Source organism: Chiloscyllium punctatum, chromosome 4 (assembly GCF_047496795.1).
Source record: "Chiloscyllium punctatum isolate Juve2018m chromosome 4, sChiPun1.3, whole genome shotgun sequence".
NCBI classification, from domain to species: Eukaryota; Metazoa; Chordata; class Chondrichthyes; order Orectolobiformes; family Hemiscylliidae; genus Chiloscyllium; species Chiloscyllium punctatum.
Genome location: NC_092742.1, coordinates 94,507,102 through 94,579,190, shown reverse-complemented (window position 1 = coordinate 94,579,190; position 72,089 = coordinate 94,507,102). Strand labels below are relative to the sequence as shown.

Sequence of the window (72,089 nt, the reverse complement as noted above, 5' to 3'; positions counted from 1 at the left end):
TCAACTGCTTTACCCTCAACCACCTGTTTGGTTACCATCTCAAAGAACCCAATAAGGTTTGTGAGGTACAACCTACCCTTCACAAAACCATGTTGTTTATCCCTAATCAACTTATTCCTCTCTCGATGATTATAAGTCCTATCTCTTATAAACTTTTCCAACATTTTATTCACAACCGAAGTAAGGTTCGCTGGTCTATAATTTCCAGGGTTGTCTGTACTCCTCTTCTTGAACAAGGGAACAACATTTGCTACCCTCCAGTCTTTTGGCACTATTCCTGTAGACAATGATGACATAAAGATCAGAGCCAAAGGCTCAGCAATCTCCTCCCAGGCTTCCCAGAGAATCCTAGGATAAATCTGTTGGGGAAGAGTTAGTATTTGCCTGGAAGCCATTTTCCTAATCCGAATGAGAAACCATTTTGTGTCCCTGGCCAGAACTTTGATGGCTGTGCATTCCTTACTATGAGGTAATGTGAACGGTAGGCTTTATCTTCCTAAGGTGCCAAGATAGAGTTTCCTCCCTTTGCTGAATGATCAGCGCAGGCTGTAGTAAGCTGACATAGACTTGCCAATTAGTCCCACTTCCTTCATGAGATATTGCCACTTCATGGTCATTCAGTTAATTAGGGATATCTCTGCTTAGTGTTCGCAATCTGTGTAACTAGCACAGGTGGTGATACCATTTGTTCGGTCCACTTGTGGAATGCATAATAGTGCTTTAATTTTGAACTTAATGACTAACCTCTAATTTAGTACCAACTTGTAAGCATGCCAAACTGTAATTAACGAGCAGCTCCTATCTGTTTTCTCTATATAATCCTGTACTATCCTGATGTACTTCGGAATAACACCGAGTCACGGTTAAGACAGTGAATTCCCCATGATATATCGTGTAATAAACTAATCAGTTCGCAAGGTCCAAGTCTCGAGAGTTTTTTTCAACAAAATCCTACCCAGCCATTACAGGGGAACAAAGTCGGCACAGTTCCAACTGGAATGTTTCCCGATCCAGCTTATTGAGAACCTTTATTGTAGTGCTAAGGAAAAGTACAGAAATCAGGAGGAGCAAGACCCAGGGATGGATGTGACAAAAGATGGTCATTTTCAAGTTGAGGTGTTGCTGGACTGTGAACTAACCTAAGGCTAACGAGTGAATAGGACAATGTTGAGAGCGTGGTGCCAGAAAAGCACAGCAAGTCAGGCAGCATCCGAAGAGCAGAAGAATTGACTTTTCGGGCATCAGCCCTTCATCGGCAATGAGGCAGCCACATAATTAGCATCATTCCTAATGAAGGGTTTATGCCCATATCATCGATTCTCCTGCTCCTTGGATGCTGCATGACCTGTTGTGCTTTTCCAGCACCACACTCTCGAATCTGATCTCCAGCATCTGCAGTTCTCACTTCCTCCTAACTGAATAGGACAATACCTGGGCAGCAGAGATTTGGAGCAGCTTGGGTTTGTACAAGATGAAAATGCGAGGTCACCCAATAGAGTATTGAAATAGTCAAATCTAGAGATAAGTAAGGTCTCTTCAAAGTTTAAGGATTTCTGCAGCAGATGAGTTGAAACGAGGTTAGTCATACAAACATACAATTTAAGAACATCAGTAGTCTCTCAAGTTTGCTCAATCATGTAATAATAAGATCATGACTTATCTGATTGTAATCTGAACTCCACATTTCCACTTACCTCCACTAAACTTTAAAACCTTTCCTTAGCCAATTTATTCACTGGTGCCTTAATTCCATTCAAAAACTCCACCTCCACTATGTTTTGAGGAATGGATTGCCAAAGATTTGAGTTACTAAGGAAAAAGAAATTCTCACTTCTGCCTTAAATAGATAGCCCCTTATTTTTACATGGTGAACCCCAGTTCTAGATTCTCCAGCAAGAGGCAAGATCCTTTCTAGATCAACTCTATCAAAACATCTCAGGATATTGTACTTCTATCAAGATGCCTCTTCTTCTTGAAAACTCCAGTAGAGCCAAGTTATCCATACACAATCATTTCTTAGAAGGCAACCCCATTTTTCCAGGTATTGGTGTATAAACCTTCTCCGAGCTGCTTCAAACACATTCATATCTTCTCTTAAACAATGAGACCTGTGCTTAGATGTGATCTCACCAGGGCCCTGGAAAACTGATACATAAATTCCCAATTTTTGCATCCAATTCACCTCGTAATAAATAATAACATTCTGCTAGCTTTCTTAATTACTTGCTGGACCTGCAGGATAAATGTTTGTGATTCTTACACCAGGACACACCAATTCCTTGGCAACTCTGAAATCTCTCACCATTTGGATAATATCCTTGCTTTTTATTCTTCCTGCCAAAATTGACCCTTTCACATTTCCATGCCTTAAACTCCACGAGCCAGGTCTCTGCCTACTCACTTAATCAATCCTATATCCTTTTCATAGCCTCCAATGTTCTCCTTACAACTAATTTTTCTACCTATTTTAGTAATCACGTCTTCAGTACCTCCTTCCAACTCTGATATATATTTTAGAAGGCTGAAGCCCTCAGAACACAGAGTGGGTTTAAAGTGGCCTGCAGATTATCTATCTTGAAAAAACAATAAGCCAGATTTTCGGGGGAATTAGGCTCAGGTCTCAGTGGATTCAAGAAGATTAGCCAGGGCTCCCGGAGTATTAGAGAGGATTAGCATGGTGTCTCAGAGAATTCGAGAGGATTAGTCCTGGGTCCCTAGTGGATTTGAGAAGATTAGGCTGATATCCAGAGGATTGAGAAGAATTGTGGTCCCAGATCACTTGTGAGGTTTTGCATGGCAGGTTTGGGGGTTTGGGTCTGGAAGTCGGGGGTTTGTACTGGCATGGGTCAGGTCAAACCCAAACTAGGAGTGTGGAGAAGTGTACAGGGCCAGTGGCGGGGTGGGTGGGGATGGGGTATCATGTCTGGTTGGATCGGACGGTAGGATAAGGATTGGGTCCAGTCACGGTTGCAGTGGGTGAGGGTGAGGGTGGATTTGAGTTTGGGTTGAGTTGGGTCTGGTGGGGGGCTTGAATCTGATGGTGGGAGGGGGGGTGGGATTAGAATGGGGAACAAGTCTAATGGTGGCGGTGGTGTAAGTGGGAGTGTGTGATTTAATTACAGTTGTCGTTTAATAGTTGCTGAGGTATTAATCAACGTATTTAATAGTCTGACTTTTGTTGAGTAACTATTCTACTTGATTTCATCAGAACCATCTGATGTCTTTGATTTTTATGGAGACTTGCAGAGGGTTCTGTGGTAGGAAAACTGTCTGGAGAAAAGTTCAATTTCCTGGCAATTCCTGGCACAAGTGTTGGCCTTAGCATGGCACTACAGCGTCCTCTAGTGTGGATGTCAAGTATGGCTTACATGGTGGAGTGGGTAAAAGTCACCTCAACACCATTTGTTAAAAGTAAGCTGATGTTGAAGCTATCCAAGCAGATTCATAGTTTAAAAAAATCATTACAATCACATAAGAAGGCATGCATTGTAACATTTTAAAAGGCACATGAAGCATATTAAAATAATGCATGTTTAAATATCTAATAAGTCTAATTAATTGTGTCTGTCATTTATACTTCAACATTGTAAACGTTGGAAGAAACATTAAAAAGTGTGAAGATACATTTAAGATGTTGAACAATTTAAAAAAAAAGATTTTAAAAGTCTGATAAATTAAGTTTGAGAAAGGCTGTCAGGTTTGAGAGTCATTTTGGAATTGGAACACCTCTCCTACCAGTGTGACTCTGAATGTTTGCAAAATTTCCTCATGCCAGAGTTCATTGGAAAAGGTGGCAAGTGGAGCACAGGGATTGCAGGGTATTCCGATGGAAATGGACACCCTCAGCAGTCTGACTGAACCTGGGGAATACCACTTGAGTTAAAGGCAATGGCATAGCCTCACTTAGGGCAACAGAGGGACTCCAGGCCAATGCACAGATAAACCCAAAAGCAAAACCAAGCCTTGGCCAAACAATTAACATTTGCTTCAGGATCTGAGCTAGCAAGTCATTGTAGTTGCTGCTGTAATGTGGACTTGAGGCAGCAAAACAGCTCCACTGGAGCTAAATGGAGTGAGAAAACTCATAGGCCAGTATCCAGGAAAGTACACATCCTGGAAAGTCTGACTATGTCTGGTTTGGAGCAATTAAATTGTTTAGCAACATCCAACTTAGGACTCATCAAAATAAATCCACATTGGGACTCCAACCCTTAAGATTGTGCAAGACCATAGCACACATTTTGTGGAATCACACATTGCCCACGAGCATGCTCAGACTGTCTGGGATCACTTGGTTCTGGGGCACAGTGTCATCACCCAAAATGATACTTTGATGTAAAGTTGATAATTGCTTTGAAGTTTCGATTTCATTTGAGTGCCTTGTAGGGACTGTCTACAGTAAGTTCAATTAGTTCCTTCTGAAAGAGTATCCTCACCTAAGCTTTGTCACTTTTAGCAGAGTCTAGACAGCATCGTTAAAGACTGGTAACCCCCTCTTTCTGAACCATGACTCAGTCGGGAGTCTTCTCACTTCTGGGTATGCGCATTGTGGCTTCAAGGTTCTTTTCCAGGGATGGGAACTCAAAGCCAAGCTTGGCCTTCCAATGTAGCACAGAGGCATTGCCACACACTCAAGGACTCCATCCATCAGATGAGATTTGGAAGATCTGCTATCCCAGATGGATATAAGTGATCCCATGTCACTATACTGAAGGTGTGCTGACCAATAGTTGCCCCGCAATTGACACTGCCATGTGATTCTGTCATGACTGTGTTGCTGTTTATGGATCCTGGCTCTACGTGAACTGCAATTCATATCCAACGTCGATTGCCAAACTTCAGAAACACTTTTACAGACTGTAAATCATTTTAGAATGGCCCGAGGCTGTGAAAGTTGAGCTGTGAATCCAATTCTTTCTCTCTTTTGGAACCTATCCTGAAGACGCCTCGCAAAAAAATGTTAATAAACAAAATTTGACACCAAACAGTGTAAAAAGATACTGACTTCCAAACAAGAGTCATGTCGGACTTGAAGCATTAACACTGTTTGTCTTGCCCCACAGATGCTTCCAGATTTATTAAGTTTGTCCAGCACTTTTTGTTTTCATTTTTATATGAGAAAACTATGAGGACTAGTGAGGAAAGGCTTGATCACCGAGGTAGGTTTTAAGGACAGATGCAAAGGAGAGGAGAGAGGGGGAGGGGAGAGAGGGGGAGTGGGGAGAGAGAGAGGGGGAGAGAGAGAGAGAGAGAGAGAGAGACGCTTGGGTTCATGTCACATGACAGGTGATCCCACTGCACGATAAACACACACACACAACGCACATCACACACTCAAAATTTAGAAAAATGCTTTCAAGGTGAGGGTGCCTTGAAACTTTTGAAAGTGAAGGATCAGGCCAGTCCTCCGATATGCTCTCACCTCTGTTCCTTTTTATTAGCGACAAGACTGCAGGATACGATAACAGGAGCAGTATCAGGCATACCTGAAGATGAGGTGCCAACCTGGTGAAGCCACCAAACAGGACTACTTGCATGCCAAACAATATGAGCAGCAAGTGATAGACAGGGCTAAGATGATCCCACAGCCAATCAATCAGATTTAATCTCTGCAGTCCTGTCCTATCTAGTCTTGAATGGTGCTGGATAATTAAACAACTCACTGGAGGAGGAGGAATCTCCACAAATATTCCCATCCTCAATGATGGAAGAGCCCCACATCAGTGCAAAGGATAAGGCTGAAGCATTCGCAGTGATCTTCAGCTAGAAGTGCTGAGTAGATTATCCATCTTGGCGTCCTTCAGTGGTCTCCAGCATCACAGATACCAGTCTTCAGTCAATTCGATTCACTCCATGTGATATCGAGAAAGGGTTGGAGACCCTGAATATTGCAAAGGCTATAGACCCTGAAAACATTCCAGTGATAGAACTGAAGATTAGTGCTCCAGAACTAGCTTCTGCCTTAGCCAACCTGTTCCAGTATAGCTACAACACTGGCATTTATCCGACAATATGGAAGATTTCCCAGGTATGTCCTATTTATAAAAAGCTGGACAAATCCAACCCAACCAATTACCATTCCCATCAGTCTACTCTTGATCATCAGTAAAGTGATGCAATGGTGCTATCGATAGTGTCATCAACAGTGCTATTAAGCAGCACCTGCTCAGCAATAACCTGCTCAGTGATGCCCAGTCTGGGTTCTATGAGGGCCACTTCATGACAGCCTTGGTTCAAACATTGACAAAAGAGCTATATTTGACTGAGTGTGGCATCGAGGTGCCCTTGCAAAAGTGGAATCAACGTGCACCAGGAGACAAACTCTCTGGTCACTGGAGTCATACCTGATGCATAGGAAGATTGTTGTGGTTGTTGGAGGTCAGTCATCTCAGTTCCAGGCTATCCCTGCAGTAGTTCCTCGAGGCCCAACCATCTTCAGTTGCTTCATCAATGACCGCTCCTCCATCATAAGGTCAGAAGTGGGATGTTTGCACCATGTTTAGCACCATTCACGACTCCTCAGACACTGAAGCAGTCCAGGTTCAAATGCAACAGGATCTATTCAATAACCAGCCTTCAGCTGATAAGTGGCAAGTAACATTCAGCTCACACAAATGCCGGTCTATGACCATTACCAATAGCAGAAAACCTAATCACCATTCCTTGACATTCAATGATGTTATTACTGCATCACTGAATCCCCCAGTAACATCATCATGGGGATTATCATTGACCAGGAGCTCAGCTGGACTCACCACATAAACACAGTGGCTACAAGAGCAGATCAGAGGCTCTAATATTGCATTAACTCACCTCCTGACTCCCCAAAGCCTGTACACCATCTGCAAGGCACAAGTCAGGCGTCTAATGGAATACTTCCCACTAGCCTGGATGAGTGCAGCTCCAATAACACTCAAAAAGCTTGACACCATCTAGGAAAAAGGAGCCCACTTGATTGGCACCACTTCCACAAACAACCACTCTGCCTACCACCAATGCTCAGTCACAGCAGTGTGTACTATCTCCAAAAGGCACTGCAGAAATTCACCAAAGATCCTCAGACAGCATCTTCCAAACCCATGACCACTTGCATCTAGAAGGACAAGGGCAGCAGTTACATGGGAACATCACCACCTTTAAGTTCCTGTCCAAGCCACTCACCGCCTTGACTTGGGAATATATTGGCGTTCCTTCACTGTCACTGGGTCAACATCCTGGAAATCCCTCCCCTAAAAGCATTGTGGGTCAACCCACAGCAGGTGGACTGCAGCAGTTCAAGAAGACAGCTCACTACCACTTTCTCAAGGGCAAGTAGGGACAGGCAATAAATGCTGGCCCAGCCAGCACACCCACATCCCAGAAATTAGCAAGAAGAGAAAGAGGCTAGGGCTGGGAAGCCCATTTATAACTCCTATAGAGAGAAAGGTGAAAGAGTTCACTGCAATGAATACAGAACAAATGTTGAGCAGAATGTCAAAGGAGAATGTTTCCTGGCTCCTCACAGTTTGCTGTCAAGATTCATCATGCAAAGTATACATCTTTTATGCTCTCAGTTTGCGAAGTATATTTGAGCTGAGCTTGGAACCCAGTTCCTTGTACTGGTTAACTTCCCAATACTTGATATATCATCATTCCATGTTTGCCAAGATAGATAGTATGAGCAGGATGTCCAAGCACAGCTTGCCCCATGGTCTCATGTCCTCCTACTCCTCTTTGACTTCCACAGCCGGGGCCACAGGATAGTAACAAACAGCAGGATTCTCATCTAAATTTAGTGCAGGAAAATTGAGGTCAGTTTAGCCTGCTCACCAGGCTGACAGCCTTATAAACTTTCCATGTCGTTGGTCTATAACAGGAAAAGTAAGAAGAGATTTAGTGCATACTATTTATAAACAAATATTGCCGTGTTGTGAAATGATGTCTTTGTGCAAAACACTAATGACTTGGGAGTAAACATGATATTCACATTGATTTTGAGTGCTCTGTGTAGGGACACTCACCACAAAAACAGCCAGCTACCATTTGGCAGTATCTGTTGTTGTGGCAATGTAGGGGAGCTCTAAAACACTTTGCAAGACTCTCTGGGACACTTTGAATCAAAATGTGGGATCTAGATTCTAAATTAAAACAGGAAAAGAGGATAACATTGTAAGTTAAACTGATACTGTTACTGTTAATATCTATGCAGGTGGTACTAACCTGAGGGTTAACAAATATAAATCCTTGTTCTCAGGTAGCTTTGAGATCAGGAGCAGGGTTTGCCTCTCTGATACAATTGAACACATTCATCATCAGTATGTTGCTTACTGAATGCTAGAATCTGTTATACCCTCTGCCCTTAGCCTATTATGTCCCTGTTTCCTCTCATCTCTGAACTCGGGCATTTAAACAGAGCAGTTAATTGAGGCTCCCATTCCCCAGCTATCTCTACAAATATGAGAATTCACATTGAATGCAATTCTGGTGGCTCAGTGGTTAACGCTGCTGCCTGATAGTGTGAGGGTCCTGGGCCTGATTCCAGCCTCGGATGACTGTCGTTTGCCCAAAGCTTTTCCATCATCCAAAAAGCACTAGTCACAAGTATATCGAAATACTCTGCACTCTGTTTGAGTGAAGATGCAACACTCAAAAGCTCAACCCTCTCCAGAAGAAAGATACCCATTTGTTCAGTCCCTTATAGCTCCTCAGCACTCAATACCCTCCCAAACACTGTACAGTTGTAGGGATGTTTACCATCTACAAGATGCACTGTAGCATCTCAACACGACTCTGCATCTTCCAAATTCCTCTACCATGGAGATGAACATGATCTTCAGATGCATTCGAACACCATCACATGCAAGTTCCCCTCAACACCACACTTTCCCGTTCACTGTTCCTTCAGTACTGCTAGTTCCGAGTCAGAAACCTCACTCCTCAACTGCACCCTGGGTTATTTATGCCACATCAACTACAGCACGAAGAAGGCAGCTCTCCACCAGTCCTGGCACTTCCCCTGCCACCGCAGATACTGCAAAACCTGCGCCCACACCTGTCCTCTCACCTCTGTCCGAGGTCCCAAAGGAACCTTCCACATTTCACCTGCACATCCACTAATGTCATTTATTGTATCTGTTGCTGCTGATGCGGTCTCCTCTACATTGGGGAGACTGGATGCCTTCTTGCAGAGTGCTTCAGGGAACATCTCTGGGACACCTGCACCAATCAACCACACTGTCCCCTGGCCGAACATTTCAACTCCCCCTCCTACTCTGCCGAGGACATGCAGGTCCTGGGCCTCCTCTATCGCCACTCCCTTACCATCCAACGCCTGGAGGAAGAAAGCCTCATCTTCAGTCTTGGAAGCCTTCAACCCCAGGGCATCAATGTGGACTTCACCGGTTTCCTCATTTCCCCTCCCCCCCCACCTTACCCCAGTTCCAACCTTCCAGCTCAGCACCGCCCTCATGACCTGTCCTACCTGCCAATCTTCCTTCCCACCTATCCGCTCCACCCTCCTCTCTGACCTATCACCTTCATCCCCACCTCCATCCACCTATTGCACTCTCAGCTACCTTCTTCCCAGCCCACCACCCTCCCATTTATCTCTCTACCCGCAAAGGTCCCAGCCTCATTCCTGATGAAGAGCTCCTTAAACGTCGATCCTCCTGCTCCTTGGATGCTGTATGACCTACTGTGCTTTTCCAGCACCACACACTCTTGACTCAGCTCTCCACCTGTTCCCACCCCCTCCCAATTCTCCATCAGTGACACTTGAGGATGAGCAATAACTAATAAACAAGACAATCCTTGTCAGCAATGTATTCATCCCAGGAATTAATGAAAAGGAAATTAAATATGTGATTATGTGAAGAAAACCACTCAGAACAGGGTTTGTCCTTTATTCTTCAAGCAGATTTAGAAAGAGTACAGACAATATTGTGCTTGGTAATTATCTGAAGTTATTATTGTTGAAGCTTTAATTTTAAACACCCATTTATAGTCACTCAAATTAGCCCTGCCTTTGGAATGCTTGTGAATATATACAATGAGAGTTTCTGAAAATCTGTATAAGAGCCTCACACATTTGTAACCTGATCATGTCATAATCAACTACATCGAGTTGACCCTTGCTTGAACTAATAGGCAGGGTTTACAAATTCTGTGGTCTGTGTTAATCAGCACACTCTCCCTCCTTAAATGTCATTTCATGGTACAATAACAGTATTTGTCATTTTCTTGCTAAGTATTGCAGGAGAACTGCTGTGGGACCTTACCTGATGTCAAAGCAGTGATTCATTGGTGACCCCAATACTGGGGAAAGGGTATGTTATACTATTAGGACTAATCTTCACTTTAACTGTGCTGAGGTCTGAGTCCTGCTGATGCATATAACTAAGCCAGTAGAGTGTGTTTGAATTAAAAAGTGGAGAGACTTTTGGAGATGGCATTTCTGTAGAACAAATGTCACTTGCCACTGAGCAACCAAACCTGGATGTTGACCAGGTCTTGCGACATATGGACATGGGCTGCTTTAGTACAAGGATCCGGGAATGATTCTGAACATCGTACATGCATCAGTGAACTTACCCACTTCTCACCTTCTAATGAAGGGAAGATCATCAACAAGGCAGCTGGAGATGAATGGGCTTAGGATACTGCTCTGAGGAACTCTTGCAGAGATGGCCTGGAGCTGAGATCATTGATCTCCAAAAACACAACCATCTTCTAAAGGTGCTTCACTGCTCACAAATAGCGCAGACAGGTCCATTATGTATTGCCCTGAATTGAGTTTCTTGCTCAGTCCAGTTCAGAGGGCAATTAAGAAGCAATGTGTTTCAGTGGATCTGTAGACTCTTCTAAGACAGACTCGATAAGGATGGCAGATTTCCATCACCGAAGAATATTAGTGATTCAGATGCTAATTTATGACAATTGATTTCAGAATTTAAAAAAAAATGAATTTGAATTTATCCATTTAAATTCATATTGCCCAGATCATTAGATTGGGATTTTGGATTATCCAACAACGTTCCAACTGCACTACCCTTTCCCAAAACACCCAATAAATAGAGATTCAACAGATTGTTTTCTCAAGTTATCAATGATTTCAAGATTTTGTGTGCCTTACTCATTCAGCAAGTAAGAAGGCATGGGATACAGGGAAATCTGGCTGTCTGGCTTCCAAGTCATTCACTTTAGAAGGTCAAATTTGAATGCAGAATACAGGTTTAAAGGCAGGATTCTTGGCAGTGTGGAGGAAAAGAGGGAGCTTGGGGTCCGTGTCCATCAATCCCTCAAAGTTACCACCCAACTTGATAGGGTTGTTAGGAAGGCAAGTGGTGTGTTGGCTTTCATTAGCAGTGGGATTGAGTTTAAAAGCTGTGAGGTTATGGTGCAGCTGTATAGAGCCCTGGTTAGACGGCACTTGGAATATTGTGTTCAGTTCTGGTTGCTTCATTACAGAGAAGCTGTGGAAACTTTAGAGAGGAGAGGAGATTTCCTGGAGGGCATGTCTTATGAAGAAAAGTTGAGGAAATTAGGGCTTTTCTCATTGCAGCGAAGAAGGATGAGAGGTGACTTGATAGAGGTATAAAAGATGTTGAGAGGCGTAGATAGAGTGGATAGCCAGAGACTTATTCCCATGGCAGAAATGTCTACCACAAGGAGGCATGATTTTAAGGTAATTGGAGGAAGGTTCAGGAAAATGTCAGATGTAGGTTCTTTACACAGAGAGTGGTGAGTGCGTGGAATGCACTGTTGGCAGCCATAGTAGAGTCAGAGACATTAGGGACATTTAAGCGATTCTTGGAAAGGCACATGGAATCTAGTACAAGAAGGGTATGTAGGTTAGTCTGATCTTAGAGTAGGATAAAAGACTGGCACAACATCAAGGGCTGCAGGGCCTGTATGTGCTGTATGGTTCTAGGTTCTGTGTTCTTACTCTGACTATAGACACCTCTTACTGTTCTGCCCTAAGGAAGATCTGGATCAGGGAAAGAATAGTTGGAACCCAGAATCACCAGTTCAGTCATCAATATTTAAGCAGCTGGGAAGCTCTTATCCAACTATGTCCCTCAGCCCTTCAACTGGTTGTTCTCTAATTCCTCAGACATGTCCCACTGCTTTTGAAATTTGAGTCACACTGATCTTGTGGTGGCATACAATTTTGTTATTTTCCTTCTCCCTGTACTCATGATCTCCCTGGACTATTTCAATAAAATGCAGGAGTGACTCCAATCCCTTATTGCTTATCCCCAATTATGATTTTACTTTGGTTTGTTATCTCATCAGTTGTACTTTAGACTTTATATACTTCAGCTGCAACTTGATGTCGCTATAACGGGATACCTGCAGCCCTCAATGTGCTGAAAAACAAATATGAAACTATTGACACAACTCAGCTCACACCTTGTTTTCCTTCCATTGCCTCCCATTGGCTAAGCAAAACCACAATTGTAAAATTCATCCTTGATTCCAATCTTCTCCAAAACCTTGCCTTTTTTTATATACCTGTGACAGATTCCAACTGAGATCTCTATACTCCACTAACTCTAGCTTCTTGCACATCCCTCTATCATTAGCATCTGTGCTTTCAGATACTGAAGTCCTATGTTCTAACGTTTCCTCCAGTGGTTTATAGCTCTTCATTTTGGGAGGCTCTGCAAACTTTACCTGTATGACCAAACCTTTTGACCACCTCATATAGTCTCAAACAATTCAATTTTAAATTTGTTTTTAACAATCCTGTGAGGTGTCTTATACCTGACAGGTGATATATGAATTTAAATTGGCGACACTGTTATTGCCTTGCCCCTTGTAAGTGGCCAACAGGATAGCCACCCAAGAAACATAATGCACCCATCTCCTCTCCTTCTTGAAGACTGTCCTGGAAATCTAGCTGTCTTCCCAAGCTCTGGCCCTTGATCTTTATTCCCCCAACCTTTTCTTCTGAAACAGTTTCTGTGAAGTTCCTTGGGGCAGTTTTCTGTGATAAAGACTGTATACTAACACAGGATGTTGATATCATATTTTTGTCATTGTATTCAGTACCTAAATCAGGTCAAACAATATTCAGGTTTGGGTTACAGAGTTAAGAAACTGATCTCCCAGTGTCCTAGATATTGTTATTTCAGGAGATTACAATATCATTTCACATCAATCCATCTGTCAGCTTTTTATTGTTAGATGGTGACGGTGTTGGAGAATATAAGAGTCCCCCAAATACGCCATGTAGATGCATTTGCTATCAAGCTGTTGAGACAGGTAAGGAGTTTTGAAAACCAGGCCTTCAGAAAGCAGGTCCCAGAATCAGATTGAACTCTGTGGGTCAATATCCATATTCACGTGCGAGCAATATGTCATAAATAATGATACTTTGGAAAGGTGCTACTTAATGTAATACTGGTGGAAGATTTGCTATTAACAATATGTTTCCAGCTTAAGGTCCTCACTGTATTCAAGCAAGGTTTGATATGGAATTAAATGCAGAAATCAAAAGATTACTGTTGAAGATGTGTTTCTTCACTATCAATCTCCTGAAAGTGACTCTTGCTCCTTTCTTTTCATTGAATGATCTGAATTTCTTGGAATAGGATGTGAGTATAAAATAAATTTGACTCAGGCAGTGAGGTCATTTTCAGTCAAAGTGACTTTTTGACAAGGAGATGCTTTAGTTACAGCAGTGAACATCTCTGACACAAGTCTGGACTCTTGTTGGTCCTGGTTATAAATTTTGTCTAGACAGCATTGAAAACAGAAATTGCAGACTTTTCTTTGTTTTTTTTCTCTCTTATCCTAATGTTTATTTCCCTCTGTATTTCTTCTTTACCTGATTTGACAGTGTTTTGTTTTATATGTTTGTTTTTGGGACATTTCTTGTCCATCCCTAACTGCTCTTGAGAAGGTGATAGTGAACAGTGTGATTGAACTCCTACAGCCACAGTGTCATTAGGAAAGGACATCAAGGGTTTTTACTCATCAACAATAAAGGAACAATATTAGAACTTCAGGTCAGGATGGTGAATGGCTCACTGGGGCTTTTCCAGTGGTGGTCCTCCCATACCTCCTTCAAGATAGGCCATGTGTATCTGGCAGGTATTGTTGAAGGAGCTGTTGTTTTGCTGCATACTGCTACCTCTATGCATTGCCAGTGCAGGGAGAGACTATTTAAAGTGGAAAATGAGGTGTCAATCAAGCAGGTTGCTTTCTCTTAGGTAGTGTCAAGTTTTTTTTTTAGATTAGATGATTAGATTACTTACAGTGTGGAAACAGGCCCTTCGGCCCACAAGTCCACACCGCCCTGTCGAAGCGCAACCCACCCATACCCCTACATCTACCCCTTACCTAACACTATGGGCAATTTAGCATGGCCAATTCACCTGCACATCTTTGGACTGTGGGAGGAAACTGGAGCACCCAGCGGAAACCCACGCAGACACGGGGAGAATGTGCAAACTCCACACAGTCAGTCGCCTGAGGTGGGAATTGAACCCGGGTCTCTGGCGCTGTGAGGCAGCAGTGCTAACCACTGTGCCTCCGTGCTGCCCACTTTAAACAGACCCTTCGGCCCAACAAGTCCACACTGACCCACCGAAGCGTAACCTACCCATACCCCTACATCTACCCCTTACCTAACACTACAGGCAATTTAGCATGGCCAATCCACCTTACCTGCACATCTTTGTGACTGTGGGAGGAAACCGGAGCACCCAGAGGAAACCCACGCAGACACGGGGAGAACGTGCAAACTCCACACAGTCAGTCGCCTGAGGCGGGAATTGAACCCGGGTCTCTGGCGCTGTGAGGCAGCAGTGCTAACCACTGTGCCACCGTGCCACCCACAAAGTTTCTTAAGTGTTCAAGCTGCATTCATTCAGACAAGCCAGATGTGTTCCATCACAATCTCGACTTGTGCCTTAGATTATGGACAGGTATAGGGGTGATGGGAGGTGAGTTATTTGCTGTAGTATTCCTAGTTTGACTTTGATGTTCAGAATTATCCATCAGCAATTTTCTACAATAAGGCAGGAACTGACTTAATTCATCCCAAAATGTAGAGTTAATGCATTAATGCAACATTCAAAATGCCAGCAGAGTGATGTACTTTGTCCTTCTCTCTTATCTTGTTGACTATGACCCCAGAATTACAGCCCCTCACAGAAAAGCTGTTGTGAAGAAATGAAGGTCATCCTTCTTCTACTCCTTTTCATTGCCAGCACTGAGCAATCCCCTACACATCATGAAGGTAAGTAATGAATTTGTTATGTTTTGGTCTTTCAGTTTGTGAATTTCAACTGGGATATGTAATAGGCGGGATTGTATAGATCAACTTGGATTATGGTCTGTACCATTTCATCCTTTCTCAGGGGGTTCCCTCATTCCCCAGGATTCATGTCCTTTCCCCAGAAATTTCTGGAGCTACATCTCTTTATCGTTTGATGAAGAGGGTACTGACTGTCCACAGACTTTTTCCACTGGAGCATATGAGGTTGAGAGGTCACCTGATAAGAGTTTATAAAATAACGAGAGGTATAGATAGAATTGATGGTAAGGTGTCTTTTTCCTAAGATGGGGAATTACAAGGCTAGGGGGCACATTTGTAAAGTGAGGGGAGAGAGATTTAGAAGAGACATAAGAGGCAAATCTTTTGCACAGAGGATGTTTCAGTGTGGAATGAACTTCTTGGGGAAGTGGAGGATGGAGATACAATTACAACATTTAAAAGGTATTTGGATGAATACATGAATAGAAAAGGTTTAGAGGGGTATAAGTCAGGAACAAGCTAGTGGGACTGATTTAGATTGGGATTATGTTGGGCATGGACTGGTGGGACTGAAGGATTTGTTTCTGTGCAGTATGACACTATAATACAGATGTAGTATACAGGATTGTGATCAATTCAGCAATGTGCCTGAGGACAAGCAGTGTCTCTGAACTGCAATACAAGTTAAATTTCTTCCTTTATTCCCTTTTCCTTTTGTCATTCATCATTTCTGTTGCTTCTCCCTTCTTATGTTCTCGCCCTCATGTTCTAAATCAGTCTCTGGCTCTGTTGTCTTCTCCAGCGTAGATACATCAATTTTCACTCTGTCCCACTGCATATGACATTTGTCACAGTGTCTCTCTCTTTCCTTCCCACTTCCTGCATCTTTACCATCTCTTTGTCTCCTTCTTTTCCTCTTGTTTTCCTTTTCATCTCTGGGTCCTACCCTCTGTTCATCTCTCCATAACTATCCAATGCCTCTTATTAAAGGCTCTTTTACTCTCTGCATCATTCTTGTTTGCTGCTGTGTCTTCCTCCTAATTTCTGTCTCTTTCTGTATCCCTCTCACTTCTTACTCTGTCCCTTTCTCTGTGGCTCCATCTCTCTGTAGCTATGTCTTTTTTGTGTCTTTCATCAGCAGTAATGCAAACTATATCTTTTCTTTGGTTAAGATGAAATCGGCATTGGAAACCATGACATTGCAATTGTCAATGTCATGGGTGACTTTGAAGTCAACGACAATGGCTGTCCAGATAAACACGATCACCACTATAATTTAACCAGGAGCTGCCTGGAACTCAAAGAGAAATACCACTTCACCAAAGGTAAACAATTTCAGCAAAAAGTACAATTGCCTCATTAAGCTAAGATATAGTCAGCGTGGCTACGTTTCTACTTAGTGCCTTAGTGACAAGCAAAAAATAATCAGTCTTCCAGTGCCTTGTTACTCACCAGTAAAAGCACCAAGTAATGTGTAGGCTTTGTAACTCATACTGACTACTGGAAAAAGCGAACAAATGTATATTTATGCAGCACACTTCACACTTTCAAGACGCCCCAATAGGTTTTATAGCCGGTGGAGAGTTCTTGAAGAGCACTCACTGTTATTACATGGATAAGTACTACAGCAAAGGTGCGTTCAAAGTCCCATCAAACAGAACATGAGACGAATGACCAGTTAATCAGTTTTCATTTTGGTTTGGTGGGCGAATGTTGGGTGGGACACTGTGGACTCTGCCCTCGTTCAAATAACATTATGGGGACTTGTTTTTGCGTCAATGAAAGCGAAACAGAGTGAGGAAGTAAATGCTTGTTACATGACAGAAAATGCAAAGTGGGTGTTAATACATCAGACCACTCCTGTTCTCAACTGGACTTTGGAAACGGGAACACAATTCCTTAATAGACAGATGGGAAACATTGAGTGTATAACGGAATCAGCAATAGAGAGGAGGAGTGCAATAAAATCACAGGAAACCATTAACAAAACTGCTGAATAGCAAGGATGAAATTCATTGAGGTGGGATAGAGAAATTTTTTTGAAAACCTGAAGATGGAACAGTTATGGCAAATGACCATTAACACAGAGAAATGTGAAGATATGAGTTTTGGTATGAAGTATACAAGCAGTAACTGCACTTTAGAGAAAGGTGGGAGGTTGCAGGGATCACAACTAGGCAAATTAATGATGTTTAAAGTTCGCTTGTGGCATGTGGGCATTACTAGCTGACCAGCATGTATTCCCCATCTCTAGTTGCCCCTTGAGAAGGGAGTGGTAATCTGCCTTCTTGAACAGCTGCAGACCCACAGTGCAATTGGGACAGAGTTCCAGGATTTTGACCCAGCAACACTGAAGGATGGAGGGGAACTTGCAGGTGGAGGTGTTTCCTTGACCTTCTAGACAGAAATGTTCGTGGGCTTGGAAGGCACTGCTGAAGGAACTTTGGTGAATTTCTGCAATGCATATTTTGGATGGTATACACACTGCTGGTACTGAGTGTCAGTAATGAAGGGAGTGAAAATTTGTGGAGGTGGTGCCAATTGAGTGGACTGCTTTGAATTGGATGGTGCCAATCTTCTTGAGCAGCAACCATCCAGACAAGTATGGAATATTCCATCACATTCCTGACTTGTGGGCAGGCTTTGGAGCATCAGGAAATGAGTTACACATGACAGTGTTCCATGCCTCTAACCTGTTGCTATGGCTGTGCATTTCTCTAATGAGTACACAGTTGAGTTTCTGGCCAGTGGAAACACTCCCCCCACAAGAATGTTGATAGTGAAGGATTCAGTGATAGTAACTGTATTGAATATGAAGGGCTGATGGTTGAATTGTCTCTTATTGGACATGTTCATTGTCAGGCATGAAGGTTGCTTACCATTTGTCAGTCCAAGCCTGTCCAGACCTTGTTGCAATAAAGCAGACAAGTGAAACTCTTCTGTAGTGATGCCATGATGGAGAACAGATAACGTTTGGACTTCCCCTTGATGTTGTGAAACTTAAATGCTAAAGGTGTGTCAGAGAAATTAAGTCGGGCACTGTGTGCGATTTGTTCAAACCTTTCCTCAGATAAATGGCAAACACCACCATGTTTCTTGCCAATGCAACAAGGTCAGAAAAATACCTCAGACTGACTCAATTGTGTGTGAATATTGGAACCCTCAATGAAGAAGCACAGAATGGATGTTCTTGACTCCTCAGGCAAGTTGCAGAATCCAGCGTTGGGAGACAGAAATTTTGTGAGAACAGAAAAATATTAAGTAAATGAAGTCATTTTCTAGTTATTGGACTGAGACTTATTAATTCAGCTGGGTAGAAGGTTTCGAGAAAAGAAAATCAGGCAAGGACAATTACATGCCTACATCTAATTGTTACTTAGACTTATATCAATTGTGAAGTGATTCGAGACATTCTAGTCTATAGCACAAATGCAATCCTTTATTATGAGAGGGACTCTTTTTTTTAAGCCAATATTTTAACAGCAATTGACATTGTCATCTACATTCAGCTCTAGTTTTCCTTTCAGTGATTCAATACTTTGTTTATTTCACAGGGAAATTGCATCCAAAGTGTCCTTCCTGTTATGATGTTAGTTCTAACCATATAATGCTCTCAAAAGATTGAATTGCATAATATTGTCCTCTTCATACAGATGGCGTCCATCTCTTCATAACTAGTAATGGTGAACTCTACCAGGCCTTCTGTGACATGACCACTGATGGAGGTGGTTGGACCCTAATTGCAAGTGTCCATGAGAACAACATACTTGGGAAATGCACCACTGGGGACCGCTGGTCCAGTCAGCAAGGGGGTAATGCCAGTTCTCCAGCAGGAGACAGGTCATGGTCCAATTTTGCGACATTTGGTTGTACAGAAGGAGCGACAAGTGATGACCTGAAGGTGATGAGCTTTTGTGCAATCTCTTTATTTAAAACAATGTTTGTCATTGGCAGTGGCCTTCAATTCATTTCTGCAGCGGGAATGGTGAGAGTGGAAACCAGGGAGCTGTCGGGAAGGTAAATTCTCCATTTAAAAACTTACCAGAGTGCAGAAACTTCTGGGACTTCTTTTCCGCCTACAGGTATATAGGTTGGATGCTTGGCAAGGAATAGGGAGAGAGAGTAGTTGAACACATGGCTACAGGGATGATGCAGGAGGGAGGGATTCAGATACTTGGATAATTGGGCCCATTCTGGGGTAGGTGGAACCTCTACAAATGGGATGGTCTACACCTGAACCAGAGGGGTACCAATACCCTGGTGGGGGGGGCTGTGGATTTGCTAATGATCTTTGGGAGCATTTAAATGAATTCAGCAGGGGCATGGGAACATGAATTGCAGCTCCAGTGTACAGGAGGTTGAGGGTAGTGAGGTCAGGAATAAGGTTTCAAGTTTTCAGGAGTGCACTGGCAGGCAGGAGGGTAGTTTGAAGTATGTCAACTTCAACACCAGGAGCATCCGGAATAAGGTGGATGAACTTGCAACATGGGTTGGTACCTGGGACTTCGATGTTGTGGCTATTTCGGAGATATGGATAGAGGAGGGACAGGAATGGTTGTTGCAAGTTCCAGGGTTTTGATATTTCAGTTAGATCAGGGAAGGTGGTAAAAGAGGGGGAGGGGGGACATTGTTAGTCAAGGACAGTATTACAGTTGCAGAAAGGATTTTGATGAGGACTTGTCTACTGAGGTAGAATGAGTTGAGGTTAGAAACAGGAAAGGAGAGGTCACCCTGTTGGGAGTATCCACAGGCCTCCAAATAGTTTCAGAGATGTAGAGGAAAGGATTGCAAAGGTGATTTTGGATCGGAGCAAGAGCAACAGTGCAGTTCTTATGGGGTCTTTAGCTTTCCAAATATTCACTGGAAATTTGATAGTTTGAGTACTTTAGATGGGTCAGTTTTTGTCCAATGTGTGCAGGATGGTTTCTTGACACAGTATGTAGACAGGCCAACAAGAGGTGAGGCCACATTGGATTTGGTAATGGGTAATGAACCAGGCCAGGTGTTAGATTTGAAGGTAGGTGAGCACTTTGGTGAAAGTGACCACAATTCGGTTATGTTTACTTTAGCAATGGAAAGGGATAGGTATATACCGCAAAGCAAGAATTATAGCTGGGTCAAGGGAAATTATGATGCAATTTGGTGGGATTTAGGATGCATAGGATAGGGAAAGGAAATGTAGGGGATGGTAAGAGTTGAAATGTGGAGCTAGATCAAGGAGCAGCTGCTGCATGTCCTTGATAAGTATGTACATGTCAGGCAGGGAGGAAGTGATTGAGTGAGGGAACTGTGGTTTACTAAAGAAGTTGAAGCTCTTGTCAAGAGGAAGAAGGGGGCTTATATAAAGATGAGATGTGAAGGACACTTGAGAGTTACAAATTAGCCAGGAAGGATCTAAAGAGAGAGCTAAGAAGAGCCAGGAGGGGACATGTGAAGTATTTGGCAGATAGGATCAAGGAAAACCTGAAAGCTTTCTATAGGTATGTCAGGAATAAAAGAAGTCAGGAATAAGATTATGGCCAGTCAAGGACAGTAGTGGGAAGTAGTGCATGGAGTGCGAAGAGATAGGAAGGACGCTAAATGAACAGTATTCACACAGGATAAAAAAATGTTGTCAAGGAGAATACTGAGATACAGACTATCAGACTAGACAGGATTGAGGTTCATAAGGAAGAGGTGTTAACAGTTCTGGAAAGTGTGAAAACAGGTAAGTCCCCTGGGCTGGATGGGATTTATCCTGGGATTCTTGGGAAGCTAGGTGAGAGATTGCGGCCCTTTGGCTTTCATCTTGATGTCATCATTGTCTACAGGAATAGTGCCAGAAGACTGGAAGATAGCAAATGTTGTCCCCTTGTTCAAGAAGGGGAGTAGAGATGACCCTGGTAATTATAGACTAGAGAGCCTTACTCCTGTTGTGGGCAAAGTTTTGGAAAGAAATATAAGAGAAAGGATTTATAATGATCTAGAAAGGAATAATTAGATTAGGAATAATAAACACGGTTTTGTGAAGGGTAGGTTGTGCCTCACAAACCTTATTGAGTTCTTTGAGAAGATGACAAAACTGATGGATGAGGATATAGCCATGATTGTGGTGTATATGGATTTCAGGAAAGTGTGAGATAAGGTTCCCCACGTTAGGCTATTGCAGAAAATACATAGGCATGGGATTGTGGTCGGCTTAGCCGTTTGGATTAGAAATTGTCTAGCTGTAAGAAGACAGAGGGTGGTGGTTGATGGGAAATGTTAATCTTGGAGTTCAGTTACTAGTGGGGTACTGCAAGGATCTGTTTTGGGGTCACTGCTGTTTTTCATTTTTATAAATGACCTGGATAAGGGTGTAGGAAGATGGGTTTGTAAATTTGTAGATGACATTAAAGTTGGTGGAGTTGAGGACTGTGTGGAAGGATGTTGTAGGTTACAGAGAGACATAGATAAGCTGTAAAGTGCGGCTGAGAGGTAAAAAATGGAGTTTCATGTGGAAAAGGTGATTTACTTTGGAAAGAGTAGCATGAATGCAGAGTACAGGGTGAATGGTAAGATTCTTGGTAGTGTGGATGAGCAGAGAGATCTTGATATCCATGTATATAGATCCCTGAAAGTTGCCACCCAGATTAATAGGGTTGTTAAGAAGGTGGAGGGTACATTAGCTTTTATTGCTCAAGGGATTGAATTTTGGAGCCATGAGGTCATGATGCAGCTGTACAAAACTCAGTTGCGGCCTCAATTGGTGTATTGCGTACAGGTCTGGTTGTTGAATTATAGGAAGGGTGTGGAAGCTTTGGAAAGGGTTCAGAGGAGATTTTCCTGGATGTTGCCTGGTATGGATGGAATGTCTCATGAGGAGAGGCTGAGGGACCTGAAGCTGTTTTTGTTAGAGAGAAGGTTAAGAGCTGGCTTAATCGAGGCATACAAAATGATCAGAGGATTAGATAGGGTGGACAGTGAAAGCCTTTTTTCCTTGGATGGTGATGGCTAGCAAGAGGGGACAAAGCTTTAAGTTGAGGGGTGATAGATATAGGACAGATGTCAGAAGTCAGTGGCTTGCACTTAAGACCACAAGGTATCGTTTGAAATGCCAATCAATTTTACAGCCCTATGAATGAAGAGGTTGTGGTATTTTCATTTGAATGTTGATTTGGTTAGTTGGCTGCCCCCAAGGAAGAGAAAATGTGATTCTATGTCTCTAAGAGATGACATTGGTGGGGAGTAACACTAGGCCACAGGCCACTTTGCATATTATATGATATTACTGCAATTGAATTTCCTTATTCTGTAGCACTGGGCTCGAACTTATCTGAAGAAGAATGAGTCTCCCACATTAATTAATGAGGTTGTCCTCTGTGGTTTTGTGATGCTGGTGAACTCTACTCGCCGCAGCACTGACAATCTGTGTCTATTTCTGATCAGAACCCAGGTTACTATGACATAAAGGCCTCAGATATATCAATTTGGCACGTACCCAATGACACACCGCTAAGCAGCTGGAAAGATGCAGCAATCCTCCGCTATCACACCAAAACCAACTTCCTACAGCAGTACGGAGGAAACTTGTATCAGCTGTTCCATGTGAGTATCTCAGCAGTGACTGCATTTCACAGAATCCCCACAGTGTGAAAGCAGGCCATTTGGCCGATCGAGTCCACGCTGATCCTTCGAAGAACATCCCTCCCAGATCCACATCCCCTACTCTAACCCTGCATATCCCAGGGCTAATCCACTTAACCTACACACCCCTGAACATTACAGATGGTTTAGCATGGCCAATTCACCTAACCTGCAACTCTACGAACTGTGGGAGGAAACTGGAGCACCAGAAGGAACCCCACGCAGACACACAGAGAATGTGCAAATTCCACACAAACAGTCACCTGAGGGTGGAGTTGGCGTGGTAATTAAACATAATTGTTTATTTCACTCTTCCACAAGTATTTGATGTGTTTAAGGATTGTAACCTGGGACATCATTATGAAAACAGCTGAACATGGGTTTAACTGGACACTCTAAACAATTTAATAAGCAAGTCTTCTTCTCTCTTTCTCCTTCAGCTCCTGCTCATGGTAATCTGATGTAAAATCACTGAAAATCATCTCTTTAAATAAACCAAACCAATTCATTTAATTTACCTCCATTGACAGTCAGTTTTATAATAAACTGAAAATTCTGCTCTTAAAATTCTCATGCCTATGGACATTAATATATCAAAAATATTTAATTTACTAAAATACTGACTCGCAATGGCTGTGAGCCTAAAAAAGCGAGGATAGTTTTGAACAGAGTCCAATAATGTACATAATTGACAGAATCTCACAATGTTGACTTCAGGGCAGTGGTGGTGATGACAAGGTAATGGGCACGTCTGCAAACATAAGTCAGGCAATTTTTAATAGAGACTATCTCCACCTCGCAAATGTACTGAGAAGTGGGTGACCATTATGTTCCTCTGACCCTCTCAGGAGCACACTCCAGGAGTTATGTCCGGACACTGTGCTCCCATCTGCTATCTCACTAATCAACCTGACTATCAGGTTAACTAGGAATAGTGATACATTTAAGTTTTAAAAAGGATTTGCATGTCTATGATACTTTTCATAACATCGGAACGTCCCAAAATGTTTTACTACCAATTATATTTTTGACGTTTACTCAGTGAGATCATGGGGAAAATGGTGAACAATGTTAACTGACCTTTTCCCTTGGTTAGCTGCAGTATAGGAGAGAGTGAGGCCTGCAGATGCTGGAGAGACAGAACAACTCCCCCTCCCACTACCCCATGGTCCTGGCCCTACTCCACTGCAAAACCAAACCCACCCACCAACTGGAGGAAGAATGCCTCATCCTCCACCTAGGGATCCTCCAACCACATGGCATCAACATTCATTTCACCAGTTTCCTCATCTCCCCTCCCCCACCTCACTCCAGATTCAACTCTCTCACTTATCTCCACCTTCTTGAACTGTCTTACCTGCTCATCTTCCTTCACACCTATCCGCTCCACTTTCCCCAGCTCAATTACCTCCCACCTGCATCTACCAGCTTCCTCACACCCAGCCCCACACCAACTCCCCTTATTTATCTCTCAGCCCCCTTCCTCCCCTCCCCCACCACATTCCTGACAAAGGGCTCATTCCCAAAACGTCAACTCTCCTGCTCCTCAGACGCTGCCTGACCTGCTGCGCTTTTCCAGTACCACACTTTTCAACTTTAACTGTCGAATGCAGGGACTTAAATAAATACTGTATTCTAATGTTAATGGACATTGTCTTCAAAAGTGATTAGCTGACACCCAACACAATGTTTAAAAAAGAACACATAGAAGGGGAATGAGCAAATTGCCCCCCAAAAGCACTCAAAACTGCATGGGTTAGATTTCAGTTCACGGTTCTAACAAAAGCATTTGTGTAACCAAAAACTTAAAATGTTGAAAAATTAAAGAATCCTGAAAGTTGTGTTATTACCCTATCCCCACAAACCCCACTTGTCCTTAATTTTCCCACAGACAAAATTGGTTTTATACTAAATTGTTTTGTGGTTAGGAACCACAGCCACGGTGAGAAACCAGAAGGGGATACAGGATGAACTACTTTGTTTGATAACTTTAGGAATAAATGTTGATGAGGACACTGTTGTGTCTACCCTGCTTTTGTTTCAATTGAATCATGGTGGGTGGGGGGGGAGGGGAAGGGGCTGAGAAGTAGATAGGGGAGTGGGGTTAGGTAACTGGGAAGGCAACTGGGAAGGCGATAGGTAGATGCAAGTGTGAGGTCTGTATTCCCCTGAATTGCTGAGAATGTTTTGTTTTCAAAACAAAATCTAGCAAAGGATGTCCTTCAAACAATTTGACATCCTCTCTCAATGTGACCAAACCCATGCACTACATTGAAATGGCATTCATAAGAGGCCAAGCCCCGACAACGGAACTTGGTCCAACCACATTCTGACTCAGAGACACCAAATTGCCATTGGACCAAGTTGATAATCAGGAGAGAATGGGGAATTCATTAGAAAAAGCAGTAATATCTTCATGGAGGATGTGAGATTGCAAAGGATTGTGTAGGAAGATGATGCTTGGGGTGGATAGAACTGCAAGGTGAGGAAGAATTGTGGGAGAAATGGGCAAAACAAGAGGAAGGGTCACATAAAAGCAAGATATCAAGTAGAACAATGCATTCAATTTCAGCAATACCCTGTCGAATACAACAAAGGGAAATGTCCAGATGATAACGGGCCCTTAAGTCACATCACTTATGACTTCGGCAGTGATGAGAAGATACAGCAATTGTATGGGCCTTTGAGTCACAGTAAGTGCAAAATTCTTTATTTACTCTATTCAAGCAATGAAACCTTCGTTGGTTACCAAAAACTTGGTGCAACATTTGAAAAAAAAACAGAGCTTGGACTTTGGAGCCTGCTTTGCCCAAAACAAGAAGCAGCTGCAAACTCCAAGTGCAAGTCATAGATGTTCAGGTTGTGTGGGAGTCCTGATCTCCTGGATGTAGGTTTGCTCGCTGATTTGGAAGGTTCGTTTTCAGATGTTTCATCATAACACTAGGTAACATCTTCAGTGAGCCTCCGCATGAAGCATTGATGATGTAACCGGCTTTCTATTTATATGTTTGGGTTTCCTTGGGTTGGTAATGTCACTCTCTGTGGTGACATCATTTCCTGTGGTGATGATTCTTTTTCTCAGGAGATGGTAAATGGGATCCAAGTCAATGTGTTTGTTGATAGAGTTCCGGTTGGAATGCCATGCTTCTAGGAATTCTCTTACCTGTCTCTGTTTGGCTTGTCCTAGGATGGATGTGTTGTCCCAGTCGAAGTGGTATCCTTCCTCATCCATTTGTAAGGATAATAGTGAGAGTGGATCATGTTGTTTTGTGGCTAGTCGATGTTCATATATCCTGGTGGCTAGTTTTCTGCCCGTTTGTTCAATGTATTGTTTGTTAAAGTTCTTGCAAGTTATTTTTTAATTATGATCTCATTGAATGGCTCAACAGACTAAAGGATCATTCTTGTTCCTGTGCTCATTTTTTCAAATCATGATGTCATGATACAAGAACCGACAATGCTTAGCTAGCTTTCTGTGAGGGCCACTCAGCTCTAGACTCAGTTCAGAAGAGGTGAGGTGAGATTACAACAGGGGAGGTGAGAATGCAACCACCCAGACTGCATGTGAGCAAAATAGAAACAACAAATTCTGAAGCGACCCACCATAGCTCCCCCAACTCAAAATTCTGAAAGTCCTCAGCAGCTCTGGCAACAGCAGCAACCATCAGTTAATATCTTTCTCCTCTCTAACTGTGACTCTTTAAAGTTTGACATTCAAACACTCTAACACTTTTCTTTCCAAACGGTGCTTAAATAGCTGTGTGATTTGTTGTGTGTTTGCAGATGAATTTGAACCAGGATATGTGCAATTCAGGGTATTCAACAATGAAAAAGCAGCACTGGCGATGTGTTCTGGAGTGAAGTACAATGGATGCAATTCAGAACATGTAAGTATAGAACTGCAGAAAATAGGGATGATAGAAAAGTGAGAGGACAGTCTGAGTGAGCAAACAGAATCACAGAATGATTACGATCCAGAGGAGAATCTCACTTAAATAATGTTCAGCCACATATTTCCCCATGTTATAGCTGCTGTTGTTTGTGGGGAGATTGTAACTGCAGCTTTCTGAATCAGTGCAGTCCAGCCTGTGTCTCAATAGTTCATCTCCTGGTGTTTTTGCCCATCAGAATGCTGATGAATGGAATAATTGTTGAAATATTTCATATTGTTTATGTCTAGGTCTGTATTGGAGGTGGAGGATACTTCCCTGAGGCATCGCCAAGGCAGTGTGGAGATTTCACAGCCTTTGACTGGAATGGTGTTGGCACACACCAGTCATGGAGTGCATCGAAGGAGGTGACAGAGGCTGCAGTGTTGATCTTTTACCGTTAATGCAGGCCATGTCTTCACAGGAGTCACTGACAATTGACTGCAATGTGACAAAATGCCTTCATTTAAAAAAAAAATTGCTTTCATACAATTCTGTACTTCATTTTACATTCAGAAATTAGCAGTAGTCTAAGAAGTTGCACTTGTGCAACTTTTAATACTTGGTATGTGGGACACATTATAAATCACTGATCATGCTAGGGGTTTCTGACAATCCTTTTTCTTCCTTGTACTATAATGGCTTCCATTGGATTGCTGACAGGATTTCAATAAATTGAATTGGAGATGCTATCTGTGTGTGTTTGTTTCCATAACTGACTGTATCATCCAACTTATTATATTTTGCAGCTTAATTTTAGAATGATTCTTAGGAATGTTTTTAGGAGATTGAGTTCTGTTCAGTGATGAATTCTGTTCAGTGGTGGTAAATAAAATAAAAGGAGGCATCCTGCCCAGTTATTCATTTCCCTTATCAATGTTGAAAATCCCATATGTGTTCATTTTCTCTCATGTCTTAAAATATTCCTTCAATGATTTAAAGTGCAACTAATCCTAACACATGTCTCAATCTCATCGGCCTAAAACAATTCATCTGAATTTAATTCTATTCCAGTTAAAGAAGAATTTAACATGATGCAATCCTATACATTTCAAACTGTTGACTCATACAAGGCCAAATTTGTTCTCCCCATGTTTACTGTGTTTTGAAACTACATTACAGCCTATTTATGTGACTAAATGAGTTAGGCTGCTTATATATTTGTTACTTCAAGAAATATGTATTCAAAAAAATATCCAAGGCTTGACATATTACCTTTTGAGTCAAATTACGTTGCTGATATCCAGACTTAGTCTTTGTTGTATTTCCCTTGTAGATCTTGAAATAGTTGCTTGCTTGTACACTATCTCTCACACACAGAGACTCTGATGTACACTGTCTTTCTCTCTTTCTCTGTCTCTCTCTTTCACACACACATACACATACACACACACTAGTGTACACTCTCACTCGCGCGCGCACACACACACACTAGTGTACACTGTCTCTTATTTTGGGGAGGATCCATTGAAATGGGCTTAACCCCTCTCCCCTACCTGCATTTGACTTCCTAGGCCAGACGTGGGGAACCTTTTCATGTTGGAAGGCTGCATGATGTTAGTTGTAATCTAATAAGGCCGCATCCAAGAAACTTCAATTATATATTCTTCAAAATTCACATTAATTTGTAAAAATCTGACTACTATGTACTAACTAAAAAAAAAGAAAAAATGTTAATTCTAAAGTTAACTAACCTTTTAATGACTTTGTTGTGACTGCTTTTTGTATGAAAGCATTTGAATATTTGGTTACAGCACGGAGGTCTGCAGTTTTAGCTGATCCTCTAGATGGGTATCCGTCATTTGTGACCTTAAGGGCGTCTTGATTTTGGTTAAGTAGGACAATGTAGATTCGCAGCAATAAGTGGTTGAAAAGCAAGAAAGCATTTTTCGTGCATGTTGCCGAAGGCATGGGTATTCTATTGCATCTTTCCATATTTCAATCGGATCTTTCTTAGCGTCAAATAAGGACTTTAAAATGTCATCTTCTGAGAGCTCAATCAATTCCATCTGTAGTTCTTTAGGAGCCTTGGCGACATCAACTAGGTGAGGTTCAAATGCTAATTTGAGTGTGATTCTCAAAGTCAGAGAACCATTCATTGTATTCGCCAATCAATAATTCTATAACAGCTATGTATTCTTCTAATGACTTGCAAGAATCCTCCTGTTCATTAATGACCTTTACTAACTGGGGAAAATGTTCATCCGAAATTTCCTTTTGAAGAAGAAGAGTTTTGAAAAAAGATAGCTTTTTTCGAAATGCATGGATTTTTTTTTTGCCACATACCGTATATATAGACCTAGTTTTACCTTGCAAAGAAATATTCAAGCCATTTTGCTTTGACATGATATCACACAGAAATGCAGCATTTCTATAGAAATCTTCTTTCACTAATTCGTATTGCTGACTCTGCTCTTCATAAAATTTAATTACCTGTTCTCGCAAAGATAAAATTTGTGCTAACACCTGTCCCTGCGATAGCCAATGCACTTTAGACTGATATGGCAAATCCACACTGAATACCTCATCATCCAACTTTAGCATGATACAAAACTGACGATGACGGTTAGACTGTTTAACTATTCTCAAATTTCACTTCAAATGGAAAGCCACGTGCACTGTTGTCATAAATTGATAAACACTGGCGTACTGGATACCCACAGGCTCTCACCAACCAGCCTCAGGCGGTAGTGGCGCCAGTCAGGCGGGGAAGATAACGTACATTCTTGAGTCGCTTTATAACTAAATTATGAGCATAGCAGGTATCGAAATAGCCCTTATGACTTACCAATTTTTTAATTGTGGTGGTCAGTCTGTGAGGATTATTTTGTTGAATTTTCTTTTACTCTCTGGTATTTTAAATACATTCATTTTAAGATTAAAATAAAAATAATAAAGGATGAAAGAAACAAATTAATAAAAAAATAAAAGATTTGTTCTGCAAAGTTTGGATTCATTCAAAAGGTCACAGACAATGGCCTGAAAGCCCCAGGTTCCCCACCTCAGGTCTAGGTAAAAACAAGGACTGCAGATGCTGGAAACCAGAGTCTAGATTAGGGTGGTGCTGGAAAAGCACAGCATTTGGCTGTCTGTCTGCCCTTCTTGTGTTTAAAGTGCTACAATGCTGATAGCGATGTTGATGTGAGTCTCTACGTGTATGTGTGTACAGGTGTGCCTGTGTGTGTATGTGCATGTGTGTGTGAGCATGTGTGCGTGTTTATGTATTTGTGTATGAGCATGTATGTGTATGTGTGCATGTGAGCATGTGTGTGTGCGTGTGTGCGAGCATGTGTATGAGCGTGTGTGTGAATGAACATGAGTGTGTGTGAGCGTGTGTGTGTGTGAGCGTGTGTGACTGTGTGTGTTTGAGTGTGTGTGTGTGTGCGCGTGTGTGTGAGCATGTATGTGTGAGCGTGTGTGTGTGTGAGTGTGTGTATGAGCGTGTGTGTGTATATGAGCGTGTGTGTGCGCACGTGTGTGTGAGCGTGTGTATGAGCATGTGTGTGTGAGCGTGTGTGTGAGCGCGTGTGTGTGAGCGTGATGTGTGAGCGTGTGTGTGTGAGTGTGATGTGTGAGCATGTGTGTGAGCGTGTGTGTGAGCGTGTGTATGTGCGTGTGTGTGAGAACGTGGTGTGTGAGCGTGTGTGTGAGCGTATGTGTGTGTGTGTGTGAGCATGTGTGAGCGCGTGTGTGTGTATGACCGTGTGAATGAGCGTGTGTGAGAGCGTGTGTGTGTGAGCGTGTGTGTGTGTGTGTGCACGTGTGTGTGATCGTGTGTGTGTGTGAGCGTGTGTATGAGCGTGTGTGTGTGTATGAGCATGTATGTGAGCGTGTGTGAGAGCGCGTGTGTGTGTGTGTGTGTGTGTGTGTGTGTGAGTGTGTGTATCTCTGCTTGCAAAGGGACAAACTTTGGCCTGGAGAGAAGTTTGAATGAATGAACAAATAAATAATTAATGAAAAGCTGATGATCAAAGTCTCAGAGCCACCCTCTGTCCCTCTTGTGTATAAAGTGGTACAATGCCACCATCTTGTGGCCTCCCAGTGCCACCCAAGCAGCAGATTTTCTTTGGGAAAACATCAATTCCTGACAATCTCTCAGGCTAAGCAAAAACAAGGACTGCAGATGCTGGAAACGAGAGTCTAGATTAGAGTGTTGCTGGAAAAGCACAGTAGGTCAGGCAGCATCCGAGGAGCAGGAAAATCGACATTTTGGGCAAAAGCCCTTCATCAGGAATAGAGGCAGGGACCCTCCGGAGTGGAGAGATAAATGAGAGGGGGGTGGGGGTGGGGAAAAAGTAACATAGAATACAATAGGTGAATGGGGTGGGGATGGAGGTGATAGGTCAGAGAGGAGGGTGGAGTGGATAGGTGGAAAGGAAGATTGGCAGGTAGGACAGGTCATGGGGACGGTGCTGAGCTGGAAGGTTGGAACTGAGGTAAAGTGGGGGAAGGGGTAATGGGGAAGTGAAGTCCACATTGATGCCATGGGGTTGAAGTGTTCCAAGGCAAAATATGAGGCGTTCTTCCTTCAGGCATCGGGTGGTGAGGGACCGGCAGTGGAGGAGGCCCACGACCTCCATGTCCTCAGCAGAGTGGAAGGGGGAGGTGAAATGCTGGGCCACATGGCGGTGGGGTTGATTGGTGCGGGTGTCCCGGAGATATTCCTAAAGCGCTCTGCGAGAAGGTGTCCAGTCTCCCCAATGTAGAGGAGACTGCATCGGGAGCAACGGATACAATAAATGATATTGGTGGATGTGCAGGTAAAACTTTGATGGATGTGGAAGGCTCCTTTGGGGCCTTGGATGGAGGTGAGGGAGGAGGTGTGGGCACAGGTTTTACAGTTCCTGCGGTGGCAGGGGAGGGTGCCAGCACAGGAGGGTGGGTTGTTGGGCGGCGTGGACCTGACCAGGTAGTCACGGAGGGAATGGTTTGTGGAAAGCGGAAATGTATGGGGACTGAAATATATCCCTGGTGGTGGGGTCTGTTTGGAGGTGGCGGAAATGTCGTCAGATAATGTGGTTTATGCGAAGGTTTGTAGGGTGAAAGGTGAGGCCCGGGGGCTTCTGAACTTGATACGGTTGGAGGGGTGGGATTTGAGGGTGGAGGTGCGGGATGTGGACGAGATGCGTTGGAGGGCATCTTTAACCACATGGAAAGGGAAATTGCGGTCTCTAAAGAAAGACGCCATCTGGTGTGTTCTGTGGTAGAACTGGTCCTCCTGGGACCAGATAAGGCAGAGGCAGAGGAATTGGGAATACGGGATGGCATTTTTGCAAGAGGTGGGGTGGGAAGAGGTGCAATCCAGGTAGCTGTGGGAGTCGGTGGGTTTCTAAAAAAGTCAGTGTCAAGTCGGTCGTCATTAATGGAGATGGAGAGGTCCAGAAAGGGAAGGGAGGTGTCAGAGATGTCCAGGTGAGTTTAAGGTCGGGGTGGAATGTGTTTGTGAAGTTAATGAATTGCTCAACCTCCTCGCGGGAGCATGACTCAGGCTGCACAGTTGTTTTATTCTTTAAACAAGGTCTTTGGAGAAACAGAGCAGTTTTTGTCTGATCCCATTCGATGTTGCCCCAAGATACAAGAAGAAGGAGATGAACATACCCAGTACTAATCTCATCTCCTCCACTTTTGAATTCTTTTGAGAGTAGATTACAAATTGCAGACAGTGCAATAAAGTGTCTCCTTACAAAACAGTTATTTTACAAATAACTGTAAAAACATAATGCAGAAGGAATACAAACATTTTTTATTATGAGCATCTTCCAGTCTGAGGGACCTCAGTGCAAATGCAAGAGAGTGAGAGCCACAGACAGGGGGAGAGAGAGAGAGAGAGAGAGAGAGAGAGAGAGAGAGAGACAGTGACTGAACCACAGGCGCAGAGAGAGACAGCCAAATTATTAATTATAAACTTGAACAGAAGTGTCTGGTGGAAGTGAACATAAGATTATTAAACAAATGTACATCTTTCCTCAGAATATGTCAGTTGATATTATAAGCTCATTTCATGTTTTCATCTGCTAATGCTGGGAAGCGGCTGCTTGACACAAATTGTGTTATCGATGTTTAAAGATCACCAAGGCCATCTAAGTGTGGAACCACAGGAAATGGCTGAGATACCAACAAATGTTTTGCATCAGTACTTACTGTGGAGAAGGATATGTAAGTTAGAGGACTTGGGAAAATAAATAGTCATACCTTGAAAAGTAGCCAAATTACAGCAGCTGAGGTTCTAGAACCCTTAAAATGCATAAAGATGAATAAATCCCTGGAACCTGATCAGTATGTCCCAGAATTTTGTGGGAAGCAAGAGAAGAGATTACCAGGTGCCTTGCTGAGATATTTGTATCATTGATAGTCGCAGGTGAGTTGCTGGAAGACTGGAGGGTGGCTAATAGAGTTACAAGATTTTATTCAAGAAACGTGGACAAGAACATCCAGGGAACTATAGACCAGTGAGCCTGATATCAGCAGTGGGTAGGTTGTTGGAGGGCATCCTGAGGGGCAAGATTTGTATGCATTTGGGAAGGCATGGACTGATTAGGGATAGTCAACATGGCTTTGTGTGTAGGAAATGGTTTTCATGAACTGAAGTGAATTTTTTGAAGAGGTGACAAGGAAGATTGATGAAGACAGAGTGGTAGACACTGTTTTTATGGATTTTACTAAAGCATTTAACAAGCTTCAGTAATGTAGACTGGTTAGTACAGTGACATCACGTGATCCAGCGTAGCTGCAAATTAGCGGATAATATATATGGCAGTATTCTGTTAACTTCATTAACTATTCCATCAATATACTCCTGACTATCTCAACAATATTTCAAATATGTCCTTTACCATTGCAGAAGCATACATGTCAAACCATCCAAAACTGCTCTAATGATGATTTCCTGGAGATATTGTAATATAAGCCAAAATGGCCATGACAATAACAACTTAAAGTAACCAACAATTTCTCAGAAACAGTTTTGAAGATTTATAGATTTTATTTAAGTACTGCGAGGAGAGACATATTGCTGAAACTATTTGTTCTTCACTTATCAGGATAAATGCGACAGTGCAAAATTTCAAATGATTATAGCAACTTTTCTTAGAGGAGAAATGCAGGTGCTGGTCAGTTGACAAGTCAACCCTTTGACCAAGGCACTGCCATGGATAAAGGACCAGGGATCTAGATGCTGTCCATGCTTCAGCATTAATTAAAACAAGATGTTTAAGACTTGAAATATTCATTTAGAATGAAACTATGCTGTTGATAATCCAAATTTCTTCTTCATTGTATCTCTGTTTCAGGTCTACAAACATTTACTTGTTTGTACAGAAATTGAATATAGCTAAAAATAAAAAATACTGGAATGATTCATATCTTGCTTGTATTCAGGACTGATCTCAGAATACTACATATCGAAAGGAGAAATAGTTAATGCTGCGTGAGAAAATGGCGCTGAACTGTTAGTAAGTCAGCTTGACTGATCAAGGTGTTACCACAGAGAATGCTTGAGGGAACTGTTGTCACCCAAGCTTTATCTAATACAGGGATGATGCAAAGCATGGACAGTCAAGCATGAGAGAGTCATGTTGTGAACAAGACAGGTAAGCTAGGATATATTTTCGGTGTACTTTTGAGCACATTCAGTGTTGTTCAGTAAAAGTTGTCCAATCATAACCACATCTATTGATTGACACACTACTGTGATTTCTGTAAGCTCAAGTTTACTCATTACAGTCAGTATTGTGCCTCGTGTGAACAGCCAAAGAGACACATTGTTTGGTCTTACCTGGAAATATTATACATAGGAGCTGAGCTAGTTACATGTGCAGATAGTGATTTCTATCCATACATAGGTATCAGCTGACTACAAACAAAAGGGAAATTTTGAAAGTGTGCGGCTTTGAGGAATTAGAAGCAGGATTGAACCAGGGCCAATAGATCCCCACAGCTTCCAAGGCCAATTGGGATTGATTGACAAGCTAACAGCCAGTGTCTTTCAGTATAAATGGTTCAGATTCTTTGGAGCTAGATATTTTTGTCCAGACGATCTCAAGCATCATTCAAAAACATTTCAAAACATGATTCAAGTTGTGATTTTCTGTCTCGGTTTAACACTTGAATTAAGTGTGTTCTGAATCGTGAAGATCGAGGGCAGTTAATTCAGTCGGCCTTACATGGGGCTTTAACGGGTGGGGCTACTTCCTTTCTCCATAGAAAGTTTTGAAATTGAGGACAAACCGATTTGCTGGCCGGGGATGAACCTTTTCTGAGACCAGATCCTCCATGTTATAGGATTTGTCAAGTTGCACGATGATGTGCCGGTTCTCCGGCCGCATAAACCAATCTCTGATGAGGAGTGAACCGGAAAAGTCACCTTCCTGAATGTTTAAGAGTGTCACCATGAGCTGCATTCCCTGTCTGTCCAGGAAGAGGTTGTCCTTCGTGCGCCGACTGCCCAGGACGATGGTATCGTATTTCCGATCTTTTGCGTAGTTGTCAATCATCTTGAGGCCTCTCGTGCCATCCAGGTGGTACACATCGGCTCCTTCTCCACCCTTCAGGGTGTCCCGACCATCCAAAGGGAGGAAGAGGTCATCTCCCCCTTCCCCACTCAGGACGTTGTCCCCTCCTGATCCGATCAGCACGTCGGCGTAACTGGTGCCGATGGCGTTGTCCACTGCGTAGTACAAATCGCCGTCGGCATCCGCCCCGAGGCCGAAGCCAACCTCCAGGTTCACCAGCACCCCCCGGCCCTTCTCAGGATCTCCCGCAAACAAGATGGTGTCTGAACCACTTCCACTGTGAACTCGGTCTGCCCCCGGTCCCGGGTAAAGGATATCGTTGCCGGCACCGCCCAGGATCCAGTCTGTGCCTTCACCGCCGTGGATTTCATCGGCTCCCTGACCCCCGGACAGATAGTCCTCCCCAGCTGACCCCTGGAGGGTATCGTCTCCTCCACGTCCCTCCAGCACGTCGGTGTCGGAGCCCCCGATGATGGCGTTTGGCAGCGCATTGCCGATGATGACATTGCGCTGCTGGCGCTGGCCATGGACTGAGACGACCTTATCCAGGGAGGGCACGGACGAGAGGTTCAGGTGCTGGCTGCCTTGCAGTGCCATGTCCACATAGAGAGTCTGCAGCCCGTCCTTGGTGAAAGTGAACCAGACCCCGTCACTGCTCCGTCCCACCAGGTGCTGGTATGCCTCCCCCTGCAGATATTTGAACAGGGTACAGGAGAGACCCGGGGTTTTCAGGTGGATGTGTGTCCACATGCTCCACACCCGGATTTGGGTGAATTTCGCCGGAACCAGAATCTGATCCATGTGCAGGTCCTCGGCGTAATTGTTGATGGTGCACGTGCCCTTAGTCAGGACGTATGTGTCACTACCATTGCCCCCCTCTGCATGGCAGTTTGTTGGACCACAGTCAATATAATTGTTTCTCTGATTGCCGTAGATCCAGTTCTGTTGGGAGGAGCCAATCAGTTTGACAGCGTGAGCCAACGCTTGGCTCCGGGCATCTATAAGAACGGTGTGCAGCTTGGAGTTGGACTTGTCCACCGCAAAGACCTGAGGGATGAGGTTGTGGTAGGAGATAGGAGGCGGCGGTGGGATGTAAATAGGTAACAGTGGCAAGGAAATATTAGGCAGTGACACGGAAGGGACGGTTTCCTGGATGTATTGATCCGGGAGCGTAAAAACTACACCATCCTGACTACGCAACATCAAGTGGCGATGTGCCCCATCCTTGAACCAGTCCATCAGGATGATTAAACAGGGGGACTGCTTTCGGTTCCGAAGGTAAGCATTGGGTGGATTCGGTTCAAACACTAAATCCTCAAAGTCTTCAGGTAGCAAAAGGAAATCCACCGTCTCCTTTGTGTCCTCATTGTCAATGGTGATTGGGAACAACCAGGTCCATTGGCAATCGATAATGTAGGTGTCGCTGCCACCTCCCCCTTTCAGAAAATCCGCTCCCCCCATCCCACTCAGCACGTTGTTTCTATCATTCCCGTATAACCGGTCATTGTGGTGAGATCCCAACACTGTCATGATCTGCTGGTTCCCGGGAAATGTGGCCAGGTGAAATTCTACACCGGACTCTCGGCCACTGAAGTCTACAATCATTGGTTTGATCTCCGGCCTTGAAGAGGTGTTTGACACTTGGAACATGACAAAGTCGCCGCTGATGAAGGTGACGTGCTGCCAGGCCCAACCTCCTCGCCAGTTCTGGAGAATCACACAGGCCCCCGCTTGGGAAACCGTGTCACGGATCTCGAGGTCGCCGTTGTCCCTAACGGTCACACCGAGGTTCTGGTGATCGGAAGGCAGATGGACTGTGTCCCATTCCTCATCGCTCGACCAGTTATTGATGGTGTCGCAGGCCTTGTCCGCCTCGATCACGTAGGTGTCCCTCCCGTCACGCCCCTCCAGGTAGTTGGCACCCTGGCCACCCCGCAATACGTTACCCAAATCATTGCCGCGGATGGTATCCCCATGTTTCGTACCAATCACTGAGATAACAGAGCTCCAACTCACTTCACTCAGGTCTACAGTCTCTGGTTTGTCGTCAATGGGTGAGAAGTCGAGAGAGATCGCTTGGAGTTCAATCCAGTTGTTCAAGGTGGCATCACCAATGGTAAAGGTGACGTAATCGTTGCTCCTGAACTTCATATGACGGTACTCGTCTCCCAGGAACCAGTTCTTGACCCACACTTGATGCTGATTGCCAAAGAACAGCCTCAGGTGGTGCTGGGATTTCTTGGCGGAGATCTGACCAAAGGAGACATTGAAGAGGAGCCAATCTGTCGCACCGTCCACTGCGTGATTATCGATATCAGTCACTCCTCCCCACTCGGGAATGAAGTACAGATCTTGACCATTGTCCCCCTGCACGCTGCTCCTCTGGGGCCCGAGGTAGAAGGCATCCCCACCGTCCCGTCCTCGGAGACTGTAGTAATAGTCGGAGAGGGAGTATGTGAGCTTGGCTCCCTTAGGGAGTTCCTGGACGGTGTAGAAGCGGTTCGGCCGGGAATTGCCGGTGTAAGAGCCGTGTAGTGTGCTGCGGTCCTCGGTCAGGGATCCGATGACCTCCTGGGTGTGCACGTGGATGAAGAACAGCAGAGTGACAGATTTCTTGATCAAGTGAACTCGTTGGGTCTCTCCCACGCCGGCGACCAGGTCGTTCACGGAGCAGTGAGTGGGGAAACAGTGCTTTCTCTCAATGGTTCCGGAACCTACTGGATCCGGCATCCGGACTGTCATACAATTGGCATCGTCCAGCTCAATGTCCAGTGCTCCCCCAAAGGCAGAATCCTTCCCGGATAAGAAATTAACCATCCCATGGCACCCATCAGCTTGGGTGTCCTCGGTGACTGTAAAATAACTCTCAGCACTCTTCAGCTCCTCGATGAATTTCATATCTTTGCGATGTTGCTCGTCCAGCTCCGGGATTCTGTAAATCAGAGACAACGGGGAGAACTCACCCACCACATCCAAAAGACTCTGAGCAATATCTCGGAAAGCGAGGGCAATGCCCTTGAGAACTGCGAGGCAGCGCTGACCAGTCGATGCCCCCGGGGGTAAGGAGTCCAGGCTGCCCTTAATCTCTGAGTAGAGAGGGTCCAGGCCGAGTCTGATGATGGTCAGAGCCAGGGTGACAGGGGCCATTTCTGGCCCGGCCAGCCCCGTCAGTAAGATGGCAGCGTCCAGTGCTGCGTCAGCATATCCGAGCGGGTTCTCCCTCGCCACGTCCTCGTAAATGTTGAAGGCGGCAAAAGCGGTGGAGAGCACTGGTGCCTCAGTGACCTTCCCCAGCTTGGACATTTGTCCCAGGAGGCTCTCGGCTGCTTCGCCCTCCATTCGGGCAGCGATACTGGTCAGGGCACGGCTGGCAGAGTCCTCGAGAAGTCCCGAAATGGCCCGGTTGATGCCCGCCAATTCGCCCAGTCCGTGGACCCCCTGTGCCAGCATGATGCCACCCTCCACATCGCGGCCTTGCTCCAGGAATGCTCGGGCTCCCTGGAATCCCATGAGGATGCCATAGATGCCCAGGGCATGGTTAACTCTCTCCATGGCCTGACTCTCACCCTCTGAGACCTGGTCCAGCTTCTGGAAATGGTCATCCAGCAGCTCCTCCGATGCCAGCTTCTCCACCTTGGTTGGGATTTGAAGCTCCTTCACGATAGAAGGGTCACTTTTGCTCTGGATTTCGACAGTTAAACTGCCCTTTTCGAAGTGGGCGGAGTCTTGCACAACCTCATACTCCACCCTGTCCAGCTCCTCTTGCGATTTCACGCTCTGCATTACCTCCCTCTCTAAATACCGTCTATCCTCAGCCATTTTCAAAGCCAGCCTTGGTCGGAGGCTCTTCCCCAGCACCGAGTCTTCCAATTGGCTCATGTAGTCGATCATATCCCGGCTCAGACTTTGCCGGAGTTGACTCTGCATTGTTGGAGTTTTCGGTAGGTGGTTGGAAACCTGGTCCCTGAGGAGGTTGTCCAAAATATTCTGATCAGGCTCTGGTGGCAGGTTGTGGCTGTCCTGTGTCAGTCTGAAATGTGCCGACTTTCCCACCATCCACTTTCTCAAGACTCCCCGGGATCGATCCCTCACCATGTCCAATGGGACTGCCTCCAGGCCGATTTTGGCATGGTTAGTCCCCCAGGTACCCCCACCGGCCATGGGGTTGCGGAAAACTCGGGCATTTCGGAGCAGATCACCAAGCAGAGAGTTCATCAGCACCATCCTGGGATCCCTCACCACCTCCGCTAAGTGAGTTGCCGCCACTATCACTGCATCATGTTCATTGACATTCTGACTGATCTTATCCGTCTCTCCAGTCACCCAGGCTATGGCATTCTGCTTGAAACTCTTGGCTGCATTCATGTTCTGTAAAAGACCCCTGTAGGTTGGATCAAATTCTCCCCTCGGGAATTCACCTCCCGGGAGGATGTACGGCTCAATGTAAAAGTTCTCGAGATTGATCTTCAAAGTGAATTCACCAAACTGTATGAATCGGTTTTCATTCCTCATTCTGGTCATAACATTCCAGTATGCCCTGTGTATTATTTTCTTCAGTGCCTCCGTAGGTTTTGGAACACTGTTTTCGAAAATCTTGCCCCATATTTCAATCATATTGTTTTTGTCCAGGTGAGGGATCCCTAGCCTTTCCCATGCCCTCCTCACTTCCACCTTATTCCATTCTGATTCGAGAAGCCTAAATCTCAGGTCTTGACTTTCCTCGATCAGTTTTTTCACATTGGCCAGATACTGTGGAAAGTTCCGGAATACTCTCACTTCAACAGTTTCTTCATTCTGACCAGATCCTCTTGTCTTCGCAACTTGCTCCACCTCCACATCCTTGGCCATTTCAAATATTTCAATGCTTTTCTCCTGAATGATCTCATCCAATTTTGTGTCCGGGATCAGGTATCGTTCCCCATCATGGGACCAAATTAAATATTCTGGGTTGTCTACCAGAGGGTGGATCTCTTCATCTGGGTCGAGTGTGTGTGCCCAGTACAGATCCTCATCACCAAGGTCTTCAAGCTGGTTATCTTCACCCAGCCTCACCCGACGTCGGTGACTGGCTTCATGCCGGAGCCAGTCTTCACCGGAATCTGATGTGACTTTGGTGCCGTCTGGGAGGACGCTGACCTTGGTGGTCCGGGCCGACAGGGAGCCCACCTCCAGTCCATGGTTCCGTAGGTCAATCAGAAGATCCCGGACGAAGAGCTCACCTTCAGAGCCCGCTCCAACATTGCAGGCCACCAGGCTGAGAGACTGCACCGATTTACTGGGGAAGGAGAGCGGTGATTCAGCTCCACGGAGAGCGAGGATTGCCTCAGAGAGCTGATGGGTGGTCAGCTCTCCCAAGGTGGCCTCTTGGCTTGAGCCATGGCCAACGACCACCAGCTTGGAGCGGCTGGTCACCTCGGGGACACTCCCCTGGGATGTCGATTTCAGATAAGTGAAGCCTCGTCCGTTCCACTCTAGCAGGGTCCTGTATTCCCCGGCCTGGATTTTCGGTTTGTTGTAGATCCAATCGGCTGCATCTTGCACAATCTGATCAGATTCCATCCTGAGGATCACTGTGTGATCCTTACCGTCTGGGAAGGAGCCATCGATCTCTTCTCCAACTGCCTGGAAATTGTTGTTGTTTACCTGGAGTTGGGGGTCGGGGGATACAAACAAATAGGGAGAGTCTATGGAATAATCTAGAGTGCAAATGACCTAACAGTGTATTTAATGGAGTAGCTAACTTCCAGTCTGTGTTTTACCTTAGCTGGCACTGGCATCATGTCATCCAAGTCCTTCCCCCCTTCCCCCCTACCCCCTCCCCCCCACACACACAGACCTAATCCAATGAATGTTTGAGGGGAGCAGCATGTGGGAAGATCTCCTACTGTTTGGTGTTTGCCTGGCTCTGGGGAATGGCTGTTTAGGAAACTGTGGAGGGTCTCTCTTAGTCTGTATCTGTCTGTGTCTTTGTTATATTTGTGCACAGACTACTTTCTAAACGGTGAGAAAATTCGTAAAGCCAAAGTACAAAGGGATCTGAGAGTGCTAGTCAAGGATTCTCTAAAGGTCAACATGCAGGTTGAGTCTGTGATTAAGAAAGCGAATGCAATGTTGTCACTTGTCTCAAGAGGTTTGGAATATAAAAGCACCATTGTGCTACTGAGACTTTATAAAGCCTCTGGTTAGGCCCCATTTGGAGTACTGTGTCCAGTTTTGGGCCCCACACCTCAGGAAGGACATACTGGCACTGGAACGTGTCCAGCGGAGATTCACACGGATGATCCCTGGAATGGTAGGTCTAACATATGAGGAACGGCTGAGGATCCTGGGATTGTATTCATTGGAGTTTAGAAGATTAAGGGGAGACTTAATAGAGACATACAAGATAATACATGGCTTGGAAAGGGTGGATACTAGAAAATTGTTTCCGTTAGGTGAGGAGACTAGGACCCGTGGACACAGCCTTAGAATTAGAGGGGGTAAATTCAGAACAGAAATGCGGAGACATTTCTTCAGCCAGAGAGTGGTGGGCCTGTGGAATTCATTGCCGCAGAGTGCAGTGGAGGCCGGGACGCTAAATGTCTTCAAGGCAGAGATTGATAGATTCTTGTTGTCTCAGGGAATTAAGGACTACGGGGAGAATGCGGGTAAGTGGAGTTGAAGGGCCCAGCAGCCATGATTGAATGGCGGAGTGGACTCGATGGGCCGAATGGCCTTACTTCCACTCCTATGTCTTATGGTCTTCCAAAGCCTCCTGATGGAAAGAATTTTTCAAATCATTTTATAGCATTTCTGATTTTATATCAGCAAAGTAGATTCACTCCACTGACAACTTCCATTTTATATCTACATCAAGGCTGTATCTGCAGTTGAATAAAGTGACCATTGTGTTGTCAAAGCTTTCAGTTCTTCAGAACTGATTCATTAAAAGATCAAATGAAGCAGGTAATAATGATTTCCAACTCAAGTGCGCTATGTTTACACACTTCAAGAATGACCATGTATGTGTGTGTGTTTCAAATTAGGGTCTTAATATATCCTTCCTCTCTGAACATGAGAGCAGATTGAACGATAGAGTATCAGTGTTGTGTTAATGGGCTGGGTAATATTTTCCGTATTGACCTACAGGGACATAGTTACGCCGGAGAACAGAGGTATCTGGGTAACAGTTAGAGGTGGGAAGGGGAAGAAGCAGGCAGTTCAGGGTTCCCCTGTGGTCGTTCCCCTAAAAAATAAGTATACAGCTTTGGAAACTGTTGGGGGGGACAGCCTTGCAGGTGTAAGCTGCAGTGAAGGGGTCTGTGGCTCTGAGACTCAGAAGGGAAAGGGGGAGAGGAGGAGATCGCTAGTTATAGGAGTCTCTCTAGTTAGAGGGACGGACAGGCGGTTCTGTGGACATGGGCAAGACTCTCGGATGGTTTGTTGCCTCCCGGGTGCTAGGGTCCGAGACGTCTCAGACTGTGTCTTCAGAATCCTTAAGGGGGAGGGTGTGCAGCCAGAAGTCGTGGTACACATTGGCACCAACGACATAGGTAGGAAGAGGGGTGGGGAGGTCATTCAAGAGCTCAGGGAGTTAGGCTGGAAGCTAAAAGCTAGGACAGACAGAGTCATCATCTCTGGGTTGTTGCCGGTGCCACGTGACAGTGAGGCAAAGAATAGGGAGAGAGTGCAGTTGAACACGTGGCTGCAAGGATGGTGTAGGAGGGAGGGCTTCAGGTATTTGGACAATTGGACTGCATTCTGGGGAAGCTGGGACCTGTATAAACAGGACGGGTTGCACCTGAACCAGAAGGGCACCAATATCCTGGGGGGTAGGTTTGCTAGCACTCTTCGGGGGGGTTTAAACTAATTTGGCAGGGGGATGGGATCCGGACTTGTAGTCCAGCAAGTAAGCTAGCTGTGTGTCAGGATGCCCAAGACTGTAGGGAGGCTGTGGAGAAGGTAGCACTGACAGGGACTACTTGCGGACACGGAGATGGGCTCAAGTGCGTATACTTCAACGCAAGGAGTATCAGAAATAAGGTGGGTGAACTTAAGGTGTGGATCGGTACCTGGGACTACGATGTAATGGCCATCACGGAAACGTGGATAGATGAGGGACAGGAATGGCTGTTGGAGGTTCCTGGTTGCAGATGTTTCAGTTGGATTAGGGAGGGTGGTAAAAAAGGAGGGGGGGTGGCATTGCTAATTAGAAATGGTATAACGGCTGCAGAAAGGAAGTTTGAGGGGGATCTGCCTCTGGAGGTAGTATGGGCTGAAGTCAGAAATAGGAAAGGTGCAGTCACCTTGTTGGGTGTTTATTATAGGCCCCCCATAGCAGCAGAGATGTGGAGAAACAGATTGGGAAACAGATTTTGGAAAGGTGCAGAAGCCACAGGGTCGTAGTCATGGGCGACTTCAACTTCCCAAATATTGATTGGAAGCTCTTTAGATCAAGTAGATTGGATGGGGCGGTGTTTGTGCAGTGTGTACAGGAAGCTTTTCTAACGCAGTATGTAGATTGTCCAACCAGAGGGGAGGCCATATTGGATTTGGTACTCGGTAATGAACCGGGACAAGTGGTGGGCTTGTTAGTGGGTGAACATTTTGGTGATGGTGACCACAATTCTGTGACTTTCACCTTGGTTATGGAGAGAGATAGGTGCGCACAACAAGGTAGATTTTACAACTGGGGGAAGGGAAATTACGATGCTGGTAAGACAGGATTTGAGGAGCATACATTGGGAGGATAGGCTGTCAGGGAAGGATGTGGTGGAAATGTGGAACTTTTTCAAGGAGCAGATACGACGTGTCCTTGATATGTATGTACCGATCAGGCAGGAAAGAAATGGTCGTGTGAGGGAGCCTTGGTTGACGAGGGAGGTTGAATGTCTAGTAAAGAGGAAGAAGGAGGCTTATATAAGGTTGAGGAAACAGGGTTCAAACAGAGCAGTGGAGGGATACAGGATAGCCAGAAGGGACCTGAAGAAAGGGATTAGGAGAGCTAAGAGAGGGCATGAAAAATCCTTGGCGGATAGGATCAAGGATAACCCCAAGGCATTTTATGCGTATGTGTGAAACCTGAGAATGATGAGAACGAGGGTAGGTCTGATCAAGGACAGTAGTGGGAGACTGTGTATTGAGTCGGAAGAGATAGGAGAGGTCTTGAACAAGTACTTCTCTTCAGTATTTACGAACGAGAGGGACCGTATTGTTGAAGAGGAGAGTGTGAAATGGATTGTTAAGCTAGAAGAGATACTTATTAGGAAGGAAGATGTGTTGGACATTTTGAACAACTTGAGGATAGACAAGTCCCCCGGGCCTGACGGGATATATCCTAGGATTATGTGGGAAGCAAGAGAGGAAATTACAGTACCGTTGGCAATGATCTTCTCATCTTCACTGGCAACGGGGGTGGTACCAGGGGAATGGAGAGTAGTCAATGTTGTGCCCCTGTTCAAAAAAGGGAATAGGGATAACCCCGGGAATTACAGGCCAGTTAGTCTTACTTCTGTGGTAGGCAAAGTAATGGAAAGGGTACTGAGGGATAGGATTTATGAGTATCTGGAAAGACACTGCTTGATTAGGGACAGCCAGCACGGATTTGTGAAGGGTAGGTCTTGCCTTACAAGTCTTATTGAATTCTTCGAGGAGGTGACCAAGCATGTGGATGAGGGTAGAGCAGTGGATGTAGTGTACATGGATTTTAGTAAGGCATTTGATAAGGTTCCCCATGGTAGGCTTATGCGGAAAGTCAGGAGGCATGGGATAGAGGTAAATTTGGCCAATTGGATAGAAAACTGGCTAACCGGTCGAAGTCAGAGAGTGGTGGTAGATGGTAAATATTCAGCCTGGAGCCCAGTTACAAGTGGAGTTCCGCAAGGATCAGTTCTGGGTCCTCTGCTGTTTGTAATTTTTATTAATGACTTAGATGAGGGAGTCGAAGGGTGGATCAGTAAATTTGCAGATGATACGAAGATAGGTGGAGTTGTGGACAGTGAGGAGGGCATTTGTCATTTGCAAAGGGACTTAGATATGATGCAGAGCTGGGCTGAGGAGTGGCAGATGGAGTTCAATCCTGCCAAGTGTGAGGTTGTCCATTTTGGAAGAACAAATAAGAATGCGGAATACAGGGTTAATGGTAGGGTTCTTAGTCAGGTGGAGGAACAGAGGGATCTTGGGGTCTATGTACATAGATCTTTGAAAGTTGCCACTCAGGTGGATAGAGTTTGTAAGAAGGCCTATGGAGTATTATCGTTCATTAGCAGAGGGATTGAATTCAAGAGTCGTGAAGTGATGTTGCAGCTGTACAGGACTTTGGTTAGGCCACAGTTGGAGTACTGTGTGCAGTTCTGGTCGCCTCACTTTAGGAAAGATGTGGAAGCTTTGGAGAGGGTGCAGAGAAGATTTACCAGGATGTTGCCTGGAATGGAGAATAGGTCGTACGTGGATAGGTTGAGAGTTCTCGGCCTTTTCTCGTTGGAACGGCGAAGGATGAGGGGTGACTTGATAGAGGTTTATAAGATGATCAGAGGAATAGATAGAGTAGACAGTCAGAAACTTTTCCCCCGGGTACAATAGAGTGTTACAAGGGGACATAAATTTAAGGTGAAGGGTGGAAGGTATAGGGGAGATGTCAGGGGTGGGTTCTTTACCCAGAGAGTGGCAGGGGCATGGAATGCGCTGTCCGTGGGAGTGGTAGAGTCAGAATCATTGGTGACCTTTAAGCTGCATTTGGATAGGTACATGGATGGGTGCTTAATCTAGGTTAGAAGTTCGGCACAACATCGTGGGCCGAAGGGCCTGTTCTGTGCTGTATTGTTCTATGTTCTATGTTCTCTGACCTCATATCTGTCTATATACCTTGAACCTGAATAATCTTACCACATTATTAATTGTCCAGAAGAACAGTGACAGATTTCCTCCTCTTCTGAACCTAGCATGCTTCTTAAGATTTATATGGAAAGTAATATTAAATAAATCAATCTATTCATGGCACTTGATTCAAGATCTTTGTACCTTTGATATCCCGGTCACACCTGCATCATTCCAATGGTTCAGTAATTGGCGCGCTTTGCTGGAAAACAATAAGAGCCAAAGTAAATGTTTTCTGAAATGTAATTTGTTTCAAGGACATAAATATGCATAAATCTGATCTCTGCGCAATTGGTTTTGTTTGTGTGTTCCATGTAAGTCTGTTGCTGTAATGCTGTGTGAGGATCTGTATATGCCTATGTGTCTGTGTGAGTGTGTCGGTTTGTGTGCATGTGTTTTGGTGGGTGTGGGTATGCATGTGTGTGTGTATCTGATTCTGTGTATTTGTGTTTGTGTGTACATGAGGGGTGTTGGGTGTATGTCTTTCTCTATATATATTGCCTGTGTAACTTTCCAGGAATGTCTCTGGAAAGAATGTCTCTGAGGCTGGTTAAGTTTGTGCACATGATTGTACCTGTATCTAGGTGCCTGATGTGTGTGCTAGATCTATTTACTTGTAATATTTCTGTCCATGTTTGTTTGTATGTGGCTTTCTGTGTGACTGCCAATACAAATTGCATAAGATATTGCTCTGAAGACTGTTATCTTTGACTTTGCCCATAGATTTTCTATAAGGTTTTGTACTGGAATTCATTGCACTGCGTGCTCTCAAGAGTGTCAGGGACCTATTTGACCAGAAAAATAAACTATGCCCCTGCTTAAACATTCGTATTGAAAAATCCTTAAGAATACAAAACGCCTGAAACATAGATTATCTGAATAACTTTGGATCACCAACATTATCAGAATGATGAATTTATCATCAAATTGTTTTGTACCAGGCCAAATCCCTTCAAAACACATCAAGTCAGTAGCCTGGACCCTAACTTTGCGAGTTGTTTTAAGCAGGTGGATGGTGGATATTCTAGGAATGATGCAGCTGGCTCAATCACTTAGTTTTAAATAACACAGAATTTATTTGTAAGATTACAGAATGAAGCACAAACAAAAGAGAACAGAATACTTTATAAAGTTAGAATACATAGACACACACCCAAGTACACATGCAAACGCACAGAGACACATGCACACATTGACACACATGCAAGTGTTTTGAGGGGGTCTGGCCTGGTCCATCACAGATTTTAGGCTTTTTGCAGAATTTGTTTTATATTTCCAGGTTGGGATTAGGGTTATTGGACTCAAAGGCTGCGCGTGACAGTTGTTAGTGTCTTTTATTCTGGGTATTGATTCTGGTTAGCTTAAACACTGCTTTGGATAGTCACTAAGTCACAAAGGGTTTTCTGGGGGTGGAAGAAGTAACTTTGGGGGGGTTTTACAAAAGGTGAATAAGGCCAAGCAGCTGGAATTGGCAGTCAAGCTGGAGTTGGAGCTGCTTCCTTCCGGGAGGAAAGGAGAGATAATTACAGCAATAGCCCAGCATTGAGATTTGCTGGAAATGCCATCAGAATCTTTGGGGACGGCTAAAATTTAATTAGAAATGAGGCAGTTTGAGTTAGATGCAAAAGACAAGCAACGGGCAAGAAAGACACTGTTTGAATTATGATTAAAAGCAGAGGAAGAAGAAAAAGAACAAATCGCTTTAGCAGGAAAAATAAAAAAAGAGAAAGAGAGCGAGGAAAGGAAGAAAGATCTTCTTAAACCATAAACCTGCGAAGGTAGCGTTTACTCACACAGCCCAGGATCAGCAGATAAAGAGGTTCCAATATTAAGAGGTACAAGATCCTCTCAATCTTTGATGTTGAAAGAGGAGGAGATATGTACCTCAGAAGGATTGTAACCAGAAAATGTGCTAGTAACAGAAATCCAAGGTGAGACAAAAAGTGCTCAATTATGCAGAGTGAGGTTAGAGTGCCCAGTGAAGAGTGGAGAAATTGTGTAGGACTACTGGACAAACTCTCAGCTCCAGGAATACAATTTGTCCTTGTTAACAATATAGCTGGTTCACAGATAGGAGTGCTGCCTATTGTGGTTGAAAAGCCAGTGGAAATCCGTCAACTGAACTATTGCAGGGCACATATCCTGGGATTTCTCTTGACTGTGTGGTAATGAGGTCACAAAGTCATCAGTTGAAACAGGAAAGATCAAAGAGTATAGATAAGAATGGTAAAGAGGAATTAACAGAGATCCTGTTTGATCAGATGGTGCAGACAAACTAGGAGCAGATAGATAACAAAACAGACATCTTTAGTTCAGAGAAATCAACTGAGTTACAGCAGATGAGAAACTAAACCAAATGTATCAAAAGGCATACATGGAAGATGAATTAGATATAGCACGGTATAGTACCATCTTAAAAATGATGTCTTAATGAGGAAATGGAGACTATTAGATATTTAGGCAGATGATAAATGGGCAGATTTTCATCAAGTTGTATTGCCAGTGGGTCATATAAAGGAGGTGTTGTGGGTAGCAAATGAACTACCAGTAGGAGGTCATTTAGGAGTAAGAAAAGCTTAAGCTAAAATGCAAAAACATTTTTATTGGCCTGGACTGCACATTTTGCCAGGCACGCCATACATGTCAGGTAATTGGAAAACCACAGGCAGTAATAAAATCTACATCTTTGAAACTCTATTCCTGCATTTTACCAAGCTTTTACAAGAGTCCTAATTGATTTCGTAGGAACCCTACCTAAAACAAAAAGTGGGAATCAGTATTTGTTAGCAATAATGGATGTGTCCACTTGATTTCCAGAGGCCATCATACAATCTCACAGCTGAAAGAACTGTAGAGGAGTTACTCAATTTTTTCAGTCGTTACAGACTACCCATAGAGATACGATCAAAGCAAGGGTCAAACTTCACATCAAAATTATTCAAGGAAGTTATGGACAGCTTAGGAATAAAACAATTCAAATCTACTGTACACCATCCATAGTCACAAGGAGCATTAGAAAGGTGGCATCAGATATTAACGATCATGTTGAGGGCTTATAGTCAAGATTATCCAGATGTTTAGGATAAAGGAATTCCATTTGTATTTTTTTGCCACCAAGTGAATCTACTCAATTCAGTCCAATTGAATTAGGTTTTGGGCATGGAGTGAGAGGATCACTAAAATTGATTAAGGAGAAATTGGTAAGTCATAATTCAGAGAACATATATTTGGACTTTGTGTCAAATTTTAGGAAATCATTAAATAGGATGAGGGAATTGGCAAGACACATTTAAAAGTATCACAGTATTCAATAAAACGGGAAGCAGACAAAAAAAATCAAAAACTTGCAATTTTGTTATCAGAGATAAGGAGTCTGTGTTACTTCAAGTGATAGATGAACCTTTAAGAGCAAGGTTTAGTGCACCTTATCAATTTGAAACGAGGATGGGTTAGGTCAACTATTTAAAAAAGATTTCAGACAGAAAAAAATCTCATTGAGTGTGTCATGTGTATATGCTCAAACAACATTTTGATAGGGAAGGAAAGCAAAAAGGAAATTGTGTTACTAGTTACTGCACAGAGTGAAGAACCAAATTCAGAGGATTCTGAATTGGATATTCCTCAAATTAAATTGGACAATGAGGAAGTTGTCAAAAATTGGGATACATTATTGAGTTTACTTCCAAAGGAAAATCGAAATGACCTGAAAGAGTCATTACTATCACATGGGGAACTATGTGAAAATAGCAATTTTTGAGAAGATTTGTAGCTCAGGTTGATGATAAGTCTGTAAGTTAGCTCGCTGAGCTGGAAGGTTTGTTTTCAGATGTTTCGTCACAATGACTAAGTAACATAATCAATGAGAGTCTCTCATGAAGTGCTGGTGGTATGTTCCTCCTCTCTATTTATAGGTCTTGGTTTCTTCAATTGGGTGATGTCATTTCCGGTTCTTTTTTACAAGGGAATGTAGATAGGGTCTAATGCGATGTGTTTATTGGTGGAGTTCTGGTTAGAATGCGATGCCTCTAAGAATTCTTGTGTGTGTCTTTGTTTCACTTGCCCCAGGATGTGTGTGTTGTCCCTATCAAAGTGATGTGCTTCTTTGTCTGCATATATAGAAAATAGTGATAGTGGGTCGAGTCTTTTAGTGGCTACTATACATACATACAGGCAAGGAAGGATACCACTTTGACTGGGACAACACACACATCCTAGGGCAGGTGAAACAAAGATACAAACAAGAATTCTTAGAGGCATGGCATTCTAACCAGAACTCCATCAGTAAACACATCGACTTAGATCATATCTACCTTCCCTTGAAAAAAAACATCATCCACCTTAAGAAACCAAGACCTATAAGTAGAGAGGGAGGACATACCACCAGCGCTTCACAGGCGATTCTCACTGATGATGTCACCTAGTATGGTGACAAAACATCTGAAAATAAACCTTCAAGCTCAGCGAGTTAACTTACACACTGATACACGGAAATAAGCTGTGAAGTACTAACCTGACTAAGTGTGATGCAGATATAGGAGATGCTATTCAGATTAAGCGACATTCTTATAGGCATATCCCTCTAAAGTTGGCAAGGTTCAAAAGGAGATTGAATACAAGCTCCAAAATGACATAAATAAAGTGAGTTACAGTGACTGGAGCTCACACATGCTAAACCAAAACCAGATGGTAGCCAATGGTTATGTGTGGGCTATCACAAAATCAATGCAGTTACAAAGACTGATACATATTTGATTCCACTTTTGGAAGACTGTGCTGAAAAGCTGGGAAAAACAACTTATATTTCTATACTGGACTTGCTCAGAGGATACCAGCAGGTACCTTTGTCTGAAAGAGCGAATAGAGTTTCAGCTTTCATAACGCCAAATAGACTGTATCAGTTTAAAGTCATGCCTTTGGAATGGAAAATGCGTCAGCCACATTTCAAAGACTAACCAATAAGGTCAGTTCCGGCTTACCTAATTTTGTTGTAAACATAGATAACCTGATGATTTTTACTCACACATGGAAGGAACATTTGCAACATTTATCAGAATTGTTCGATCAACTTTGGGAGGCAGGCTTGTTGTTAAACCTGGCTAAAAGTGAATTTGCCTAAGTCACCTTCCTGGACCATGTTATTGGTCATGAACAAATGGCCCCATGGATTGCAAAAACAAAGGTAACAGGGGAGTTTCCCATACCATCACTGAAAAGAGCAGTATTCCAATTTCTGGGATTGAATTGAGTTTATTGGAAATTTGCACCAAATTTTAGCAGTTTGGCTGCTCCACTCATTGAATTGCTAAAGAAAGGTAAGAGGTTTCAGTGGATATTGGACTGTCAGAAGGCATTGATAGACTGAAAACGATGTTAACCACTGCCCCAGTATTAGCCACATCTAATTACGGAAAGCCATTCAAAGTGGCTATCGATACAAGTGCTGTTGGTGTCGGTGCTGTGCTCTTACAGGAAGATGATGAAAAGATAGAAAGACCTATCAGATATTTCTCCAGGAAATTGAACATGCATCAACAAATTTTTGACAGGAAGCTTCCAGCTTGGTGTAAGCATTACAACATTTCAATGTTTATGTTACCAGTAATGTATTTGAGATGATCATATACACTGATCATAACCCATTGAAGCTTGTGGAGAAATCTAATGACAAAATTCTCGACTGTTTAGATGGAGCTTGCTGTTATAGCCATTTATTGTGAAAATTGTGCATGTGGCAGGACGGGAAAACGTGACTGCCGATGCGTTGTCGAGACTCAGATGAGAAACGGAGGCGTTTGGTGGTAGGACTAAACGGACTGAAATAGAATGTAGTCGTACATGTTTACATATTTATGGTCAATGTAATGTATATGGGGTTTTGCAGTATACTGACAGTGTAGAGTCATGGAATCCCTAAAGTGTGGAAACAGGCCAATGGCCCAAAAAATCCACACTGACCCTCCGAAGAGTAACTGTGTCAGACCCATTCCCCTACCTTCTTACTCTACAGTTACCCCTGACTAACGCCCTTAACTTACCCATCCCTAAACACTCAACTTAGCATAGCCAATTCACCTAATCTACACATCTTTGGATTGTGGGAAATGAAGCCATCTTTGGATATTGATGGTTCATTTTGCTTTAAAGGGGGACATGTGACGATGTTGTTCCTTTAACAAGGATAAGTTGTCCTTGGTTGTTTTTTCAAAGGGGTCGTAAATGCATAGATCCCAATGTGTCTGGTTTGGATGGGACTTAAAAGCAATTTGATTATAGCTAACAGATACTACCTCAGACAAAACGCTTTCAAATAAAAAAAACGTAAAATGAAAGGGATTAAAAATCATACAACACCAGGTTTTTGTCCAACAGATTTATTTGGAAATACTAGGTTTTGGAATACTGCTCCTTCATTAGGTAACTGTGGAGCAGGATCATAAGATACAGAATGTATAGCACAAGATCACAGTGTCATGCATGTGACTAATACAATAGATTCCATAAACCTAGATTACTGTTAATTGGCTGAGCAGAGACTGATAGCCAAGTCTGGTACCCATGAGCATGACTTTAACTGGGACCTTGGGTTCATGTTACATTACAGGTAACCCCACTACACTATACACTTTCTCTCACACACACACACACATGCATATTCTTACATGCTCACACACTCATGCAGACCCTCTCTCATACACTACGCTCTCTCTCAGACGCTGTCTCTCTGGGAGACAACACAAGCAAACACCCACTCTCACACGCACACTCACACGTGCACACTCACTGTCTCTCACACCGCAAACACACAAACATGCACACACACATACACTCTCTCTCCCTCACATGCATGCACCAACACATATAAGTCCATAGGTGAATTTGCATTTGCAGAATTGTAATTTCAGATATATTCTATTTTGTTCAAAAAGCACATAATCTGCAGGCAGTCAATCCATGTAATATTTTATAAGTTCCTTCTCTGGAAATAGAACCAGCATGACTCTAACCTTGCACCTTTAATGTGTTGTCTGAGTGGAGATGTAACTTTTTTTTATAAAACCTTACGTTATCTTGAGAACATGATTCGAAACAATTTCTGGGATTTACATATTAATGAACTGAAACTTGCAACCCGTTCTAAAAGATGAAAGATGAAACAGCAATCCAAATTTCTTCCATATATCATATTAGTTGCATGTATGACACTGTGATCTTGTGCTATAAGTTCGGTGTCTTATTATCCTACTCCACAGCAACCTGATGAAGGAGCAGTGCTCCGAAAGCTAGTACAGAGGAAACTCGATTATCTGAATATCAATTATCTGAATATTAGATTATCCGAAGGGGATTTCAAGGTCCCGATAGAAACATTATGTAAAGAGCTGTTTCAACCCTGATCATGTCTTTTGTTTACAGGTACAATAATTATAAATGAACTCGGTTCTCTGAAATGCTGCTGAGAACAGTCTTGGACAGTTCAGGCACCATCTCCACATGACTGATGTCCCGCCCACTCTCTGTACCCGCACACTTTCCCTGGAGTTCTACATAGACGTGTACCCTGAAGACCCCTTCCACAGATAATCTCTCCTACATTGTCCTGTACAGGGCAAAGGTGGAAACTGTCAAAATGGTGTGTGTGTGTGTGTGTGTGTGTGTGTGTGTGTGTGTGTGCGCTATTTGGAGACTTACCGCACAAAGGCAGCAGCAGTCTTACTGTTGGTGCACAATCCAGCTGCCCACCTACCCCCCCCCCCACAACCATCAGAAGGGTGGGGAGAGTCAGATGGGGGAGTGGGGGCACGGACGAGGTTGGACAGTTGGTGGGGAAGGACTGCGGTGCAGGGTTGGGGGGGGCGCACGTGGGGTGGTATTGAATGGTGTCGGGGGTGGGCGGGTGGCCGGGGGCTTGCGTGCAGTGTGCTTTTGCCAAGTCTCCTGAACGGGGAGCAGATTTCACAGAAAACTCCAAGCCCCAGAGGAAATCAATTAACTGAATAATCAATTATCTGAACGAAATAGTGCCCGCCCATCTCGTTCGGATAATTGAGGTTCCTCTGTACTTACAAATAAACCTGTTGGACTATAACCTGGTGTTTTGTGATTTTTAACTTTGTCCACCCCAGTCCAATACATGCACCTCCACAGAAGTGGCCAGCTCTCCTAGCTCAGCTTTACTCTGGTTTGGTTTGGTTTGGTTTGGTTTTAGCAAGCAGTCAGTTTTTGAGGCTGCTGGTCAAAGAAACAGCTCCATGCCGATCCTCTCTCTCTCTCTCTCTCTCTCTGAGATCCCTTCTGTAAGAACCTGTGTTTGATTTTACCTTTTTGTGCTAGGGGGTGTTCATGGGGATTAGTGCAAGTATTTGGAACATCATCATTAAATTGTGAGAGAGTCGACTGATTTTCAAATAGTTATGTGCTAAGTTTGGTTTTGTTCATCTGTAAACTAAATTTAGTTTTGCTTAAAACAGAGGGTTGGGCATCATTCCTGGAATATCCACTTCACACCTGCTTATAACAACTGGGAAAGTTAGGGTCTGGGATATCTTCTTGATGTGTTTTGAGGGGGGTCAGCCTGGTCCATAACAAGGTACTTAGACTGGAACGGACAATCCCTATTTTTCACTATTGCGATTCATTCAGTCTACGAGGAGCAATAGCAATCCTCACGCCATTCAGTATAAAATCATAGAGATCTCTTGCACAGTAAACAGGCCCTTTGGCCCATCAAGTATATGCTGACCACATATAACCACCTAACTATTCTAATCCCATTTTCCAGCACTCGGCATTGCAAATATGCATTTAAATACTTTTTTTTGGTTGTGAAGGTGTTTGATTTGACCATTCTGTGAAAGCATTGTGTTCCAGATTCCCACCACATTCTGGATGAAAGAAGACTTTTCCTCACATCTACTCTAAACCTCCTTTCCCTTCTGTTAAAACGATGCCCCCTAGTCATTCACATACATGAAAACCAATTTAGGATTTTCCTATATTTTTCGCAGATTCTTTCATGATCCCAAATTTAGTCTACCTTAATACACCAGCTGGATCTATAAAAGGAGGGAACCATCTATCTGGTCACCAGGAAAGTGTAGGACCAAACTTGAGAGATCAGTGTTTGGGGAGGGTTAAATGTGGAAAAGACCTTTTTGGGAGAGATGGGGAGAATAGATTTGGGCAGGCAAAAAGGACCTGGAAGTGCATTCTCATTGAGTCATAGAGATGTACAGCACAGAAACCAGATCCTTTGGTCCAAATTGTCCATGCTGGCCAGATATCTTAAGTAAATCATAGTCCTATTTGCCAGCATTTGATCCATATCCCTCTAAACCCTTCCTATTCATTTGCTCATCCAGAGGCCTTTTAAATGTTGTAATTGTACCAGCCTACCCCACTTCCTCTATGCAACACCCTCTGCATGAAAAAGTTGTCCCTTAGATCTCTTTTAAATCTTTCCCCTCCCACTTTAAACCAATGCTCTCTAGTTCGGGGCTCCCCAACCTTGAGGAAAAGACCTTGGTTATTTACCCTATACATGCCTCTCTTTATAAACCTGTATAAAATCACTCCTCAGGTAAAATCACTCCTCAGCCTTGACGCTCCAGGGAAAACAACTCCAGCCTATATAACCTCTCCCTATAGCTCAAAGCCTCCAATCCTGGCAACATCCTTGTAAATCTTTACTGAACCCTTTCACATTTCACAACATTGTTTCTATAGCTATGTGCAGTGGGGAGAGAGGGATGGGGCCAACTGAGATGAAAGCTGTAAATGGCTGAGGGAAACCACTAATAGTGCTGCTGGTGAGGTGTCCCTAGCAACTAAGTAGGCATCAAAGGGACCACATGGGGTCAGTGATGTTGGTATTTGAGGGGTCAAACCAGAGGTGAGTTGCGGAAGATGCTGCATGCAGCATTGAGAGTAGGATAGTATAAGCCTTGGTGGGATGATGAACTCAGACCAGGCTGAATTCAGGTCCCTGTCAGAGAATCACAATCCCATCTTCCTCTTCTCAGACATCTTCAGGAAAACTGTCCTTTGACACGCTGGGCAGCTTCGGAATGCCAGTGCCCGTCCAGGAACACAGTGACCTTAGCTGCCGGAATGTCAGCCTTTGGAATGGGCATCTGGTGAGTGGCAAGTCCTTCCGGGAATATCAGGTGATAAGATGGTGCCATGTTTAGGTGAGAGGACAACTTTAAGATTGAGGGGTGATGTGAAATTCCTCCAATCATCTTAATACAACAGTGACGTTTTCCATAGAGCATCGGAGGCTGAGGGGTAATCTCATTGAGATTTATAAAATCATCAGGAGCATAGATAAGGTGAATAACCAAGATCTTACCCCCAGAGTAGAGGAGTCCAAATCTAGGGGACATAGGTTTAAGGTGAGGGGGAAAGATTTAAAAGGGATCAGAAGTGCAATTTTTACATGCAGAGGGAGAATTGTGCATGGAATGAGCTGCCAGAGGAAGTGGAGGAGATTGGTACAATTACAAGTTTAAAAATATGTCTGGATGGGTATATGAATAGAAAGGGTTTCAAGAGATATGGGCCTAGTGCTGGCAAATGGGACCAAATCGGTTTAGGATATCTGGTTGGATATGTTGGGCCGATGAGTTGGACCGATCTTTCTGTTTCTCTGCTGTATGACTCCGTGACTGACATTCACCCACAATAACATGAGCACTGGCCCATACTCTCACTGTCACTTATCTCCATCCTGGGCAGGTAAGGATGCATGCACGTACATACTCCTGTTTTGTTCGATAGATCTGCCAACTTGTCAAAATTCTTTCTATTATGTATGGAAATGGATTCGAAACCAGTTTGTGCAAGATGCAAATACCGTTGACTACTCACTTTTGTTCTTCCACCAGCCATTCTGAATCTTCAATGTTGTTACTGTGTTCAAAAATGAATCGGAAATTGTCTGGAACTCCTGATGAAGAAAATTATATTTTAAACGACTGCAGCGTCCCACATAATCATCAGGATCCTACATGCAGTGGGCATTTATTTGATAACCATGGTTTATCACAAGTTGCTGAAATTAATAACGGGCTATAAGTACAACCCTCAAGGTACACTTGTTAACAGTGTCATATTGTGAACACAGAACATGGAACAGTACAGCACAGGAACAGACCCTTCTGCCTACAGTATTGTAACAAACGTGATGCCAAATGAAACAAATCCTTTCTGCCTATCATTAGTCCAAATCTCTCCATTCCTTGCACATTCATATACTTAACGAAAAGTCCCGTAAATTCAAAGATATGCAGATTAGGTGAACTGGCCATGCTAAATTGCCCACAGCGTTCTGAGATGTGTAGGTTAGATGCATTCGTCAGGGGTAAATATAGGATAATGGGGTAGGGGAATAAGTCTAGATGGGTTACTCTTTGGAGGGTAGGTGTGCAAAAGGGCCTGATTTCACGCTGTAGTGATTCTATGAGTCTATGATTTTTTACCGTGTCTGCCTCCACTACCAGCCCTGGCAGTGTGTTCCAGGCATCTACCGTGTTCTGTGTGAGAAAAATGTCCCTCCATTCTCCTTTGAACGTAGCCCGTCTCACCTTAAATGTATGCCCCTTGTATTAGACACTTCACCTCTGGAAAAAACTATGCTGACTGTCAACTCTATCTATGCATCTCATAATTTTATAGACTTTCATCAAGTCTCCCTTCAACCTCTGTTTCTCCAGAGAAAACAACCCAAGTTTTCTTGCCTCTCCTTAAAGCTCATCCTGTCTCATCCAGACAGCATCCTAGTAAATCTCTTCTGCACCCTCTCCAAAGCCTCACCATCCTTCCTGTATTGTGCTGACCACAACTGAATGCAATACTCTAAGTGTGGCCTCATCAAAGTCTTATAAAGCTGCAAAATGACATCCTGACTGTTGTATACAGTTCCCCGACCCAGAAAGACAAACATGCCTTACACCTTCTTGACCATCCAATCTACTTTTATGGCCAATTTCAGGGAGCGATGGACTTGAACCCCAAGATCCCTCTGGAGATCAATGCTGTTAAGGGCCCTGTTATACTTTTCTTTAACATTTGCTCTCCCAAAGTGCAGCACCTCATACTTACCCAGGTTAAACTCCGTCTGCCATTTCTCTGCCCATATCTACAAGTAATCTACATCCCATTGTATAATTTGACAACCTTCTACACTATCCACAATCCCACCCAGCTTTGTATTGTTTGCAAAACTTACTAACCCACCCATTTACAATTTCATCCAAGTCATTTACAATAAACAGCAGAGGCCCCAGTACGGATCCCTACGGAACACTACTGGTCACGGAAGTCCAACCTGATAAAACACCCTTCCACCACTATCCTCTGTCTTCTATAGGCAAGCCAATTCTGAATCCATGCAAAACTGTCATTAGCCAATTAAATGGATTGTGTTCATTGAACTAAATATATCACAAACAATTATGTCTAAAACCACTGTGGGCACTCGTTGTGCTAATCTGCTGATATGTTAGGTCCACCTCACTACGAGTTTGACTTGTTAGGTTGCGAATCAGAGCAATGGTTGACAACATGGCTTTATGGTTGCAACTCGGGGTGAGAAAGGACAGTATGCACAGTAGGTTAGTTTACTGTGGATTCCTTCAGGCAACTGCATTCCAAAGTAAGTTGCAACTCTGTTCTCCCAAGCAGTTGTGAGATTTCGATGTATGTTTATTGGGAGGCCTGAGAATCTGTAGCTGAGCTCCACACCATCTTGCCTGCAGGTCTGTATCAGTGTTTATGCACCATGTATACATTTTATCATACTGATCAGCTCTTTACACCTTATCCCTTCTCTTCTACATGCACCATGTCTCCCTGTTTAAATGTGATTGACTTTACTCCTTTCTGAGAGCAACATGTAGCATAATCCTAAAACCCTCTGACCAAAGAAACTCCTAAAATCCTTAAGGGGCTATCACAGTGTTAGATTTGTATAAGCCAGGTGAATTTGGCTGAATCAGTACATAAACATTGCAGAAAACCAAGTGTTGGTTAGATTCTCTGTAATTCAAATTTCCACATAAGGCTGGTCTGAAAGTATTTCCACCTGAAGCTGGCTACTCTCAGAGAATTGAAACAATGAGGTAAATCGAAACAATGAGGTGCCTGAGTTCCTGCCGACCGATTCTATTTGCACCTGTTCGAAAGTCTTCATGCTTTGAAGAAGTGACGAAGAGGATTGATGAAGGTAGAGCAGTGGATGTTGTCTAAATGGACTTAAGCAGGGAGCTCAACAAGGTTCTGCATGATAGACTGTTTAGATCATGTGGAATCCAGGGAGAGCTCGCTGTTTGGATACAAAACTGGCTTGAAGAGAGGAGACAGAGGGTGATGGTGAAAGGTTGTTTTCAGTCTGGAGGCCTGTGACCAGTGGTGTGAAACAAGGCTCAGTGCAGTGTCCACTGTTTTTTGTCATTTATATAAATGATTTATGTAGGAGGAATGGTTAGCAAGTTTGCAGAAAACATCAAAATTGATAGTGTCGTGGAAAGTGAAGAAGGTTATCTCAAAGTACAATGGGACGTTAATCAGATGGAGGAGTAAGTGAGGACTGCAGATGCTGGAGATCAGAGCTGAAAATGTGTTGCTGGAAAAACGCAGCAGGTCAGGCAGCATCCAAGGATCAGGAGAATCGACGTTTCAGGCATAAGCCCTTCTTCAGGAAGCTTATGCCCGAAACATCAATTCTCCTGCTCCTTGGATGCTGCCTGACCTGCTGCGCTTTTCCAGCGACAAAATTTTCAGCGTTAATCAGATGGACCAATGGCTGAGGAGTGGCAGATGGAGTTTAATTTAGATAAATGTGAGGTGCTGCATTTTGGAAAAGCAAATCTTAGCAGGAGTTATATACTTAATGATAAGGTCCTCGGGAGTGTTGCTGAATGAAGAGACCTTGGAGTGCAGGTTCATAGTTCCTTGAAAGTAGATTTGCAGGGAGATAGGACAGTGAAGAAGGCACTTGGTATGCTTTCCATTATTATTCAGAGTATTGAGTATAGGAGTTGGGACGTCATAGTGCATCTATACAGGACATTGGTTCGGCCACTTCTGGAATATTGCGTGCAATTCTGGTCTCCTTCCCATCTGAAGGATGTTGTGAAACTTGAAAGGGTTCAGAAAAGATTTACAAGGATGTTGCCAGGATTGAAGGATTTGTGCTATTGGGAGAGGCTGAATAGGCTGGGGCTGTTTTCCCTGGAGGCTGAGGGGTGAGTTTATAGAGGTTTATAAAATCATGAGGGACATGGATAGGAGAAACAGACAAGGTCTTTTCCCTGGGGTGGGGGAGTCCAGAATTAGAAGGCATAGGTTCAGGGCGAGAGGGGAAAGATATAAAAAGGATCTGAGGGGCAACCTTTTCACGCAGAGGGTGGTACATGTATGGAATGAGCTGCCAGAGGAAGTGGTGGAGGCTGGTACAATTACAGTTTTAAAAAGGCATCTGGATGGGTATTTGAATAGGAAGGGTTTAGAGGGCTATGAGCCAAGTGCTGGCAAATAGGATTAGATGAGGTTAGGATACCTGGTCAGCATGGATGGGTTGGACTGAAGGATCTGGTTCCATGCTGTACATCTCTATGACTCCATGACTCTGTGTAAATTACACGCCTTGCACCCAGTCAATGCAGTTCACATATTATTTCTACTCCAATTTTCCTACCAGATGCTCTTTGACAAGACAGTAGTCAATTATTCCCAGATGTAGCCTCTCAAGGAACACAGAGTCATGGAGCTGCACAGCACAGAAACAGACCCTTCGGTCCAACTCGTCCATGCTGACCAGATATCCTAACCTAATCTAGTCCCATTTGCCAGCACTTGCCCCATATCCTTCTAAACCTTTCCTATTCATGTACATATCCAGATGCCTTTTAAATGTTGTAATTGTACCAGCCTCCAACCATTCCTCTGCGTGAAAAGGTTGCCCCCTCAGTCCTTCTTAAATCTTTCTCCTCTCCCTTTAAACAATTGCCCCCTAGTTTTAGACTCCCCCACACTGGGAAAAAGACCTTGGCTATTCACTCTGCCCATGATCCTCATGATTTTATAAACCTCTAAAAGGTCATGCGTCTGCTTCCAAAGCTTTAGGGAAAGTAACCCCACCTGATTCAGCATCTCTCTATTGCTCAAACACTCTAAACCGTAGTGCATCTTTTCTGCCCCTTTCAAGTTTAACAACAACTTTGAGATTAAATGTTAAGGGATATTATATAATTAATGGCAGGACCCTTAACAGTATTGATGGACATTGGGATTTTTGGGTCCTACTCTTTAGCTTCCTGAAAGTGGCCACACAAGTAGACAGGATGGTAAAGAAGGCATATGATGTGCTTGCTTTAATTAGTCAGGGCATTGAGTGCAAGAGTCAGAAAGTCATATTTCAGCTTTATAAGACTTTGGTTAGGCTGCATTAGAGTATTACATTCAACTCTGTTCGCCACATTACAGGAAGTATGTGGAGGCTTTGGATAGGGTGCAGAATAGGTTTACCAGGACGCTGCCTGCATTAGAGGGTATGAGCTATAAAGGAGAGGCTGGGCAAACTGGGATTATTTTCTCTGGAGCGGCAGAGACTGAGGGGAGACTTGACAGAAGTTTGTAAAATTATGAGATGCATAGATAGGGTTTGCAGTCAGAATCTTTCTCACAGAGTTGAAATGTTAATACTCGGGTTTGTGCACTTAAGGTAAGAGGGGGACTGCTCAAAAGAGATGTGAGAGGCAAGAGTGGGAGGTGCCTGGAATGCATTGCTGGGGTGGGTGGTGAGACAGATGTGACGGGGCATTTAAGGGGCTTTAAGATAAGCACATGAATAAGCACAGAATGGAAGGACATGGACTATGGGCAGGCAGAAGGAATTGTTTTAATATGCTGTCATGCTCGTCACAACATGGTAGGCTGAAGAGACTGAGCTGTACCGTACTGTTCTATGTTCTATCTTTCCTATAACAGGGAGACCAGAACTGAATCCAGTATTTCAATAGTGTCCTAACCATTGTCCTGTAGAGCCCATAATATGACCTCCCACTCCCATACTCGACTCACTGACCAATAAAGGCAAGTGTACCAAATGCCTTCTTCACTATCCTGTCTACCTGCGACTCCATCTTTTAAGGAACTATGAACCTGAATCCCAAGGTCTCTTTGTTTGGCAACACTCACCAGGACCCGACCATTCAGTGTATAAGTCCTTCCCTGCTTTACCTTACCAAAATGCAACACCTCACATTTATCTAAATTAAACTCCATCTACTAATCCTCGGCCCATCTGATTAAAGTCCCATTGTACTCTGAGATAACCTTGTTCACTTTCCACGACACTATCAATTATGATGTCTTCTGAAAACTTACTAACCATTCATTCTACATAAATCATTTATATAACTGGCAAAAAACTGTGGACACAGCATTGAGCCTTGCTTCACACTATTGATCACAGGCCTCCAGTCTGAAAAACAATCTTTCACCATTACCCTCTGTCTCCTCTCTTCAAGCCAATTTTGTGTCCAAATGGCTAGCTCTCCCTGGATTCCACATGATCTAACTTGTTAACCAGTCTATCATGTGACCTTGTTGAGCTCCTTGCTGAAGTCCATTTAGAGTATATAGCTCCTGCTAAGGTTTGCTTTTCCATAATGTGGCACCTCACATTTATCTAAATTAAACTCTATCTGCCACTCCGCAGCCAACTGGTCCATCTGATCAAGATTGCATTGTAATCTGAGGTAACCTTCTTCACTATCGACGGCACCTCCAATTTTGGAGTCATCTGCAAACTTACTAACTATACCTCCTATGTTCACATCCAAATCATTTACATAAATGACGAAAAGCAGTGGGACCCAGCACCGATCCTTGTGGCACACCACTGGTCACAGGCCTCCAGTCTGAAAAGCAACCCTCCACCACCACCCTCTGTCTTCTACCATTGAGCCAGTTCTACATCCAAATAGTCTGTTCTCCGTGTTTTCCATGTATTACATCTTGCATTTATACAAAGACTTTGTTTTGATCTGAAAGCAAGCCTAGACATTAATCTTAATATTCAGATTTATGTACCAGAAATTTAGAAATGTACTGCTCAGCAGGAGGCCATCAGGCTCCTCCTATCTGTGCTAGCTCTTTGAAAGAATAATTCTATTACTGTTGTCTTATTTCTCTGCTCTATCCTCAGATGCCCTGTCCTTTTCACATCTATACTCATTTCATTTTGATGGTTATCATTGAATCATTGATGGTTATCAATGAAGTTTCCTTCATTGTCCCAGGTACTTCCAGAATATAACCAGTCACTACTCAGTAATGTTTTACAATGCTGTCCAAACAGCTAAGGTTTTTTGATTAGATCTCCCAGGCACAGTAATGCAAGAAAACAATTGCAACAACATTAAATACTGCTGATGTCTCCACATGCTGAAGATTATGGATTAGAAGTCCAGCTGAGATATTTCATACTAAGGAGCCGATTCCTCAGTTCACATGAATTCTAGCTTTGAACTTTTCATGTTATTCTAGTGTCCAAGATTACATGAGTTAAATATTGTCACCTCAATGTGGGGCTGTTGGATCAAACTGCATTTCAGTAAAAGACAAACATGGACTTTGTAATAATCACCTTCATTATTGTTCCCAGGAGCTGGGATCTCCCACACCAGTAAAAAAGACACAAGCCAGAAGTAGCACAGTTTCCAGTCCATGAGTCAGAGGTAGCGGATTCTGAGAGATTGGTGAAAATATCAAGAAGGTAAAGATTGTAATCATAGCATCAGGCAGAGACCAACACTATAACTAATTGGGATAGCTTTGTAAGCAGCTGGTACAGGACGTGTGGGCAGAATGGCCTCCTGTACTCCAAGAATCAATGCTACATGCTCTTGTATTAAACATTGATGAGGCCCTACAGTATGCACCAACCTGATCACACTGAAGGTCACCTTTACACTGCATTTGACAGGGTAAATATTGTTTTGTTTTAAAAGTCTGTTTACTTTTTGTTCTACGTGACCTGTCCATTTGCATTTCTGTCTGTTGATCTATTTTTTTGTCAGCTGGCCACATTTAGCAGCACTTTGGCTTTTAAGACAGACAATCCTCCAGAGTGAAATTGAGTTTGTGACCAAATGGGTCCACAGGTAGTTCTCCTATAACGCCGGAGCTGCGTTCCAGTGAAACCTTGCTTAATAGAAATAATGGAGCCGATGGGAAAAGTGGGGTTAGGGCACTCACGATCACTCAAAGATCACCCAAAAGCCTAACACAAAGTATAGCACATCATTCATGAAGGTTTGAATCATAGTTATTAAAAACATTAACACATTACGTTGAAAAATATTGTTAATGCAGGGACAGATTCAGGCACAGTCGTAGTTGCAGAAGTGGGGGGGCTGTGGTTGATTGTCTTTTGCCTGTTTCTTGAGGGGGGGGGCGCTTTAAAAAAGACATTGCAATTTTATCATCAGGACCAGGTTCTTGCTGACATTCTTGTCACTATGCACCTCCAATTTTGCAAAAACAATGATAATCTAAGAGTAGATTGTGTGATATACAGGTACAAGAACAAATTAGAAAGGCAGATGGTATGTATGAGAGTGATGCAGTCCTGCAGGAATTATACAGTACTTACAGCACCTGGCAGTGGGGCATGGGGCAGGACGGAGCATGCAAAATGATCACCACTGGATTCGCACTTTGTGAACAGAAGTAAGCATTCTCAAAAGTACCCTTCCCTAATTCTCCAGGGATGTTATAGCTGCTGAAACACCTTTTATACGAGAACTATCAGCATTAGGAATAAGCATTTGTTGCCTTTTTAGAGCACAGACTTAAACAGTCTAAGGCAGACTTTCTTTGTAAATGTTTGAATTGACTGTCTCTGAGTCTCCTGGTGGGTTGTCACATTGTGTCACAGCACTGGAACCAAGTGCAGGACATTGACAACTGGTGGGATACAACTAAAGACATTGAATCATCCTGGCAGAGACTTGGAAGGATATCACCGTTCCTTCAGAGTCAACACCCTTTGTAATGACATTGCAAGTCAGGACTGCAGCGGTTCAAGAAGGCAGCTCGCTAACACCTTCTCGAGAGCAACTGGAGATGGTGCAGCCAGTGACAACATATCCCATGAGTGAATTATGGTTTGCCTAATGGTGGGGAAAGTAAATGAAGTAGTTAAACTGGGACCAGCAGGATTGTGAAAATGCACTGATCCAAACCAGCAGTCCTTATCACTTCACCTGCCAGGTTTTCCAAAGTCTGGGAATCAACTTTGGATAAGGTTGAGTTTGAAATAGTTACATAATTCTGAGATATCCCACTTCATTATAACACAATGACATTTAACTTATCAACCTGCCTCCTGTGAACACATTGTGTGCCTGTCCTGACACTTTCCGTTAAAATTAGAACCAAACTCTTTCAGGTTTTCAACATTTTTACGATCCACCTGACTTAGACCCACTAGTTAGGGCAATAAAAATGGAGCCATGCAGAACATCGATTGCTTTGGAAGTAAGCTTTAAGAATCAACTAAAAGGTGAACTGTAATTGCACTTACTTCTCATGCATGGAATCACACAACTGTTGCCAGTTTCAGGAAGAGCAGAAAATATCCCATGTAAGTCTGCTTTCTCCCAGTATAAAAGGCATGCTTGACTTGTGTATCAGCAAAGGCCCAATACAAATATTGGAGAATCACCGCGGTTCATAACCTTTCCTGTAAAAGCACTCATAGAGTTTACATAGCTGATCTAGCCTCTGGTTGCCCTCAGGCTACTGATAGTATGTGTTTAGGAATAATCATTCATTGAGTGTCAGGGACAGTTGGTTAGATTCTCCCTTTTTGGAGATTTTTATAGCTTTGCGCTTGTATGGCACGAATGTTATTGAGGAGTAAGTGAGGATTACAAATGCTGTACATCAGAGTCGAGAATGTGGAGCTGGAAAAGCACAGCAGGGCAGGCAGCATCTAAGGAGCAGGAGAATGAAAGCTTTGGGCATAAGCCCTGATTCCTGATGAAGGGCTTATTTCCGAAACATTGATTCTCCTGCTCCTCGGATGCTGTCTGACCTGCTGTGCTTTTCCAGCTTCACACTCTCGACGAATGTTATTTGTCACTTGTCAATCTAAACCCAGACATTGTCTAGATCTTTTGTATTTGAGCACGGGCTACTTCAATATTTGACGAGTCACGAATGGTGCTGAACACTGTGCAATGATCTGCCCCACGTCTGACCTTATGATAAAGGGAAGGTCATTGATGAAGCAGCTGAACATAGTTGGGCCTAGAACACTGTCCTGCAGACATGTCCTGAAGCTGAGGTAACTGACCACCAACAATCACAACCATCTTCCTATGTTCCAGGCATGACTCCAACCAGCAACATGTTTTCCCCGATTCCCATTGGCTCCTGTTTTGCTAGGGCTCCTTGATGCCACACTCGTTGAATTTTACCTGGTTGTTAAGGGCTGTCACTCTCACCTCACCTTTGGAGTTCGGCTCTTTTGCTCACTGACCAGCCTTGTTCACTGCAGTTAAAATTAATTTGTTAACTTTAATTTCTTTTCTATTCCAGTGGAAACAGCACAGTGACGTGACTCCAGGTCACGTGATGGCCTTGTAGATGATGAAATCCAGGAATGTTAAGAGATGTTGTCAATTCAATCTCGAACTGGATGCAATGTAAAGAAAAGCACCAAATAGATTTGGATGGTGAAATATTATTGCTAGTACACAGTCTATCAAGGTCAATACATAATGGAGGTTGAAGTGAAATAAAGACATTGTAGACTGGACTAAATTGAGAGACAATTGCTTTATTTCCTGTTTGTTTTTCCCCTGTTTATATTCAGTAGTTGCTGATTGTGATGCGTGGGGATTTTTGAAGCAGTTCCTTATTGATCACCAAAAGCAGCAACACAAGAGTGAGAAAAGGAATGGCTGTGTCAGATTAGGCTGCAAGGCAGGAGACACTTGTGAAGCATTCACCAGTTAGTCTGCACGGTTTGTTTCTTTGTTGTCATTTCCATGCATTCAATGTGCTGATGTTTCTGCAGCTATTACTTTAGAATTGTACTGGAGGTTCCAGGGGTCTTGTATAACTTAAACTCAAAATCCCAAAATTAATTTCCTAATTTGGGGCTTTACCCAATAAAGTAACAAGAGACAGTCTAGTGCAGTGACTCAGAAAACCTTACTTAGGTCATAAATAACAGCTATTAAAGGAGGCCAGTGACCTTCTGGGTACACTCTGGATCTTTCTTCCTGGGATGAGGGTACAGGCTCAGAGACAGCTCTTGGTCCTTCTCCAATGCGTTGAGGTCTTCCACTTCTGATTGAAAGCAGCAGAACTTCAAGCGTCTTGAGATTTCAGTTTCTCCATTTCCATGTTAAGATTCACTCTGTTGCATTATCTGTAATCTGTGAATCATTTTGACTCAGATTTATGTAAATAGAGACAGAAAAAGAAGAACAAGGATACAGCTCTCGGAGAAGGTAGAGATCGCACTTTTGGTGGGTTGTGTATAATTGTGGTCTCCACATTGTAAAAGGATACCGTGGCATTAATGGATGATCAGCTCCTGCCTCTGGGGAAGAAGGTCTGGATTCAAGTTCTACCTGAACAGGATGTGTTTCATAACATGTCTGAATAGGTTGGATACATCACTATAAAGGCAGTGAGGAAGGGTTTGCTGCTGGCCAATTTTGGACCTGGAAGTCAATTATCCCTGTTATACTCCAGACATGAGGTTTGGCATACATTTGAAGAAAAATGAAATAGAAATCCCTACAGTGTGGAAACGGGACATTTGGAACAAAAAGTCCACACTGACCCATTCCCCTACCCTATTACACTCCATTTATCCTGACTAATGTACAATCTATACATCCCAGAACACTACAGGCAATTTCCTATGGCCAATTCACCTGACCTGCATTTCTATGAATTGTGGGAGGAAACCGGAGCACCCGGAGGAAACCCATGCAGTCACAGGGAGAATGTGCAAACTCCACACAGATAATCATCCGAGGATGGCATCGAACCCATGTCCCTGCTGTTGTGAGGCAGCAGTGTTAACCACTGAGCCACTGTGGCACGGTGGCACAGTGGTTAGCACTGCTGCCTCACAGCGCCAGAGACCCAGGTTTAATTCTCGCCTCAGGCGACTGACTGTGGAGTTTGCACATTCTCCCTGTGTCTGCATGGGTTTCCATGGGGTGCTTAGGTTTCCTCCCACAGTCCAAAGATGTGCAGGTCAAGTGAATTGGCCATGCTAAATTGCCCGTAGTGTTATGTGAAGGGGTAAATGTAGGGGTATGGGTGGGTTGCGCTTCGGCGGGTCGGTGTGGACTTCTTGGGCTGAAGGGCCTGTTTCCACACTGTAAGTAATCTTAAAAAAAAAGGGCGGCATGGTGGCACAGTGGTTAGCACTGCTGCCTCACAGTGCCACACACCCAGGTTCAATTCCTGCCTCAGGCGACTGACTGTGTGGAGTTTACACATTCTCCCTGTGTTCTGCGTGGGGTTCCTCTGGGTGCTCCGGTTTCCTCCCACAATCCAAAAAAATGTGCAGGTAAGGTGAATTAGCCATGCTAAATTGCCCATTGTGTTAGGTGTAGGGGAATGGGTCTGGGTGGGTTGCGCTTCAGCAGGTTGGTGTGGCCTTGTTGGGCCGAAGGGCTGTTTCCACACACAGTAAGTAATCTAATCTAATCATTGACCACTGTTAGAAAGATCCCTTGTCATTTATCCCATTCAGTCAATTTCCTAATGGAGTCAGTGATTTTCCCTCAGTTCCTATGAGCTTCAATTTGAAATAATTGTCTCTCAGGTGCCCTCAGGGAGATTGCAGAAATAATACCCAATACATTTCTATGACCACGATCTCATTCAATCAAAGTTTTCAGATTTCTCCTGGCTCTCTCTGGCTGAAATTGTTTGCAGTGTTCACTTACTAACTTCCTGACAATGAATGTATTTATCTGTATTTATATGTTAATATATTTATATATGTTTATAAATGAGTGCTTTCCCTCTCCCAAGTTTCATCAGTTGCAGAATATTATGTCAATTTAGAACCAGAAGGTATAATCTCAGAATAGGGGGTTATAATTGAGAGGAGCCTTGTATTTATACAGGGGGGAATTCTATGGTGAGATGTCAGTTATATCATTATTAATACTCATTACATTCAATTGAAGAAACGAGTATAGTCATAGGAAAACTGACTCGTTGGGAGGGAGGTATAATTAACTGTTGCCTTCTGCATCATGAAGTGAGATATCACATGGGAATTCTCATTGAATAGGGCCCTCTGAGTCCTCACAGTGATTTACGAAGAATGAATGTATATTGCTCGTTTTGCCCCCTTTTAGTTTTTGAATGGTTTAATTTAAAAATAACCAGCAACAAAGCTTTAGTCTTAAACAACATAAAGATTAATTTATTGCACAATCGTTGCTGCAAGCTCTTTCAGTAAAAATTATAAAGTTAATAAAATTACAAACAGAAAGTTTTAAAAGAGAGTTTTGAGATAGAAGTAAGATCAGTCTTTAAGAATGTGGGCAGAGGGTGTGGGGGGAGAAACAGGAGCCTCATTTGAAGGGGCAAGGGGCGACTGAAGGGCAACAGGAAATGAGATGGAAAGAGAGATGTAGAAATAGAGCAATAAGACGAAAGAGCGGGAGGGAGAGACAGGGAGAGGGAACTAGGGAGAGAGAGAGAGAGAGATGGGGACAGAAAGTGTGCATGTGTGTGTGTGTGTGAGAGAGAGAGAGAGAGAGAGAGAGAGAGAAAGAGAAGGAAAGGCCCAGGGTCTCTCCCATTTGCTCCATTGCTGTTTAAAGCACCTTCTGCTGGCCTCCCCACTCCACTGCACAGGGTGGTGGTGGGTGAAAAAAACCCATCAGGGATTAGTCAAAGAGAGGGAGGTAGCAGCTCACAGCACCATCAACACACACAGCAATACACACACACACACACACACACGTGCACAAAGTCAAGGGGGTAAGACCATATCTGGGTATGTTCATCTCTTTCTGCTTATACCTCAGGGGCAACATCACAAGGAATCAGACAGACCTGCTCTGTCTCTCCAAAGACATTCTTTGAAGAAACAACTGTGCAACCTGAGGGATTCACAAGAATTGTTGCTTTCCTCCTTGTGCAGTGGCATTGGAGGCCACCAGATGATGGTGTTGTTACACGTTAAACACAACAAGAAGAGAGATAGAGAGAGAGAGAGAGAGATGGTTTAACCCAATTTCAATAGACCCCAAAGCAACAGACAGCCCATTGAATAGAGATGCACACAATCACACAAACACACACTTGTACTTTGATTTGTTTATTATTGTCACATGTACCTAGGTACATTGAAAAGCTTCATTTTGTGAATAGTACAGGCAGATCATGCCATACAAAGTTATTTAGGGTAATAGAACAGAGCAAGGAAAACAATATTACAGCAACAGAGAAGATGCACAAATAGCCAGATCAATATTAAATTTAAAATTTAACAGGTCCATTCAGAAGTCTAATAACAGCAGGAAAGAAACTGTTCTTGAATCTTTTGGTATGGTACTTAAGCTTTTGCATCTTCTGCCCACCTGAAGGAGTTGCAAGTGACTAAAAGCAGGGCGGGAGGGATTATGTTGGCTGCCTAATACGCTAATGCACATTCACAGATACAGCCAGGCATAGACAGGCAGACGCACAGTAAAACAGAGAAAGGAACACATACATGCAGACAGATACATACAACTACACATACGGACACACTTAGATCTTAAGACATAGGAGCAGAAATTGGGCCATTCAGCCTATCGGGTCTGTTCCATCACTCAATCATGGTTGATAAGTTTTTCAACTCCAATATCCCACTTTCTCCCCATAACCGAGGAGATTGCAGAGACTTTGGCTTGGAGCTTTATGTCATCATTGTCTACAGGAATAGTGCTAGAAGACCGTAGGATAGCAAATGTCATCCCCTTGTTCGAGAAGGGAGTAGAGACAATACTGGCAATTATGGACCTGTGAGCCTTACTTTGGTTGTGGGTAAAGTGTTGGAAAAGGTTATAAGAGAGAGGATTTATAATCATCTCGATAGGAATGAGTTGATTTGGGATAGTCAACACGGTTTTGTGAGGGGTAGGTTGTGCTCACAAACCTTATTGAGTTCTTTGAGAAGGTGACCAAACCAGGTGGATGAGGGTAAAGCGATTGATGTGGTGTACATGAATTTCAGTCAGGCATTTGATAAGGTTCCCCACCAGAGCCTATTTAACAAAATATGAAGGTATGGGATTGAGGGTGATTTAGTGATTTGGAACAGAAATTGGCTAGCTGAATGAAGACAGAGGGTGGTGGTTGATAGGAATTGTTCATCCTGGAGTTCACTTACTAATGGTGTTCTGCAAGGATCAATTTTGGAGCCACTGCTGTTTGTCATTTTTATAAATGACCTAGATGAGGGCGTAGAAGGATGGATTAGTAAATTTGCGGATAACACTAAGGTCAATGGAGTGGTGGATAGTGCTGAACGATGTTACAGGTTACAGAGGGACATAGATAAGCTGCAGAGCTGGGTTGAGAGGTGGCAAATGGAGTTTAATGTGGAAAAGTGTGAGGCGATTCACTTTGGAAGTAGCAGGAATAAAGAGTATTGGGCTATTGGTAAGATTCGTGTTAGTGTAGATGAGTCGAGAGACCTCTGTGTTCATGTACATAGACCCCTGAATGTTGCCATACAGGTTGATCGAGTTGTTAAGAAGGCATATGATGTGTTAGCTTTTATTGGTAGAGGGATTGAGTTTCAGAGTCACGAGGTCATGCTGCAGCTGTACAAAACTCTGGTGTGGGCACACTTGGGGTATTGTGTACAGTTCTGGCCATTATATTATTGGAAGGATG

General features: G+C 43.5%; 2 protein-coding genes across 2 annotated transcripts; one reads left to right on the top strand and one right to left on the bottom strand.

The window, feature by feature from the left end:
- Nucleotides 1–15,126: 15,126 nt before the first annotated feature.
- LOC140475949 (intelectin-1b-like) lies at nucleotides 15,127–27,374 on the top strand. Its single transcript, XM_072567862.1, has 7 exons — nucleotides 15,127–15,226; nucleotides 16,417–16,569; nucleotides 18,898–19,145; nucleotides 22,652–22,810; nucleotides 25,422–25,542; nucleotides 26,633–26,736; nucleotides 27,030–27,374. The coding sequence occupies exons 1-7, from the start codon at nucleotides 15,160–15,162 to the stop codon at nucleotides 27,180–27,182; spliced, it is 1,005 nt and encodes a 334-aa protein (XP_072423963.1). The 5' UTR covers nucleotides 15,127–15,159; the 3' UTR covers nucleotides 27,183–27,374.
- A 6,366-nt stretch (nucleotides 27,375–33,740) lies between these two features.
- Nucleotides 33,741–65,821, bottom strand: LOC140476550 (uncharacterized). The gene is made up of 5 exons (XM_072569330.1): nucleotides 65,734–65,821; nucleotides 63,793–63,893; nucleotides 57,009–57,087; nucleotides 46,287–46,344; nucleotides 33,741–40,931 (listed from the first exon to the last, which is right to left on the bottom strand). The coding sequence occupies exons 2-5, from the start codon at nucleotides 63,872–63,874 to the stop codon at nucleotides 34,962–34,964; spliced, it is 6,189 nt and encodes a 2,062-aa protein (XP_072425431.1). The 5' UTR covers nucleotides 63,875–63,893; nucleotides 65,734–65,821; the 3' UTR covers nucleotides 33,741–34,961.
- Between the last annotated feature and the right edge of the window lie 6,268 nt (nucleotides 65,822–72,089).

Coding starts and splice junctions, on each gene's coding strand:
- LOC140475949 (XM_072567862.1), top strand. CDS start 15,160: ATGAAGGTCATCCTTCTTCTACTCCTTTTCATTGCCAGCACTGAGCAA. Junction 19,146..22,651: donor CGACAAGTGATGACCTGAAG/GTGATGAGCTTT, acceptor ATTTCTGATCAG/AACCCAGGTTACTATGACAT. Junction 26,737..27,029: donor ATGGATGCAATTCAGAACAT/GTAAGTATAGAA, acceptor GTTTATGTCTAG/GTCTGTATTGGAGGTGGAGG.
- LOC140476550 (XM_072569330.1), bottom strand. CDS start 63,874: ATGGACTGGAAACTGTGCTACTTCTGGCTTGTGTCTTTTTTACTGGTG. Junction 46,345..57,008: donor TGGCTGGTGGAAGAACAAAA/GTGAGTAGTCAA, acceptor ATTGTTTTCCAG/CAAAGCGCGCCAATTACTGA. Junction 40,932..46,286: donor GTGTGACCGGGATATCAAAG/GTACAAAGATCT, acceptor CCCCAACTCCAG/GTAAACAACAACAATTTCCA.